General features: G+C 39.4%; 2 long non-coding RNA genes across 2 annotated transcripts; both read left to right on the top strand.

The window, feature by feature from the left end:
* Positions 1-36,462: 36,462 nt before the first annotated feature.
* On the top strand, positions 36,463-37,170 carry LOC122024936. Its single transcript, XR_006123541.1, has 3 exons — positions 36,463-36,743; positions 36,831-36,896; positions 37,120-37,170. It is a non-coding gene; the product is annotated as an uncharacterized LOC122024936 (long non-coding RNA).
* Positions 37,171-44,292: 7,122 nt separating this feature from the next.
* Positions 44,293-44,881, top strand: LOC122024937. The gene is made up of 3 exons (XR_006123542.1): positions 44,293-44,491; positions 44,579-44,644; positions 44,868-44,881. It is a non-coding gene; the product is annotated as an uncharacterized LOC122024937 (long non-coding RNA).
* The last annotated feature ends 27,208 nt before the right edge of the window (positions 44,882-72,089 follow it).

The raw sequence follows: 72,089 nt of genomic DNA, 5'->3' as shown, positions 1-72,089 counted from the left end.
AGAGAGACAATCCGGTCCTCTATTATACTACTTAGTGTAGGTTAAGGGGTTTGGTAGATTAGAAATGAATTAATTTGATCCTGTGCAAGTGACAGTTGCGCACATATCATTTCTATTTCTTTGGTGGTTGCAAAAATTTAAAAATATTATTAGGGCTTCATTATTCATTTCTTGTATGCACGTATGTTATCTTGTATATTTCTTGTGACTTTTGATTTTATTTGCATGAGTGTTTTAGGTTAGACCAGGAAATCTCTTTTGTGGTAGAAGTTTCAAAGTTTCAGTGTGTTCAGTTCAGGACCTCAGATTTGTCAAGCAACATGGAGAACAACACTGAAAAAACTCTCAAAGAGCTTTGGGCACCAGACTTGTCAGATGATTCCTTTTGCATCAGATATTCTGATTTGGAGGCCAACTTCGAGTTACGGAAAATTATTCATCTAATACTGAAGTTTCATGGATTTTCTGGTGAAGATCCCAACAGACATCTGCAAGAATTGGATATGGCGTGCTCTTCATGGAATCCACATGGCGTGTCAAATGAAGATGTTAGACTTAGAGCATTTGCATTCTCACTGGCGGATTCAGTAAAGGATTGGTTGTACTGTCTTCCACCTGATTCTATCACCAGCTGGTTTGAAATGAAAAGAATATTTTTGGCGAGGTTCTTTCTTGCTTCTAGGATTGTAGCTATTCGGGGAAGTATTTGTGGAATCCAACAATTCACAGGAGAACCGTTTCAAGATTATTGGGAGAGATTTAAAAGACTTGTTGCTAGTTGCCCTCAGCACCAGATAAGCAATCAACTTCTGATTATATACTTCTATGAGGGATTGTGTCCCATGGACAGGAGTATGGTTGATGTAGCTAGTGGAGGGGCTCTAGTTAACAAGATATCTGCTCAAGCTAAAGAACTTATCGAGATTATGGCTACAAATTATCAGTAATATGGGACTAGACCGACGATTACCGAGGATGTTCATTCCTTTGCCAATGTACTCCCTACCAGGATCCAGTATTTTTAGTCTGATCCTAAGTCTTATCAGATCCATCACATGACAGGTATAATTTTATTACAGGATTCGGGTATGGGAACACACAACAAGGGAATTCTGATTGGTCCCAACATTATCAGTCATATCTTCAACATCAGCCTGAGCAGCATTTTGGAAGCAGTCACAACAATTTTTGCAACAACAAGAAACACAGTTCCAGCCAAGAACACATTCATCGACACGGTTACAATTGCAATCAGATCAACCTACTGCATCAATTCTTGAGAAGATGGATTGTAGAGTTTGTGATATTCCTGACTTTTATTCTGCTTCTCTACATGACTCTTCTAGTTTTTTATATCGTGATATTGTAGTTAATTATGATAATGTTATTATTGATGATATTGTGGTTTCAGATATTCTTGATGTTGCAGGTATAGGAGATGATGATGGAAGTGTAGGGGAGACCCAAGAATCGCTTCCAATGACTAGTTTACTATTTGACCTAGTTGAGCCTGCTATTCTACTCAATAACGATGGAAGTGTAGGGGAGACTCAAGAATCGCTTCTGTTGATTGTACCTGATTCAGAGCCAGATCTTTACCTGACCAAGATGATGCCATGTTTACTGTTTTAGACCCTCTAGGTACCCATCAGGATGGTAAGGTCAATGTTTCTCTGAATATTTAGGAAATTCCATAGAGGTAATTCATTTTGATTGTATTGAATGTGACACATCTTTTGATTCATGCTCTATTGATTTTGTTATTATTTCTAGTCCATCTCACACAGTATGCATGCAGGAATTGCATCCTCTTTTTAATGCACAGGATTTCTTCAAATATTTCATTGGCAGTAGTCATTCACGCAAGGATGCATTCTATCACTTGAAGAAAATCCTAACATTTTATGCAATAATGAAGCTTCTGGAGTGGACACTCCAATTAAACCGTCTTCGGCCACCGGAGAAAACTTTTAAGGAGGCGAAGGTGGAGGGAGCATTCTTCTCTTCACCTACATTTATTCCACTTCCAGAATGGCTTCTGGAATTGAATCGGCTCCGACCACCAGAATTTCAGGGGAGTCTATTCCATCTCACTTTTACTTTTTCTTTCTGCTTGTATATATTTCTTTACTTTATTTACTTTGTTTGCTTGGTTTTCTTTTACTTGATAGCTCATATTTAGTTTGCTTTGTCGGTTTTCGTAATAAATTCCCTATGCATACTTTTTATCATCTTAGAAATTGTATTGTCGTATTTGATGATTTAGTGTCATGATTGGATTCTTGGATTGCATGAGATTACAACTAGATGATGAATTTCATGTTGGTAAATTGAAATGATAATTTTTGATATACCGAGTGAGGATATTTTTGAGCCTATTATTCCTATTGATGTGTGATGCACTTGTGGTTAATGCTACTCTAGAACTTGCTTAATTCTTTCGAGACCACATTATCATAGGTTTGCATGATTTTTATGAAGACTATCTCACTTCCTTTTATTCATTCCTTTTGTTATCACATGTTGTTTGAATAATTCCCTTATCTTTGGGTATTTCATTCTTTTCTCTCTTCCATTTATTTCCCTCTTTTGCTTTCTTCTCATGGATGTGGATATGTTGGATGTATATGATGAGTATTTTGCCTGAGACGGACAATAATTTAAGTGTGGGGGGAGAGAAATAGTTTAGTGGAATTTAGGGAAAGCATAAGTAAACCATGCTTGATCACCATAGGTAAACCATGCTTTGTATCTTTTTATTTGAGGTATTGATGATGTGATGCACAACATGTTGAAAAAAAAAGTGAAAAGAAAAATGAAATAAAAAAACAAATCAGCAAATGAAAAAAAATTTAAAAAAAAAAGCAAATGAAAAGAAAAAAAAGAGAACAACAACATAAAAAAAAAAGGAAAAAAATGTTTTTGACATGTTGTGTTATTTTTGTATTCATGTGTGATAGAATTTTTGGAAGAGACAATCTTTATTGTAGCAATATTTAGATTTTATTGTATATCATGAGTAGTATTATTATTGAAAAGCTATAGAAAAGATTGTCTACATGTTTATTGGATTGATGAACAACTTTGACATATGCTATTTTATATTTATTTGTGATAGAATTTTTTGTGAGTGACAATCTTTATTGTAGCAAAATTTAGACTTTATTGTAAATCATGAGTGGATGTTTATGGAAAAGCTAAAATAGAGATTGTCACATTTTTATTGAGTTTTTAAAGCTAGCTTGGAAGTTGGATGAGATACTTTTGGGGAAAAATTGTTTTCTTATACTCATGTATGTAACGTTCTATTATATCCATGTCTTCCACCTTTATCTTGCTCAATTTTCCTCATTTCCTCTCTTATACTATCATTTGCTTGATTCATGTTTCCCTTACATTTCAAATAATGCCTTCATTATTTTATTGTGCACTCTTGTGTACATGAATTCATGAGTAGCTTGAGTGAGCTCCACTATTGTATGTATTTGAGAGAAGAGCCACCATCATTTACCTTGTGAGGTTTATTTTGTTATAATTCTCAATTTATTGATTATGGATTGAAGTTATCATGTTTTTTAATCGATGTATGAATTGAATTTATGATCGTTTGGGTCATTTGAATTGGACAATCCTAGGTAACTCTCTTTTCACTATTTTCTATATATGATTAAGAATTGCTAGGGGAATTCATCTTTAGTTATCTTTCTTGTTTGATTGATTTGCTCGAGATGAGCAAGAATAACTTGACCACAGGTAGCTCCTCAGGGACCAGGCGAAAACGTCCCTATTGTGAGTCAAGCATTGGACCAACTCCGTCTTGACCTCAATAGGTAAGTTTCTTGATATGTGAGTGAGGCTCTCCGGATGCTCGGGATATAATTGGACTTCCTCTCAAGGGATGGGTTCTTCTGCTAGAGGCAAAGGTTCTTCTTGGATAACATGAATATTGTCGCCCGAGGTTCTCTGAGCTTTGTGAGCCTCCACCTTCACCATGTCAATATAACACCCGCAAGAGACCAACTGCTCACCTTTCACTTCCCCGACCTGGTCTCCCGCGGGAAACTTAATCTTTTGGTGGAAAGTGGAGACTGCCGCCCGGAACTCATGCAGTGTCAGTCTTCCCAGGATGACGTTGTATGAAGAAGGAGAATCCACCACTATGAAGGTGCTCCTCCTTGTTCTCACCAAGGGCTCGATGACCAGAGATATGACCAGCTTGATCTACCCCATGGGTCTTACTTCATTGTCGGTAAAACCATATAATGAAGTAACCACGGTCTAGAGTTTACTGGCTTCGATTTGCATGCTCTCAAAGGAGCTCTTGAACAGCACGTTGACAGAGCTGTCAGTGTCAACGAAAACTCTGGCCACGCGGTTGTTAGCGATGACGACCTTAATGATGAGAGCGTCATCATGAGGAAGCTTCAGCCCTTCTAGATCTTTGGCCCAAAACTGATTATGGGCCCGACAGTTTGCTCTCGGCTGCATCCTACGGTGTGTATTTCCAGGCGTCGCTCATGATATTTCCTCTCCCTAGCGGAATCTCCATCGGTGGGCCCCCTAGAGATCATGCCAATCTCTCGGATGACCGCATTGCCTCAGTTTTCTTCCTCCCTGGGCTCTCCTGGCTCCTGACTATGACTGGGCTATTGACTTCTCAGCCTAGCATTGCCAGGCCAAGGTTTATCCGGCTGTCCCGTGTAACACCCACGAAATAATAAGCTATACCTATGGGTATTTTTATTTTAGAATAAAAGGGAAATGGAAATAGAACCAAAAAAAGAAATAAAAAGAAAGAGAGGTTAAGGTTTGAACCTTGAACCTCCCACAAATGATAAAGTTAAATTAGTGTATAATAACCACTAGAATCATGAATGACACATGAATAGCAAAGAATAGAAATTATAGATAAAGATAAAGAGTATGATTAAATAAGGGAACAAGAGAAAGACAAGTGGTTTTCCTCCTCTTTCTCTTGGTTAAGACAAGAAGCAAGCAAAAGATAAGTTGCCTTTCTTCCTTCTTTTTCTCTATTTTCATGGGAATTAAGAGGTTGAGAGAGTAGAGGAGTGAAGGGATGAATTGGGACATGTTTATTCCTCATTGAGAATAAATAAGAATGAGAAGAGAAAGGAGAGAAAGTTTGGCTACTTCTTCCTCCTTCTTCTTCCTCCTCCTTCTTTCTCCTTCTTCCTCCTCCAGCGAGACCTAAACCTCTCCCTCTCTCATTTTTGAAAATCCAAGCTAAGGTTTTCTTTCTAAGAAAACTAATTCACAAGAAGAAGTCCTCAAGATCTACTCCTTACAAGCAAGAGAAGAAAAGAGAGAACTAGGAGAAGATGCTTTCTTCTTCCTCTTCACAAGGGTACCATCTTCCTTAGGAAAAACAAGCAAGAGGAAGTAAGTATCCCCTCACCTGTGGTACAAGTTGTTTATGTGTTTTCCATGAGGTTAGAATGCTTAAAAACTTAAGGTCACTTCTTGAAACTTTCGGCCAAGACTTGAATAAAAGATTTAGAGAAGTTTAAGACCTAACTAAGCATGCTCACCATGTTCTTATGATATGTACCCTAGTATAGAAGTTAGTTAATGTTTCTTATGCTTGTATGCTTACCTAAAACTTAGATCCATGCTCTTGAACTTTCAGCCAAAGTGTGAATAAAAGATTAGGAAGGCTTAAGACCTAAACTCAACATGTTTACTAAGTCCTTATGATATGTACCCTATGATAAGAGATTTGTTTGGTGTTCTTATGCTTGTATGTAGTTTAAAACCTAAATTCATGCTCATGAAGTGTTTGGCCATGATAGAAGTAATTGACTAGGAGAGGTTAAAAATTTAGTCTACCATGATCATGACTTGCTTATTAATATGTTATGAAGAGTACTTAGTGTTTTCACACTTGTATGTTGATTGGAACCTAAATGCATGCCACCTTACAGAATTAGGGTTTCGGCCATGATAGAAATGAATGTTGGGTTTTTCGGGCCGCGAAAACCGTATTTTCGCGTCGCGGAAACCCCGAAAGCCCCAGCCACCGGATCCATGCAAAGAAAAATAAAATAAAATACGAGTACGAGTTTCTAAACCTTGATCTACAGTAGATCTATAAAGGAAACAAAGAATATACCCTTGATACGCGCCCTACGCAAATCCCGCTCGTCCAATGGTGCCGGATCTCAAGGTTGTCAAAGTAGACAACCCTCTAGAAGTATCCACACGAACACAAGAAGGAGATCACCAAACTAAAGTATGCTAGCACCTTAGTTAGGTTGGGCAAGATGAGGAGAGGGAGAGAAAAAAAATGGAGCAAGGAAGAAGATGATGGAATAAATGAGAATAATTCACAAAATGAAACTTATTCATCCCATTCATGTGGCCGGCCACATTAAGAGCATGTGTAACTCCCAAGGAATGCCAAGAGTCACAACTCTTGGTAACTCCCATGAGTTGGCATCTCACTTAAGCAACCATGATGATGTGGAGCATCATCATTGGCCCACTCAATGCCAACTCACCAATGAGGTGGCATAAAGTCAAGTCAAACTTGACTTAATCTCTCTCATGCTTGATCTAATCCAACCATTTAATTCAAGCCAATTTAATATAATGAATCTAATTCATTTAATTAAATTGATTCAATGAGTCATAATCTAAATTAGACTCATTGAACACATGAATCAACTTGAGTCCAACTCAATTAGCCCAATTAGGATTACTCTTAATCAAATTTGATTCATCAAATGAATCTAATCCTCTTAGTTCATCATATGAACATAATCTCCATCTGATTGTCCTTAGTGTGTGACCCTATAGGTTCTTGTAATGTTGGCAATACCCCTAAACCCATTTAGGAGCATAAGTAATGAGCGGTATCTAGCAACACATCATTACTACCCAATGTTAGAAGAATGTTGAGATCCAACATCACCTTGTGACTACTAATTGTGACTCCTGACAATATATGACAAGTGTCCTTCTATCCTAGACATCTAGATTGATCAATGTGATGCATAGACCATGTCATCCTCTGATCAATCTAAATCTTGAACTCCAAGTAGACTCACTAAATCAAATGAGCTCAATATCTCATATTGACTCATTTGGGCATGGCCATGCACTTCGTGGTCTCACTCTATCAAGAATATCGATGTCTCTCCCGTCATATAGGAGGGATAGATCCCATCTACATCACTCACATCCCTCTGCATAATTCGTTACATACCCAGTAATCGCCTTTATAGTCCACCTAGTCACGGGCGACGTTTGACGAAACCAAAGTACATAACTCCTTATGTAGGGAACCATGGTGACTTCAAGTCTAAGGACTAGTAGTCATATTAATAGCCACATGAGAAAGTATATGACACTCATATAACGATCCATGATACTTTCTCATGGCGGGTCATTCAGTATACATTCTCCAATGCATACCCATGTGTCAACTTGATATCTCTATATCCATGACTTGTGAGATCAAGTCATCGAGTTGACCTACATGGTAGTCTTATTGCATTAACATTGTCCCTGAATGTTAATACTCGACTAGGAATGATTAAGAGTAGTGTTCCCTATATCATCTCACTATCGGTTCAACTAACCGATTGATATAGGTGAGAACCTTCTACTCAAGGACGCTATTATACTTAGTTTATTTGGCACCAATACAAGTAAGTATAATAACCAAAACAATAAATGCCTTTATTTATATATAAGAATATGATACAACAAGTCCATAATACAATCATCAAATGATTGGCTCTAGGGCTCTAACTAACAATCTCCCACTAGCACTAGTGCCAATCAGTGTAGGCTCTAAGCCCCAATGACCTAGTGTGACCATCATGCTTCCTCTGTGCCAAAGCCTTGGTCAAGGGATCTGCGATGTTAGCCTCTGTAGGTACACTGCATATCTTCACATCTCCTCTCTCGATAATCTCTCGAATGAGATGGAAGCGCCGTAGTATGTGTTTGGTCCGCTGGTGTGAGCGAGGTTCCTTCGCCTGTGCTATAGCTCCATTGTTGTTACAATAGAGCTCAATAGGGTCAGCGATACTGGGAACCACCCCAAGTTTAGTGATGAACTTGCGGATCCAAACTACCTCCTTTGTTGCCTCTGGTACAACAATGTACTCGGCCTCTGTCGTAGAATCAGCTACTGTGTCCTGCTTCAAACTCTTCCAGCTCACTGCACCACCATTAATGCAAAATACGAACCCTGACTGCGATTGGTAATCATCCTGATCGGTCTGGAAGCTGGCATCACTGTAACCCTTTACAGCTAGATCATCATTGCCTCCATATATCAAGAAATATTCTTTAGTCCTTCTTAAGTACTTAAGAATATTCTTGACCGCTATCCAGTGACTTTCACCTGGATCTGACTGGTATCTGCTCGTCATGCTCAAAGCATACGAGACATCAGGTCAAGTACATAGCATGGCGTACATGATAGATCCTATGGCTAAGGCATAAGGGATCTGATCCATGCGGTCTCTCTCCTCTCTAGAAGAGGGACCTTGAGTCTTCGAAAGACTCACGTTATGTGACATCGGCAGAAATCCCTTCTTGGAGTTCTGCATGGCAAACCGAAGGAGTACCTTGTCAATATATGTACTCTGACTTAGGCCAAACTGTAACACCCCTAGAAAGCCTAGATAAGAAAGTAAGGATAATGAGAGTACGAATGAAAAGAAGGTGTAAATAGTCTAAGTTAAATATTAAGATGGATTTAGATGATTAAAACTTTGTGAAAGAAAAATAAAGTTGAGAATATAAATCATCTATGCATGATTTAAAATGTATGGAATTATTATGGACAAAAGGAAGAAATATGAGATAATATATATATGTATGAAATATTTATGCATAATGCATAATATAGTAATATACGAATTATTATGTACAAAAGAAAATAAAATGTTAGAAGAGAGATTGAACCTTGGATCTCTTGTAAGGAACATGTATAGGATACCAAAGGGGATAGGAGAATTATTGATAAGGAGAGAAAGGATTAAGTAGTTAAGAATAAGAAAGGATTCTTTCTACTTAAAAGGAAAAGGAAGTAAAAAGAAATAAAAATATACATAAACAAGTTTTGATCCTTGGTTCTCTTGTGGATGCATGCATGTGTTAACCAAGTGGGATAGGAGAGGATATTGTAAGAGGAGAGATAGGAATTTTAATTAAAGGAGAGAAAAGAGAGAAATTAAGGGAAAGAAAAGAGAGAACTCAAAAGGCATTTCTCTAGAATATTCTTGTCATTTAAGGGGAGAAATGAATAGGGAGGATGGATCAAGTCAAGTTTCCTCCCCTCATTTTAGTATAAATAGGCATGGAGGGGTGACTTCAACTTCATCCCCCACTCATTCTCCTCCTCTCCTCCCTTTTGTGCCGAGACTCACCTCTCCCTCTCTTCTTCTTCTTGTTGCCGAGCAACACAAGAGGAAGAACCTCTTCTTCCTCTTCACTCTCTACCTCTTTCTCTCTTGTTGTTGCCGAGCAACACAAGAGGAAAGAGAAGCCTCTTCTTCCTCCTCCTCTCCACCAAAAGACCTAGCCACTCCTCTCCTCCATTGGTGCCGAGCAAAGCAAGCAAGGAAGAAAGGTCCAAGCAAGTTCTCAACTCTAGGAAACTTAAGCGAAGAAAGTAAGCTTCCCCTCACCTGTGGTACAAGGCTTTTTATATATTTTTCGGATTTTATGAGGATCTTAAAACCTAGAAACAAGTTTGAGAAAATTCGGTTAAGAAGAGCTTTCGAAATCAAGTGAGGTGTAACTAAGTCTACACTACATGATAGATTTTCTATGCCATGGAAAAGGGATCTTCTTCATGTTTTTACACCTATATGATGCTTGATCAAAGGAGTACTTAACCCTAGAATTTAGGCCAAAAATAGTTTTAAGAGGCTAGGGAAATTATTGTTTTACCCAACTAGTACGAGGTTCTCCCTATGAAATGTTAAGGATCATGTATTTGTTTTCTTGTTAAGGATCATGTATTTGTTTTATATGCCATGATATGTGATAGCATAGAAAATGCTATACATAATGAGAAAAGAATGAAATTTATGTTATGTATATGTCATGATATGTGATAGCATAGGAAATGCTATACATAATGAGAAAAGAATGAAATTTATGTTATGTATATGCCATGATATGTGTTAGCATAGGAAATGCTATACATAATGAGAAAAGAATGAAATTTATGTTATGTAAATGCCATGATATGTGATAGCATAGGAAATGCTATACATAATGAAAAGAAATGAAAAAAATGAAATGCATGAAAGATTTGTTAGGGATATGATATGATAGTTATGCATGATAAATTATTTTTGTATGGTTTGTACCAAGGGTGGGCTCCGTAAACGCCCCGGGGTCGATGGAATAAGACTCGGGCCTCGTCAGAAATGGGCTTCTGAATGCCCTAGGTCGATGGAGTAAGACTCGAACCTAGTATGTATGTATGGTAGGGTTCAAGACTTGCTACCTTGGACCTACTTAAGAAGCGCGCGCATTATGTATGTGGTACAAACCGGGATCCCCTCTAATGATGATATGAATTTCAAGTACTTATAAGTATAAGCTTTCAAATTCATGATGCATTGCCTACATATGTTCTTGAATTATCTGATGATATAATGTCATGATATGAATATGATACCCTTGTATGTCGTATGCTTATGATACTACGCATGATATTAATATACGATGATTTTCGGTTTTAGTGAGTAGGAAAGGAACTTACTGAGCCATGAGTGCTCACAGCTTACTTTCCTTGTACCGCAGATAAAGAAGCTGGATGAGCTAGAGGAGCAACAGGAGGAGCAGATAGTGATGTGTGTGGTGGTGGCTCGGCAAAGAACGATCCGGACAAATTAATATGATTAGTTATAGAATCAACATATGCACATTTAATCTGTGATATCATGTTATAAAATGAATGTTTAAAAAGAAAAAAAAAAATTTTGTTCTTCCGCTGCCATAGTATAACTGAAGCATGTACGAACGTAGCGCCGCCCTAGGGTAACAAGGGTGGGCGTTACACAAACAATCTCTTAGATCTATCTCTATAAATCTGTATCCTTAGAATGCGGGATGCCTCACCTAAGTCCTTCATTGAGAAGCAACTCCCTAGCCAGGTCTTGACAGACTGAAGCATAGGGATGTCCTTCCCAATGAGTAGTATGTCATCCACATACAATATGAGGAAGACAACTATGTCCCCTACAACCTTCTTGTAGACACAAGGCTCATCTTCGTTCTTGATGAAACCAAACTGTTTGATTGCATCATCGAATCGAAGATTCCATCTCCGAGAAGCTTGCTTTAGTCCATAAATGGACCTATGCAGCTTGCATACTCTACTAGTATGTTGTGGATCTACAAAACCCTCAGGTTGTGTCATGTACACATCCTCGAGTAGGTTTCCATTCAGAAATGCGGTTTTGACATCCATCTGCCATATCTCATAGTCATGGTAAGCTGCAATAGCAAGCATGATCCGAATGGACTTAAACATCGCTACTGGAGAAAAGGTTTCATCATAGTCAATACCATGAATCTGCTTGAAACCTTTAGCTACCAAGCAACCCTTATAGATAAGTCCATCCATGTCAGTCTTTCTCTTAAAAACCCACTTACACCCAATGAGTTTTACCCCTTTAGGTGGATCAACCAAAGTCCATACTTGGTTGGTGTACATGGATTCCATTTTGGATCTCATGGCCTCTAACCATTTCTCAGAATCTGGTCTCATCACAACTTCCTGATAGGTGGTAGGCTCATCCTCTATGAGTACTAGATCATCATTGTCAGACAAGAGAAATGAGTATCTCTCAGGCTGACGACGTACCCTATCAGACCTGCGAAGAGGTATGTCTACTTGAACTGGTTGTTGTTCCTCAACTCTTTGTGGAACAACATCATCCACAACACTTTGTGGTTCTAGTTCAACTTCCATCGAGGCTTCAGTGCTATTGTTCACATCTTGAACTTCTTCAAGATCGAACGTGCTCCCACTAGTCTTTCTAGAAACAAAGTCCCTTTCTAGAAAGACCCCAGTCTTTGCCACAACTACCTTGTGCTGACTGGGAATATCCCTTAGTTTCCTTGGGATATCCAATGAAATAGCACTTGTCGGATTTGGGTCCTAACTTGTCTGAGACTTGACATCGAACGAAAGCCTCACAACCCAAAATCCTCATGAAAGACACCTGGGCATCTCTCCCAGTCCATATCCTATATGGTGTCTTTATCACGGCCTTGGATGGAACTCAGTTGAGTATAAAAGCTGCCGTGTCTAGAGCATAGCCCCAAAGGTATGTCGGAAGCTCTGTGTGACTCATCATAGATCGTACCATATCTAATAGGGTACGGTTCCTCCTTTCGGATACACCATTCCATTGTGGTGTTCCAGGAGGAGTGAGTTGGGATAGAATCTCACACTCAGCTAGGTAGTCACGAAACTCATGGCTAAGGTTTTGTACTTCATTCTTGAATTCTTTGAACTTTTCAAAGGATTCTGACTTATGTGTCATCAAGTACACATAACCATATCTACTAAAGTCATCAGTAAATGTGATGAAGTACCTATAACTGCCTCTAGCAGCGACATTGAAAGGACCACATACATCACTATGTACGAGTCATAACAAATCAGTCGCTCTTTCGTTGTGCTCACTAAAGGGAGTCTTGGTCATCTTGCCTAGTAGGCATGACTCGCATATCTCATAAGATTCAAAATCAAATGAGTCCAGCAAACCATCCTTATGGAGCTGGGATAAGCGCTTGTCATTTATATGACCTAAGCGATAGTGCCGGAGATAGGTTTGGTTCAGGTCATTTGACTTGAACCTCTTGGTATTTATGTTATAGATAGGGATTTCAAGATCTAGAATGTAGAGTCCGTTCATCAGAGGTGCACTACAATAGAACATATCTTTTAAATAAACAGAACAACATTTGTCCTTTATAATAAAAGAGAAACCTTTCTTGTCCAAACAAGAAACTGAAATTTTGTTCTTAGTTAATGAAGGCACATAACAACATTCATCTAATTCTAATACAAGCCCATAGGGCAGAGATAGATGATAAGTCCCTACAGCAACCCGTGCTCCATTGCCTATGCGTAGGTCCACCTCGCCCTTCGCCAATGCCCTGCTATTTCTCAGTGCCTGCACATTAGTACAAATGTGAGATGCACATCCGATATCTAATACCCATGATGAAGAAATAGATAGATTGACTTCTATAACATATATACCTGAAGTGGAAGTCTCACTTCACTTCTTCTTAAGATCTTCCAGGTACACCTTGCAGTTCCTCTTCCAGTGCCCGGTCTGACCGTAGTGGAAGCAGGTAGCATCCTTGGCGACTCCTCCTTTAGGCTTCAGTGCCTTGCCTTTGCCCTTGGCTTGGGACTTTCCCTTGCCTTTGGGCTTGCCCTTGCCCTTGTGTTTCTGAACCATCAGAACAGAGTGGGGCTTTACCTTATTAAGGTTTAGCTCAGCAGTTCTTAACATGCTAAGCAGCTCGAGCAGTGGCGTGTCAATTTCGTTTATATTGTAGTTTAGAATGAACTGACTATAGCTATTCGGCAAGGATTGCAAGATCAGATCAGTGGCCAGCTCTTGGCCAAGAGGGAATCCCAACCTCTGTAGGTTTTCTATGTACCCAATCATTTTGAGTACATATGGGCCTACGGGAGCCCCATCTGACATCTTGCACTGAAATAGTGCCCTTGAGATCTCAAATCTCTCATGCCTCGCTTGTCCTTGATACAGTTGACGAAGATGTTTAACCATATCGTAAGCGCCCATCAACTCGTGTTGCATCTGAAGCTCAGAGTTCATGGTCGCGAGCATTAGACAGGACACATCTAATGCGTCATCTTGATGCTTCTTGTAAGCATCTTTGTCAGCTCGCGGGGCATTGGCAGGAGGAGCCTCCGGAATGGGCTGCTCCAGAACGTACAGTTTACATTCCTGTGTGAGAACTATTCTCAAGTTCCTGTACCAGTCCAGGAAATTTGCTCCGTTGAGCTTGTCCTTCTCAAGGACAGAACGCAGAGAGAAGGTGTTCGTATTCGACGTCATGGTTTATCTATAACAGAAAAATGTAGAAAATAAATATCATATTCTTTAAATCATTTAATTAGGCCTTTAACTAAATGATGTTCCCACTGAATTCTATAATTCATGTGGGACAAGATCCACATCATACTAACCCTTGAGTTAGCTTTGGCTAATATGCCCAAGACTAAGTATGATCGGTAGATAACGATTTACCAATTACATCTCTATGCAACTCTTGTTTATAGGATCATTATCCGCAGTTATATTAAAACTTGAGTTAGCTTTGGCTAATACGCCCAAGAATTAATATAAATGTGATTTATGTCCTATCTTTCCAACCATTGGAAGAATGCCTATAGTTGTACTCGATCCAACCGAGTTAACTAGGAATACTCAATCTAATTGAGTTTGTATTCGCCCATGCATTGATAAGCTGGACCAAGATTGTCCCTCCGTACCCTACCAAGATAATATGTGTTGCTCTGCTTTTGCAGATTCAACAACACATGTGATCGAGGTAGTGATAGGTATCATGGCACGGTAGGCATTCGAGTTGACATGATTTAGATCTAATTTAAACGATGATACGTATCATATACTCGATATAGATCTAATCTAATCGTGGGGTGCATCATGTGCACGACTTAGATCTAATCTAATCGTTAGGCATTAATTAATTACTTAATCATGCATCACATATACACAAGCAATTAATTAAATTAATTTGTGATTTAGTCATGGCCCTACTACGATCTTCTCAAGCCAATGAGAAGATCGGATGGTCATCCTAAGGTCAACAGTTTTTCAAGCTTCTCCCTTTGACCACCTAGTGTTGCTCGCGCCCTCCTCGTAACTCCGTCTCGTGTGGACCTTCCACAGCTCCAATTTTGTACATTACAATTTTGAAACTCGAGTTACATTCGAGTCTAAACTAATTTACAACAAGAATAAAAGAGAAAGGCAAGACGCGCAGGTCGCGAAAAAAATAAAAATACAACATGCACATCACATCACGGCACGCAGGTCGTATTATGAATTACAACACATTTATTCCAATCCAATTGGGTCTTTTGGGCCATGACTATCACAAATTATACATAATTCTAAATTATGTATTTCCTATAATTTTCTATAATTTTAAAACCAATTTTTTTACAATTTTTACGAGTAAAAATTCCTGGCGGTCCCGTTTAGTGGTTTTCGGGCGCAATCGCGGAACGAATCCCCTTGCGGGGCCAAGGGCAGCGCCCCTACCCGCAATCTAACCATCACGAGGGTTCCTTAGCGATCTTACAGCGCCTTAGCCCGCTGTCCCAAAAGGATTTGGGACGAAACCAAGCCGTTTTGGAAAAATCTTCCCGGTAGCGGAAGCCTACAAGTGCCGAAACACTTGTGCTTCGCTTCTACGAGAAAATTATGCATAAAAATTATAAAAAAAAATAAATTTACAGAAAATCACAGAAGCTATATTTTTCATAAAAATCAAAAATAAACTCGTACAAGTCTTTGCACGTGGCTCTGATACCACAGTTGGGTTTTTCGGGCCGCGAAAATCGCGTTTTCGCATCGCAGAAACCCCGAAAGCCCCAGCCACCGGATCCGTGCAAAGAAAAATAAAATAAAATACTAGTACGAGTTTCTAAACCTTGATCTACAGTAGATCTACAAAGGAAACAAAGAATATACCCTTGATGCGCGCCCTACGCGAATCCCGCTCGTTCAATGGTGCCGGATCTCAAGGTTGTCAAAGTAGACAACCCTCTAGAAGTATCCACACGAACACAAGAAGGAGATCACCAAACTAAAGTGTGTTAGCACCTTAGTTAGGTTCGGCAAGATGAGGAGAGGGAGAGAAAAAAAATGGAGCAAGGAAGAAGATGATGGAATAAATGAGAATAATTCACAAAATGAAACTTATTCATCCCATTCATGTGGCCGGCCACATTAAGAGCATGTGTAACTCCCATGGAATGCCAAGAGTCACAACTCTTGGTAACTCCCATGAGTTGGCATCTCACTTACGCAACCATGATGATGTGGAGCATCATCATTGACCCACTCAATGCCAACTCACCAATGAGGTGGCATAAAGTCAAGTCAAACTTGACTCTTCATCTTCCTCCCAAGTCAAGTCAAACTTGACTTAATCTCTCTCATGGTTAATCTAATCCAACCATTTAATTCAAGTCAATTTAATATAATGAATCTAATTCATTTAATTAAATTGATTCAATGAGTCATAATCTAAATTAGACTCATTGAACACATGAATCAACTTGAGTCCAACTCAATTAGCCCAATTAGGATTACTCTTAATCCAATTTGATTCATCAAATGAATCTAATCCTCTTGGTTCATCATATGAATCTAATCTCCATCTAATTGTCCTTAGTGTGTGACTCTATAGGTTCTTGTAACATTGGCAATGCCCCTAAACCCATTTAGGAGCATAAGTAATGAGCGGTATCTAGCAACACATCATTACTACCCAATGTTACAAGAATGTTGAGATCCAACATCACCTTGTGACTACTAATTGTGACTCCTCACAATATATGATAAGTGTCCTTCTATCCTAGACATCTAGATTGATCAATGTGAGGCATAGACCGTGTCATCCTCTGATCAATCTAAATCTTGAACTCCAAGTAGACTCACTAAATCAAATGATCTCAATATCTCATATTGACTCATTTGGGCATAGCCATGCACTTCGTGGTCTCACTCTATCAAGAATATCGATGTCTCTCCCGTCATATAGGAGGGATAGATCTCATCTACATCACTCACATCCCTCTGCATAATTCGTTACATACCCAGTAATCGCCTTTATAGTCCACCCAGTTACGGGTGACGTTTGACGAAACCAAAGTACATAACTCCTTATGTAAGGAACCATGGTGACTTCAAGTCTAAGGGCTAGTAGTCATACTAATAGCCACATGAGAAAGTATATGACACTCATATAACGATCCATGATACTTTCTCATGGCGGGTCATTCAGTATACATTCTCTAATGCATACCCATCTGTCAACTTGATATCTCTATATCCATGACTTGTGAGATCAAGTCATCGAGTTGACCTACATGGTAGTCTTATTGCATTAACATTGTCCCTGAATGTTAATACTCGACTAGGAATGATTAAGAGTAGTGTTCCCTATATCATCTCACTATCAGTTCAACTAACCGATTGATATAGGTGAGAACCTTCTACTCAAGGACGCTATTATACTTAGTTTATTTGGCACCAATACAAGTAAGTATAATAACCAAAACAATAAATGCCTTTATTTATATATAAGAATATGATACAATAAGTCCATAATACAATCATCAAATGATTAGCTCTAGGGCTCTAACTAACAATGAAGACCTAGGAGTGTTTAAAAATTTAAGCTATCATGCTCATGACTTTCCTTATGAAAAGGTAGGAAGATTTCTTAGGGTTTCATGTTTGTATGTTGTTTGGAACCTTGATGTATTACACCTTAGGGCTTCGGCCATGATGAGAATTAAGACCTAGGAGAGCTTAAACTTTACTCTAACATGCTCATGACTCTTCTTATGATATGATATAATGCTAACCTAGGGTTATCATGTTTGAATGTTGCTTGAAATCTAGATACATGTCTCCTTATGTTTCGGCCATGATGAATTTTAGGGTCCAAAGAAGCTCAAAATTAAATCTAGCGTGCTCATGAATTCCCTTATGATATGATATGAAGTTAGCTTGATATTCTTATGCTTGTATGTTGTTTAGAACTTAGTTTTCATGCCCCTAAGTTTCGGCCATAACCAAGTTAAAAGACCTAGGGAGCTTAGAACCTAAACCAAATATGCTTATTATGTTCTTAATGATTTATGATGTGAAATTGGTTTAGGGTTCACATGCTTTTAGGTTGTTTATAACCTAGAACTAGGCATGGTAACTTTTGGCCATAACAAGACCAAGAACCTAGGGAGCTTAGAACCTAAACCAAATATGCTCATTATGTTCTTAATGATTTATGATATGAAATTGGCTTAGGGTTCACATGATTTTATGTTGTTTAAAACCTAGGGCTAGGCTTGGAACTTTCGGCCACTACATGGAATTAGGGTTAGAGACCTAATTATGATTTTACTATGTTTTCACATGCTACGATATGAATGAAGAGATGCTAGTTAAGGTTTTCCATGCATGAATATGTTTCCTATGATGCACTATATGCTCATTTATGTATGCTTATGAACCATGCATGATAATGACTTTTATGATGTGATTTATGCTCAAGTATGCATGCTTTATGATATGACAAGTAATATGCTCATTTATGTATATTTATGAATCATGCATTATGATGAATTTTATGATGTGATTTATGCTCAAGTATGTATGCTTTATGTTATAACACAAGTAATATGCTCATTTATGTATGTTTATGAATCATGCATTATGATGAATCTTATGATGTGATTTATGCTCAAGTATGCATGCTTTATGAAATGACAAGTAATATGCTCATTTATGTATGTTTATGAATCATGAATTATGATGAATCTTATGATGTGATTTATGCTCAAGTATGCATGCTTTATGACATGATAAGTAAAGGCCTAAGAGTTGTTTCCTTATCAAGTGGGACTAAGAGCACTCTTTACGATATGATACGTAAAGGCCTAAGAGTTGCTTCCCTATTAAGCGGGACTAAGAGCACTCTTTATGACATGACAAGTAAAGACCTAAGAGTTGCTTCCCTATTAGTTGGGACTAAGAGCACTCTTCATGATATGATAAGTAACTATGACATGTTATTTTACTTTGTATGGCTTGTACCAAGGGTGGGCTCCATAAGCGCCCCTAGGCCGACGGACTATGAACGGGTCTAGTCAAAAGGGATAGGCTCCTTAGTACGCCCCTAGGTCGACGGTCGTAGTACGAACCTAGTTCCCTAGTAGGTTCGGGGCTAGCTACCCTGTCCTAGGGATTCCGCGCATTTATATATGCATGTGGTACAAGTCGGGCCCTCATGATGATATTATGTTCAAGTATTATATGATATGTTTTAAGACATCTTGCACATGACATGATACATGTTTTAAAAGACATCTTGCATGATATAATAAGTTATGATATGATATGCCCTTATGATTTGTATGACATGATACTCTTTTATTTATGATATGATATATCCTGATATTTCTTTATGATATGATATGCTCTTATGATTTATATGACATGATGCTCTTTTATTTATGATATGATATATCATGATATTTCTTTATGATGTGATATGCTCTTATGATTTATATGACATGATGCTCTTTTATTTATGATATGATATATCATGATATTTCTTTATGATGTGATATGCTCTTATGATTTATATGACATGATGCTCTTTTATTTATGATATAATATAGCATGATGTTACTTAATGATATGATATGTGATAATGCTCTGTTTACATGATACGATGTTTAAATGATTATGTCTTCATTGTTATATGCTTATGTGATTATGATATGAAATATGTTTTTGTGAGTAGGAAAAGATCATACTAAGCCTGTGTGCTTATAGCTTACTTTCCTTGTACTGCAGATAAAGGCAAAGAATGGATAAACTAGGGGAGCCGCAGGAGAGGTAAGAGATGTGTGTGGTGGTGGCTCGGCTAAGAAAAAAAAAAAAAGACCTGCTTATGTTATTTTATGTTATGTTGACATGAACTAAGTTTATTTATGTTGATGTTCCGCATGACTTCATGATACTTCCGCTATTTTACTTTAGAAAGAAATTTTAATATGCATGTATGTTCCCCTCGTAAGTAAGTAACCCCCCCCCCCCCCCCATTAGCAGGAGGGGCGGGGCGTTACATCCCGCTACAACCTGCTGGCTCTCCACTAACCTTTGAAGTTGAGGTGCAAGCTCAGGTGGAGGTAGGCCAAGCTCAGCTGCCTGCCGGGAGTCACGAGCAAATTGATGGCAGTCACTAGTGGCGTGGGTGTGGGACCTATGATAGGTGCAGTAGCGCGATCCCCACTAACCAAGTCTTGAAACCTGGATAGCTGCCACACGTTGAGCTAGCCTGGGATCCTGACCGGAAGGGAAAGGTGGTCAGGAATCCCAGGCACGTGGAAGAGACTGAGCGGGTGGTTGGGGTGGCCTTCTCTCCGGTTTGTTAGCGGGGGTAGGCATCTTGTCAGCTTTTCGTCGGGTCGCTTGAGCTTCCTCCACGTTAATGTAATTGGCGGCCTTCCCCATAATTTCATCGAAGTTCTTTACAGGATCTTAAATGAGGTCTCGAAAGAACTCCCCCTCTACCAGTCCATGGGAGTAGGCACTCATCAATATCTCGGAGGTAGCGGATGGAACATCCTGAACTATCTGATTGAAGCGCTTGATATAGCTCCTCAAGGGTTCAGTTGGCTCTTGTTCGAGGGCGAAGAGACAATGATCCATCTTTGGTACTTCCTGCTACTAGTGAAGTGGCGCAGGAAGACAGTCTTGAAATCATGGAAACAGGTGATGCACCCATTCGGCAATCCATCAAACAATTTCTATACCGAGCCAGGTAGAGTGTTGATGAACACTCAGCACTTGATAGCGTCACTGTACTAGTGCAACAGAGCAGCATTCCTAAACTTATGGAGATGATCCTCCGGGTCCTTGCTACCATCATATTCTCCGATAGTAGGAGGCTTGTACCCCTTGGATAGCTTTTCCTTGAGTACCCTTGCAGAGAAGGACACTTACTCCTCAGGCTCCACTCGGGGCTCCTCCCTGAGGACTATAGCTTTACCCTTCTTCGAATCCTTGTGTGGGGGAGCTTTCCACCATAGAAGCCTGCGGCTGCTCTCTCTTGTTATAACCGTCCGAGCCCTTGTGATAATAATCTAGGCCTGACTCCCTATAGAAAGCCAGAGGAAACTCCTCGGGTTGCTTTCTTTTGGACCCTCTGTCGGAAATGTGAGTCAAATCTTTTGAAACTACCAGCATCTAGTACGGTCGAGAAGCGGCGGTCTATTTCTCGGAGGGTGCCCACCTCTTAGCTTCCTTGAACATTCGTACTCTCCTGCCATCATGGTTACATTGATTTTTCTTGTGTCCTCCATCTTTACGCTCCAAAATAGGTGAAGAAAGTTCCCACAGATGACGCCAAATTGTTATTCGAAATTTGAGTCAGACGAAGGTCGGGTGAGACGTCGCTGGCGCTAACAAGGAGACGATTAGGACACTGCACTTATGTGAGCTTCAGGGAGAGGACCTCCACGTGGCGTTGACGGGTGCCGGTGTCGGAGACGACGGGACTAGAGCTCTGCACATTCTTAGACAAGAACACGAAACGTTAGAGGCCAAAAACCAGGGAAAAGCCCCCGACGCAGGCCCTCTGACGCTCAAATCAGGTACTTTTTCCTCAGATGAACAGTGTACGAAGAAGACAAGTAGAAGACAAGTATGAATGTGTGAGTGAGTGTACCTGCGTAAGAGAGAGGACTTCCCTTTTAATATGACAGTGTGTACCTTCTGGAGACTAACGTATGTCAGAGAATGTTGGATGTCAAGACTTGTCAGGTGACAGGGGACACGTGGCCTCCTCCTATATGCTAGAGGAAGGCTCCCTTTGTAGGTGCTTACGGACCATAGGAATATTCCTTGATAGACAGCAGCTATTCCCTGACAGGTAGTTGCGATTTCCTGAATTGGTTGTCCCGTAGCATCTTCTATTCGGACCGGGTATGAGTAGAGCAGCTCAAGATGATCAGTCGGGTGTGACACCTGGCCTAAGTCCTAAGGAGCCAAGAGCAATGGAGAGCTGGTGCTCAAGCCGACTAGGAGTTAGCTGACCGAGATTTGTCTTACCAAGAGAACCAGGCCTGGAGATAATCGAGTTAAGGAAACGCAACTAGTAAGAACAGGTCAAGCTTCCCCCTGATTGTGCCCCATGCTACATATCTAAATTCCTTATTTGTGAATCCCGACCTGGCATTATACGACTAATAGCATCCAAGGGTCCCACCCTGCTTTTCCTCATCTTTTGACTGTCACGCCCCCTTGACTTCTGACTGTCATGTCCCTTTGACTTCTAATGACCAGGCCTTACCATTATGCACTATATCACCATGTAAGAAGAAGAATAGGGAGAGAGTAAAAAATAATATGAGATCAATAAAATCTATTGTTCATTGATTTTTGTCTTAAAGATAATACAATATATAATGTTCAAAAAGTACTTGGTCAATTGATCAATTAATAAATAATAGAATTATTCTAAGAATAATTCTGAGAATAATTCTAATAATTATAATAAAATTATTAGTTATAATTATTAGAATAATCTAAATACTAATTTAATTTAATATAATTTAATTTAATGATTTGCTGATTTCTTAAATCAAATTCATATGAATATCTCTTTACTGAGTGTGCGCTGGAGGTTAGAAGAGCAGCTCTTAGATAGGTAGATGTCACACTGTAAAGCTTGAGGCTAGGACAGGTTCTAACTTCTGAGCAGGAGAAGCTCGATGAAGATTATCACCACAAACATCTACTCCAAGAGCTCAAAGTCAAATCTTGCAGTTAGAATAACTCATACCGATAATGGTTGCTTTCCTCCTATGTGTCAGTCCCAAACTATAATGGATGCAATTAAATCCCTTATAATATAATTTAAAATCCCGAATCCTATACTAACATGCGTAGATTTTTTTGTATAGATCAGGCAGATTGCAAATAGTCAAACGTGACTGATTGTATTTGCACCAAGACAGTTGATTATGCTTTAGTTGTCTCAATTTGCATATTTTACCAAGATAGTCAAATCGTGTATTTTGCAGTCTATTCTTTGTTTGCTTAATTAAATGGCTTATGAATTATATATGATCATGATTTCAATTTGGCTTTCCGCACGGTACTAGCGGTCTAAAGGAGAAGATATATATCGTCTGAAATAGATGATTAAATGAGTAAATACTCCATTTCTTATTGATCCTGTTTGAAATCGATGGAGATGGAGTGTTAGATATGTGACTCTGATATTAACTATGTGAAGACTCTAATTCAGTAAAAAATGACTCCGAGCGATCTTGCATGTCAAAAAGAATGTTAGTGAAAGAGCCAGGAAAGGGATCCCGGTACAGACACTCTGATGCTCAAGTCAGTGATCGAGTCGAGTAGAATGAACAATAGAATGAACAGTGGTTATCAGTATAACAATTATGTAGCATCGCATATCTACGCCTATCGATGGAGATCCCTTTTTATAGTGTTACTGTTTGTTTGTTTATGCGTGAATCTCAAAATACTTCCAAAAAAGGATAGACCATAAAGATTCTCTTATACTTTTCTAAAAAATGGATACACAATCCCCATGTTTGGTAAGTTGGAAGCTTCTAGTGGACAGTTTGCATATAGAATATTCTCTATCTTCCGTGACATAAAATACCAAAAGGGAATATGGTGTGGTTGGATTGAGGGGTCACAATATGCTCACCTGGTAAGCCGACCGAGTCCTTCATAAAGCCCAATCGGCTATTGCTTGCAAGAGCCATGGGGTCGGCTTTGGGGGATGTTGTCAAGGATTCCTCCTTCGCTCGACCTTTCAATTTGGCCACTAAATTTGATCAGACCAAGTGTTCAGTTTGTTCGATCAGATCATAGATTCGTTCAACTAGATGACTCGGCTCAGATAGTTAATCATGGTAACCCGAGTGATGAAGAGGATTTTACTCTAGAGGGTACTGACTCAGCTTAGAACTTCAACCATAATAAGGAGCCCAGGGTTCGAACAACTAGCCAAAGGGTCCAACCGGCCAAAGGGTCCGGTCGGATGAACGGTTGAATGCCCACTTGGTTAAAACAATTGTATGCACTAGCCCGGAATGCTAACATTCCCTGACTTTGACTACCATGCCAATTGGCCTCCTTGACTTTGACACAACTTAGAGGATCTACCTTATTCACCACATCATAAGTCTCCCCCTTCAAGTCTAGTCGAATGAGATTGCCAGTCCGACTAACTATACACTTATGTTGTTGGTGTCCCCCTATCTTCTGATCGAACATTTGCGCTCTTTGTTTTGACACCTGGTTCAAGCCGATGCTACACTTGTTGATGATTCTAGTGTCTTTCACCTCCCGACCAAACACTCCTTCTTCGTATCATTACTCTACTCAAGCTGGCATAATCTTGTCACCTAGGAAACAAGGAATGTCATTGACTAATTAATGCCCTCTATGATGAGCGCACTTTTTTATCATTAGCTTGTTTATTGTCTTCCATCCCTCATAAATACAGTATGTGTCATGTTGACACATGTCGCATGCCTGCGCTAAGGAATATCCGATGTGACAGGTGACTGTTGAGATTCGATGTAAAAGCTAGTAATTTAAATTCAATGATCTAGATTAAACCTCTCTCCTTCCTCCCCTTGATCGAAAGGTTGAGAGCGACCGTCACTAGGATTTTTAAGTTTCACCTTCCGTTGCAACTTTATTGTTTTATCAATCATCTTCACCTTCTCCTCTTCGCTGTCACTGGCGATTCTCCCACTTTTTGCTTTTATCATAAGTTCATTTTCTTCCATCCTCCGTTCATCATTTTTTCCTCTTTCATGGCTTCCACTCCACCCATTGCTATCTATGAGCTCTAGTATACCTCCACCACCTCTGACTTCAATGGCGAGGATGTGGAGCATATGCGTCTTTCCTATCACATTCCTCCTGATCATCGTATCTTCATCCCCTCTAGTTACAACCACTCCCATCTTCCTCCGCCCAACTTTCTTGCTTTTTTCAAGGACCAGTTCATGGTCGATAATCATTTTCCTCTGCACTCTTTTTTCTCTGAAACTTGCTCTTATTTTCATATCCCTTTGCAACAATTAGCACCTAATTCTATTAGGTTACTACGTGGGGTCATCATATTGTTCCATCTATACTGAGTCCCCTTGCACTCCGAGTCTTCCACTACTTCTATTATCCAAAGAAATCTGAGCCAGACGTTTTTATCTTCCAAGCCCGAGTGGGTGCGGTATTTTTCAATAAAATGGCCTCATCTAATAAAGGATGAAAGCCTCACTACTTCTATCTCCGACCTGCCCATCTAGTGACCTTCCCGATCAGTGGCAAATGGAATTGCCCAACTCTCTCAAGCTAAGCAAGTATCGATGAGAGGCGGTCTACCTAGCGATCTCCTCTCAGCTATCTGGTTTGAAGTATCATATTCATAAGCTGCTCATTGAGGGAGTGTTGTACATGTTTTGTAAGATTCCACTAGCATCAAATGTTTAAAAATGAGGAATTTGAATATTCTTTCTAAGCTAGTTTGATGTTTACTGGGACGAGGGTAATTTGGTAATAAATAATAATAATAATAATAATAATAATAATAATAATAATAATAAAATACAAAATAATGACCATTCATTTAGAAATTTTTCTATTGAATAATTAGAAGTCTAGAAATTTTTAAAAAATTAAACGGAGTTCATATGACATATTGATGGGGAGAAACCTATAAGGCTTTGAGGGAGTCTATTTAGATCATCAATTGAGTAGGGGTTAATAGATTCTATTAACCTAAAGTTGGAATTTAATTATCCAAGGAATATAAGCCTAAAATCTAATCCCTATTCATTTCCCTCATCCTCTATCACCGATTCTTTTTCTCCCTCATCCCAAAGCCCATCATTATTCCCTAAGCCCAGTCGGTCAGCGCCACCACACCAGAGATTTCCTCGGTGAACATCGTCGATCTTCCGCGACTACCCTTCACTGCTAACGCATCATCCCGTGGGTTCAAGCTCTGATCGGCGACACTAAAGGCGAAAGGCAAGTGTAATATCTTCTATAGGTATGTGTTCATGAATATATGGGAATGGGAGTAGGCGTGTGAAGAGATTTCGATGATGACCATGGACTAGTTTTGCGTCGATTTCTAATTTTGGATTTGGGAAGTTGTGATTTGTTCTATTTCCTATGTTCTTTTGTCCTTTTCGAAGTGGATGGATCTTCTAGAATAGATTTGATAGCATGAAATCCATTTTTGGGTTAATGTACTATTTTTTGTGATGTTTATTTAACTGCCGGAATGAACTGGAAAGTGAAATCTATATTTTCATTGTGTTTTTCTTCTGGTGTTAGCTGTAGTAATTTCAGTTCAGATTTGAAAATGAAATCCGTTTTCCATTGTTCTTTTGCTTCTTGTGTTGGTTGTGGACTTGTTGGACAGTTTTGTAGGTTGAGAGTCACGTTCAGTTGTGGTCTCGCTTCTTCAAATTAGCCTAGGATTTGGAGCAGATTTTTAAGACTTTAAATCATCCTTTAAATTATTTACGATTTGGTATGATAGCTATGGAATCTGAACAGATTTGAGAAGGCGGCGAATTGTTTTTTTTTGTTCTGTTCTAGTTAGTGGTGACTCACTCATTGATGTGCGTAGATTATATACACATTTATGTATATTTGGACACACATCTACTTGTATTTCATTAGTATAATGTATGTTTATTGCACCCTAGTTCTTTATAATGTCATACTTCCATTATATTTTGTTAGTGTTAGCTAGAGCCCTAGAGCCAATCATTTGATGATTGTATTATGGACTTATTGTATCATATTCTATATAAATAAAGGCATTTGGTTTTTGTTTATTATACTTACTTGTATTGGTGCCAAATAAACTAAGTATAATAACATCCAAGAGTAGAAGATTCTTACCTATATCAATCGGTTAGCTGAACCGATAGTGAGATGATATAGGGAACACTACTCTTAATCATTCCTAGTCGAGTATTAACATTCAGGGACAATGTTAATGCAATAAGACTAGCATGTAGGTCAACTCGATGACTTGATCTCACAAGTCATGGATATAGAGATATCAAGTTGACACATGGGTATGCATTAGAGAATGTATACTGAATGACCCGCCATGAGAAAGTATCATGGATCGTTATATGAGTGTTATATACTTTTTCATGTGGCTATGAGTATGACTACTAGTCCTTAGACCTGAAGTCACCATGGTTCCCTACATAAGGAGTAATGTACTTTGGTTTCGTCAAACGTCACCCGTAACTGGGTGGACTATAAAGGCGATTACTGGGTATGTAACAAATTATGGGGAGGGATGTGAGTGATGTAGATGGGATCTATCCCTCCTATATGACGGGAGAGACATTGGTATTCTTGATAGAGTAAGACCACGAAGTGCATGGCCATGCCCAAATGAGTCAATATGAGATATTGAGCTCATTTGATTTAGTGAGTCTACTTGGAGTTCAGGATTTAGATTGATCTGAGGATAACACGGTCTATGTCTCACATTGATCAATCTAGATGTCTAGGATAGAAGGACACTTGTCATATTTTGTGAGGAGTCACAATTAGTAGTCACAAGGTGATGTTGGATCTCAACATTCTTGTAACATTGGGTAGTAATGATGTATTGCTAGATACCGCTCATTACTTATGGTCCTAAATGGGTTTAGGGGCATTGCCAACATTACAAGAACCTATTGGGTCACACACAAAGAATAAGTGGATGGAGATTAGGTTCATATGATGAACCAAGAGGATTAGATTCATGTGATGAATCAAATTGGATTAAGAGTAATCCTAATTGGGCTAATTGGGTTGGACTCAAGTTGATTTATGTGTTCAATGAGTCTAATTTAGATTATGACTCATTGAATCAATTTAATTAAATGAATTAGATTCATTATATTAAATTGGCTTGAATTAAATGGTTGGATTAGATGAACCATGAGAGAGATTAAGTCAAGTTTGACTTGACTTGAGAGGAAGAGGAAGAGTCAAGTTTGACTTGACTATTTGTCACATCATTAGTGATTTGGCATTAGGAGGACTAATGATGATGTGCCACATCATCAAAGTGTGCCACCTCATGGGGGTTACAAATCTATTCTCTTTAATGGCCATATTTAATGAGAATGGGGGTTACCTTTTTGGTTTTGAATGAGAATGAATTTTTCATTCACTCACATTCACATCATCTTCTTCCTCAAGCTCTCTTTTTGCTTCTTCTCTTCTCTTGGTCGTGGGTATCAAGCAAGGGAGAAGAAAGGAGAGTGAATCTAATCCAAGAAGGAAGGTTAGTGAAAGTCACATAGAGATTTTAGAGGAGTGTGTTTTCTTCTTTTCCTTTCTTCTTCTTCCAATCCCATCCGAGAGCATCAAGAAGTGCTAGCACACTTGTGGTGTTCTCTTCTCCATCCTTTTGTGTTAGAGAACACATCTTGTTCGTGTGGATACTTCTAGAGAGTTGTCTACTTTGACAACTAGAGATCTGGCACCTCCTTGGACAAGCGGGACTTGCGAAGGGCACGCATCGAAGGTATAAGATTTTCTCCATGTAGATCTAAGTGTAGATCTAGGTAAACTCGTACTCGTAGTTTTTCAAAAAAAATTCTTTGCAAGGATCCGTTGGCTAGGGAGTTTCAGGGTTTCTGCGACGTGAAAAAGCGGTTTTCGCAGCCCGAAAAACCCAACAGTTAGGAGATATGCTCTTTTCTTATTTTTATTGACAGGATGCTATTTGGAGCGAAAATGGAATGAAAACGCACATGAGAACAACTTTGGAAAAAATCAAGCTAAGGCTGTGTGACCCACACGACTATGCTCCCCCATCAGAGGTAATCAAGCCACGGTCGTGTGAGCCACACGGCCATTTCAGCTTCCTCATGGTCAGGCAGCACACGGCCGTGCCAATGTTCCAGAGATAAAGAAGACCACGACCGTGTGGCCCACACGACCGTGTCAACTTACCAAAGGCGAGGAAGGCCACAGCCATGTGAATCCACATGGCCGTGTGACTTTGGAAGAGAGGAAGAAGGCCATGACCGTGTGAGCCACATAGCCATGTGACTCAAAGTTGGGTGAGGCCGTGTGGATTCCACACGGCCGTGTGACGAAGAACATGGGGCCATGCCACGCTAAAACAGAGTTGTGCTGAATTCTGAGTAGATTACAGATTGATCGTAAAATGGCCATAACTTTGTGTTCCGTTGGATTTTCGGGCTGTTCTTTATACTGAAACGTAGCTAACTTCAAGATCTACAACTTTTCTTTAGATCCAACAGAGAGATAACATTGTTTTCCCATACTAAATGGCACGACCATGCTTCCTAACCGCGGGTTCAACTGGACCTCCGCCTAGACTGCAGACTAAATTTAAATCGTCATAACTTTCGACTCGATTGGATCCAGGGCTCGATCCAAGTATCAGATTGAAGATAATTTCAAGAGATTAGTTCAGGGTAAATCATGAGAAAACCTGGTTTAATGGGTGAAAATTTTGATTTACCAGACCTCTGTAATCCTAGTTTTCCTAGGCATCTTGGAGGAGGTATAAAAGGGTCAAGATCCCCATTCTTTGACTCATCTTGGGTTTGGGATTTCATCCGTCTTCTTGGGGAAGGATTCTCCCCTTAGGGGGAAACACTAGAGCTTCATTCTCCTCCATTCCTTCACGATCTGTCCATCTCCGGAGTAAGGAGGCATCCCCAAGACATCAGAATCATCGATAAGCATCTCTTCTTCCCCTTCTTATCACACCTAGGGTTGTAAGTATGATTTACTTTATGTTTTGGGGTTGTTCTTCCTTTGCAATGGAGTAGATCTCCAGATCTAGGATGTAGGAAGTATTTGTGATGTGATGGATATGTAAAACTATATAGATTTGCCATGTTTCTATTCAATGACTTATTAATGCCTTGTTCATGTTTGATGATGTGTGTGTGTGAATGCTTATATATATCTTTAGCATGTTTTATCAAATAGTTGTGTAGAATTGTTAATCACGTAGGGGGTGTAACGCCCGCCCTTCCTGCTACTCAAAGGGACGGGGCTACTTACTTACTTAACTATTCCAGGATACATGCATATTTAAAATTTTCTTTCTTATAACATAAGGCAGCGGAAATATCATAAAGTTATACTGGAATGTAATACAAATACAAATGGTTCATCTCAAACATAACAAAATATTATAGCAGGTCTTATTTGTCTCAGCCGAGCCACTGCCACACACACCTCCTTGCCTCTCCTGCAGCTCCCTTAGGTCATCCATCCCTTGCCTTTATCTGTGGTACAACGAAGTAAGCTATGAGCACACGAGCTCAGTAAGATTCTTTCCTACTCACAAAAACCGTATCTCAAGCATAATCATATAAGCATATCATTATTGAAAACATAATCATCTATCAATATGAAATGTGAGCATAATTTCTGATCATAACATATCCTTATGAACCATGTTTCTAACATATCATAAATCAAGGAAACATATAAGAAGAGTCATGAGAAACATAACATATCATCAGATTACATGAAACATAAGGAAACATATCATATATTCATGGGTGCATTATGCAAAATGTCCTTTTAAAACATATGCCATGTCGGGAGCAAGATGTCTTTAAACATATCTTTTTAATACTTGAACATAGTATCATCATCATAAGGGCCCGGCTTGTACCATATACATACATAAATGCGCGCAATCCCTAGGACAGGGTAGCTAGCCCCGAACCTACTAGGGATCTAGACCCCGTTCATAGTACATCGGCCTAGGGGTGTACTAAGGAGCCCATCCCTTTTTACTAGACCCGTTCATAGTCCGTCGGTCTAGGGGCGCTTATGGAGCCCACCCTTGGTACAAGTCATACAAAGTAAAGTACATGTCATGCATATCATTGTTGGAGTGTATACTGAAAGCCTAAGTTTTTGTAAACATTTGTTTTGAATAAAGAATCACATTTGGTCAAATTATCTACATTTGTTTGTAGTTGTTCAATTAATTTATATTGTAGATAACATAGCATGTGATGTCACATGCAGAAGATAATGTTATCAGTACCTTATAAATTATAAACAGTAGCTCACGACCAAAATGGAAAGGAACAAATCATTAGAAGGTCGTAGTGTAATTAGGTATCAGTTTATCTTGACTGTATAATTACACTAGTACACTTAGAGTGTATTGAGTAGGACCATTTGAGGTCGTTTCTTTTATACTGACTTTATAAAGGAACAAAGACCTCAGTTATTATGAAAGTGTGTGCTCTTAATCCTAATATAATAATAAGCACATATATTTGATATTTATTTCTTTAATTTATCAATGGGTGAGATTTAGTTCGATGAATCAATAAGCCCGATAAATTGGGAAATGGTATCACTTATAGTGTGTGTTGTTGATTATAGAAGGAAACTGTGTCCTAGAGATACTAGGTTGATAATGTCCTCAAGAGGAGCTCATAAGAATTGTCATGTTAAACCCTGCAGGTGGACTTAGTCCGACATGATGATAAGGTTGAGTGGTACTACTCTTGTACTAAGATATTAATTAAATGAGATGTCAGTAACTCACTTAATTAGTGGACATTCGATATCTTAAACACAGAGAGACTAACACACTCATAATAAGAAGGAGCCCAAAAATGTAATTTGGGATTGGTGCGGTAATTCAATAATAGTTCTCTAGTGGAATGAATTATTATTGATAAAATTAAGTTGTGTGTTCGGGGCGAACACGGGATGCTTAATTTTATCGGGAGACCAAAACCAATTCCTCCTCTCGGTCCCTATCGTAGCCTCTTATTTATAGAGTATTATACCCACCTTCTATACCCACCTAAAGGGGGCCGGCCAAGCTAGCTTGGGAACCTAGGGCAGGCCTAAGCATGAATTGGGGTGGCCGGCCCTAGCTTGAACCCAAGCTAGAGGGGCCGGCCATATTAAATTAAAAAGAATTTTAATTTTAATTTTTATTATGTGGAAGATATAATTTATTAAAGAGAATTAAAATTAAAATATCTCTCTTGTAAAAGATCTACAAAAGATTAAAGAAAGAGATTAGATCTCTTTCCTTATTTGTAGATTGGTGAGATATTTTATTTTCTCTTTAAAAAAAATTATTCACATGTTGTAAAATTAAAATTATGGAAATTTCTTTTTATCAACCATGAAGAGATTTTTGAAGAGAAATTTTAATTTTTAAATTTCCGGAAACAAATTAGGAAGTTTTAATTTGTTGATTAAAACTTGTTTAATTTATTTCTCCATGTGGTGGCCGGCCAATATAGTTTAATTTGGGAAATTTTATTTTATTTTTATCAATTAAATCATGTCAAGGAAATTAAGGAAATTTTATTGTAATTAAATTTCCTAATTTGCCTAGGCCAAGGAATATAAAAGAAGGGGTGGGGGTGCCTTCATAAGGTGAACCTTAATTATTTCTCTCCCTCTTTTGTTCCTTGGTGTGGCCGGCCATCATCATCCTCTCCCTCTCTTCCTCTTGTGGTGGCCGAACCTCTCTCTCCCCTTGGAGCTCTCGTGGTGGCCGGATACTACTTGGAGAAGAAGAAGAAGAAGGAGAGAAAGCTAGCATCTCTTAGAGCTTGGTTGGTGTTTTGATTTTCTTCCTTGGTGAAGCTTCCTTATTGTTGGCCGAACCTAGCTAGGAGGAGAAGAAGGTGGTTGGTGGTTTCTCATCTCGAAAGATCGTTGCCCACACAACGTCCGAGGTTAGAAGAGGAATACGGTAGAAGATCAAGAGGTCTTTCTAGAAGGTATAACTAGTAATTTTTCCTTTCCGCATCATACTAGTTATTTATGGAAATAATACCAAATACAAGAGGCTTACGTTCTAGTATTTCGAATATGTTTTTCGAAGTTGTGTTTTTTTTTCCTTGTGATTTGATTGTTCTTTTCGGTTAACCTAAAGTTATTTTAGGAAATTAAATATTAGATTTCTATAAAAGGTTTTGTCTAGTCGGTGGTGGTTGCTCCCATATCCAAGAAGGTCATGTGCCTCGCCACGTCAGTACTTGGAACCGATTATGGAAATTAATATTTAATGGAATTAATAACTTAAGGTGATTTGGGTCGAACGTGTTAAGTTCCGCAGGAGATCCAAGTCAAAACCTAAAAGAACAAATAGATTAAGTTTTGGATCAAACGTGTTAAGTTTCGCAGGCGATCCAAAATTTAATTTAAAAGAACACATGGTAGCTAGGAAAAGGTTCAGACCTTTGTACAAAATTTTTGTACAGTGGAACCTCTAGGCTTTCCGAGTAGCAACCAACAATCATATCATCATAACTATCATATCATATCATCATAGATGTCATGCTCTTGTCTTAACATGAAGAGTGCTCTTAATCCCAACTTAAGGGAAGCAACTCTTTGTCATTTTCTTATCATATCATAAGGCATACATTCTTGGCACATAGACATCATATAAAACCATTATCATGCTTGGTTCATAATCTTACATAAATGAGCATACAACATCTTTGAAATCATACATGCTTGAGTACATATTCATCATAAGAATCATATCATGCATAATTCATAACATACATAATCAACATGTTACTGATCTTATCATAAAACATGCATACTTAAACATCATAAGGGTCATCATCATGCATAATCCATGAGTATCCTTAATTAAGTACATGAATTATCGTAGGCAACCATAATCATACATGGAAAAAAACATATACTAGCATCTCTTAGTCCATATTCTAGTATGTGAGACACCTAGTAAGGTCATGATTGGGTCTCTAACCCTAGCTATATATGGTGGCCGAGAGTCACCTTGCTAAGTTTTAGGTTACAACAACATATAAGCATGTGAACCTTAAATTAATTTCATATCATAAACTATAAAGAATATCATGAGCATAGGTAATAAGTTCTAAGCTTCCTGGGCCTTTTAACTTGGTTGTGGCCGAACCTTTAAGAGAATGAACTAAGTTCTTTATAAGCATAAAACAGCAACTACTTTCATGTCATATCATAAGGAAAATTCATGGCTTGCTAAGTTTAAGTTTAAACTTCCTTGAGTCCTAGATTATAGAGTTCATAACAAAAGATAACTTCTAAGCAACATACACATGAATACTTAGCAAAATTTCATAACATATCATAAGAAGTTTATGAACATACTTAATTAGGTTTTGAGTTCCATGAACCCTAAAACCTCCTCATAGCCGAAACATCATACAACAAGAAGTGAACTTCTAAGCAACATATGAACATAAATACCTAGCCAATTTGATAACATATCATAAAGAAATCTATGAGCATGCTAGATTAGGTTTGGAGCTAGATGAAACCCTAAAAATTCATCATGGCCAAAACCTCATCAAGTAGGAAATGGACTTCTAAGCAACATATAAGCATGAATTTCTAGCACATTGTATAGCATATCATAAGAAAGTCTATGAGCATACTAACTTAGGTTTTGAGCTTCATGAACCCTAAAAAGTTATCATGGCCGAAACATCATACAATAAGAAGTAGACTTATAAGTAACCTTTGAACATAAGTACTTAGCCAATTTGATAACATATCATGAGGAAGCCTATGAACATGCTAAATTAGGTTTAGAGCTTGATGAAACCCTAAAACTCTATCATGGCCGAAACTTCTTAAGCTTACAAGTAAACATATAAGCAACATGTAAACATAAATCTCTAGCTAATTTCATAACATATCATATAGAGGTCTATGAGCATACTAATTTAGGTTTTGAGTTTCATGAACCCTAATATTTCCATCATGGCCGAAACTTTCTCAAGCAATAACATAACTTCTAAACAACATATGAACATGAATCTCTAACCAATTTCATAACACATCATAAATAAATCCATGAGCATGTTAGATTAAGTTTTAAGCCTCATGAACTCTAAATCTTCATCATAGCCAAAACTTTCTCAAGGCAAGAACATAAATTCTAAACAACATATGAACATGAATCTCTAGTAAATTTCATAACACATCATAAATAAATCCATGAGCATGTTAGATTAAGTTTTAAGCCTCATGAACTCTAAATCCTCATCATGGCCGAAACTTATAAAAGGAAAAGAAGGTCAATAAACATCTTAATAAGAAGATCAAGCTTAACATCACACACATAATTTCTTTCCTAACTAAATTCCTACTAAGACTCATGAGCATGGTTTCTTCTCTTCTTTTTATTTTTATTTCCAAGAGTTCTAATCTTTCGAAAACACCGTAAGCAACTTGTACCACAGGTGAGGGAATACTTACATCCTTATTCGCTTAAGGAAAAGGGATCCTGCTTGTGGAGCCTTCCTAGAGAGGGGTCCTCCTTTGCTTTGGATTTCGGCAAGGAGAGGTGGGGAAAGTCTTGGTCACGGTGAAGAGGAGGAGGGAGAAGGAAGAGGAGAAAATGAGTTTTCATCCTTAATTTCCTTTTTATTCCTCATGAGAGAAGGAAGGGAAAATGTATTTTTCCTTCTCCTTTCTTTTATTTCTCCTTAATGAAAAGAGGAAGCAAGAATCCTCTTTTCTTTTGAGAGGGAGAAGGCAACTCTAACTTCTTCTTCTCAATGAAAAAACACAACTCTTCTCTTACTCTTAACTATATTGTTACTTCTCTCTTTAATAATAACTTCTCTTGGTCTATTGGTTTACATCTACATATATCTAATAAGAGATCCAAGGTTCAAGCCTTGGTCATCTCTTTTTGGTTCTATTTTGTTTTATTATTTTTTTTTTTGCAAATTTACACATAAGGCCTATTTATTTTTATTAAGATAAAAATATATCTAAAATCTTGCTAAGTATTCCATGGGTGTTACAGGGGGAATACCCTAGATTATATGACCGAGGGATGTTGTGACAGGACTACCCCGCTAACGGATGTTTAGGGTATCACCTTGAAAGGAGAAGCAAATCTCAATAAGGAAGTAAGGGATCAGGCATAATCACTATTTTTATTTCTATGTTATTGTGTGTTAGTGTATTTCTATGTTGTATGACCGAGGGCATCGTGATAGGGCTGCCCCTGTAAAATACCGGAAATAGGCGAATATTAATAAGGGAATTTTCCGAAATTTTTGGAAATTTTTCGGGAATTTTTCGGAGCTCGTATGGACGTGTTAACGGGGACAAGAACGGGGTCCGGAAAAGCCTATTTAGGCTACCCGATTTAAGCGAGGAAAAGATTATATTTATATATCCTTTTCCTTCTTATTTCTTTATTTCTTTTCCCTTGCTTTTGTCGCCGAACCCGAGCCGTCCCCGCACCCCTTCCTTCTTCTCCCCGACGCCGCCGCGCGGCTTCTCCTTCGGAGCCCTAACCGCCGAGCCGTTTTCCTTCTCCCTCCCTCGCGTATAAGCCTCGGCCATTACCTCTTCTTCCTTCCCGAGCGCGCACAACCTCTTCTTCTTCTTCTCCTCTGCCGACGCCGACTCTCTTCTATTGTGCCCTAACGAGCCGCGAGCCCTACTGCTGCTCCTCCTCGCCGCCCCCCGGGACCCCCGTCCCCCTCCCTGTCCAAGCGCCGGCCACCGAGCAGACACCTCCCTTCTGGCCGACATCACCAGCGTCGGCCGCCGTCGCCGTGCCCTAGCACCGCCGCCGACACATCCCCTCACCTCTTGCCGCCGGCCACAGACCGAGCAGTGCCGACCATCACTGGAGACTGCTTGTTTCCGTGCCCTAACACTGCCTTGCTGCCCTCTTTTGTGCTCTGGATCAGCAATCGGCCACTGCAGCCTCCCTTGTGCGCTGTTTGGTTGATCGCAGCCTAGCTCTTTGCCCTAAATCTGCCGAGCCCTAATTTGTTCTTCACTGCCGTGCCCTAGGTTTTCCCCTTTCTGGTGAGTGAGGTAAGCAGCTTACCTTTGTTGTTTCTTTGTATTTGATCACTGGTTGGATGCAGAAATAACTCACAGATGTGGTTGATTGATATCTAGGTTTGGTGTCAACGGGATTAAGCTGTTGTTGGAGCTGAGGAATCTGATCATTATTCGTACACTTAGGTGAGCATGTTTAGTGAATTTGGTTGGGTTCCTATGGAGGATGTTCCATGCTGTATAATTTTGTATAGGGTATTAGGTTATATCTGGGTTAGATTTAATTTTGGGGTAGGCAATTGGTTATGTTAATTAGGGTTTTCCCTAATTTAGTCTCGTGGATTTTATTTAGCTATTTAAATTCTTATGAATTTTAGCTAAATAAAAATATATATATTGATTGGTACAGGACATTGATTCGAGACGGTGTCTCGACGAGGGATCAATTTCGGATTGGACCTTTTCTATTGGAGGCGGGTACTTTTGACTTTTGTTGTCTTTGATATGCTTAGTAATGAAATTAACATGTTTCATTAATTATGTTTCTTATCTATTCCGGTTAATCACTACCCAAATCTTGGTACATGTTTGATTGATTGATTTGTTTTACATCCCATGTATACTTTACCTGTCTATACATGCTTATAGGGGGTAGTGATATGCCATGCTTGACCATGTTCAGGACCTAGGTTTTATACCTTCTGTATACCTTTGGATTTTTTTGGATTCGTTGACCTATGATGCACTTTTTCTATATATATGGATTAGGTCAGGATGTTTATATGGTTATTGCCATGCATCATTTGCATGATTGCATGCTGTGCGATAGTCCGCTCCATTATTGCTGAGCACATCGCTAGTTACATGGATCTGCACACACCACCACTCATGGGTTAGTGGTCGATTCAGGCAGAGTGTGTTGCAGCAGGGACTCTGTTAGGCACCGTTGGTCCGCTCATGGGTAGTGTGACACAACGTGTTATCCGGCAGGGATTCCTCCCCGTCATCGTGTACCGGGAGTTGAGAGCATTGTGCTCCCCCATCTATGATTTGGGGTAGGAGGATAGGTGTACTCCGACAGCATCCCGTCCACTCGGTCACACATCAGGAGTAGTGACGACAGAGTGCATGGTTGTCACAGCCCTACCCACTCGGCCTCATTTTTGTATGAGATGATCGACTGGCGTCAGGGGTGACCAGGATGCATCATTGGCATCATATGCATGATGCATTTATTGTTTGTGTTTGTGGTTGTTGCATTTATATGCTGCATATTGTTTGGATACCTATGTTTGACATGCATACAGGATTCCTATACCACTCGGACTGTTTGTCCTTATACTCAGGTCCTGGTTAGTACAGTTTCTCTCCTGTTTATTTCAGATGCATATTTATATCTTTCTTATATCAGGAGACTGTACGCATGATTAGTGTTAGGTGTTATTTCTTTACTTTGCATATCAATTGTACCTGCTGAGTGTTGGACTCACCCCGCGTCCATTGTTGTTATTTTCAGGTTGATGCTGTCAGGAGGAAGTTCTAGTCGCTAGTCCCCACTGCACGTAGTGCTACTCCTCTGCTGGTTTTTGAGTTGTTGTTTCATTCTAGCTTTTCACTATCAGACTTTGTTTTAGTTTTGTTTTGGACTTACATATGGATATTGTATGGAATCTTTCCGTTGGATGGACTTTTAGTATGATTTGGATTTACTCTACTACATGCCTGCCTGTACGGCAGAAGAGGTAAGAAAAATCGGATTTGGGCTTTACGAGTGTAGTTGAGTAGGGTTGTTTTCGAGTCAGAGTATTACTATGTTGTTTATTTTCATTAACTGCGTGGTTGTGACAACCAGAGGCTGAATACATATATAAACTGCGTGGTGATGTTTTATTTACTGTTGTTATTCCAGCCGCCTGTGGCTGAGGTATTTGTGAGATGTAGAAAAGTTTCAGATTGTCCACCGTACAGGGGAGATGCTGTCGAAATTTTCTCGGACAGGGACTCCTCTGGGGCGTGACAATTTAGTGGTATCAGAGCCAAGTTTTACGATCTTTTGTTTCGTATTTTGGATTTTCGGAATTTATCTGATACCAATTTATTTGGTATCAGAGCGGGTTATGATACCTACTTTTGGTGTTCTGGAGATTTATCGGATACCGGTTGTTGGTATTCAGGATATTTGGATTAGCCAGGTTTGCGAATCAAACTGGGCATTTTCGGATTTCGATATGGTTATGTTTCGGATTTTCATTTCGGATTTATTGGATTTCCGGCGATATTCTCGTTCGGAATTTTGAGGTCAAATTGGGGACTGGACAGCGACGGAACATCTCCAGACAGCAAATAGGTATGTTGTTATTTTATGATTTTTATACTTGTAGTAATATCTGTAATTTAATTTAACAGATATGAGACGATCCACACGTATTGCTGCGAGACGTGGTGCTGGACGACCACGTGGGAGGACCACGGGATCTCTGGATATGCCAGAGATGCCCACTGTTGATGAGCCTGTCAGTCAGGCACAGACTCAGGATGCGGCGGGAGCATCGGGCTCTCAAATCCCGATAACTCCTGTGGAGATACCTACTTTGGCCACACCGACGGTATCCACGCCTATCCTGTTTACCGTACCATCAGGGGTACCATTGGTGTACCCGACATCTGCTCCAGCGCAGCCTACGACGTATTCAGTGCCACCACCACTTGGATCTACAGTGTATCCTATACCAGTGGCACCTGTACCCCCAGTGCCTACAGTACCATTTCCTACCGTACCTCCAGTTGCCACCACTTTTGTTCCCCAGGCGGTACCACCGGCGGCTTATGCTCCGGTATATACAGCAGCACCGGAGTTCCTCCTCCGGTTTATTCCGCGGTACCACCTGTAGTATCGGCTCCAGTGTTTCGCTTGATTCTGCGGCCGTCCCGACCACTCAGCGATATTGTCATTTGCCGAGCTAGGATTCCGGCCGGCGGTCGATGAAGACTCGTTTCACTCTTTTCGCGGAGATCTCGATCCGAGTATGGCTCTGTCATTGATAGAGACTATGGGCGAACTTTCTTCTATATGGCTTGCTCGAGTGGGAGAAAGCGGTGGCGCCTATCATTTATGGGATAGCGCAATGCACGGTGGATTACTCGTTCTATTATTGGTGAGCATAGCGTCACATGGACCAGTTCGAGAGGCTTTTGAGCCGTTTCTTTCCTTGTCCTATCGGATGGCTCGCCAGTTTTATGAGTTTGAGGCGAATAATCGCTCGGTGACCAGTATATCTGAATTCCTTGTTGTACAGTTTTGTCGAGTTAGTTGCGGAGGACGAACTCGCATGATCGGTTTATACTGAGTTGGGAGTTATCTGCATGTACAGCTTGCCGGATTAGGGATTACATCTTACTCTGATGCATTGAATCGAGCTTTGATGATAGAGTTAGCTCGGCAGACAGCATATCCGGACAGGAAAAGAAAGCATACGGGTCAGACATCAGGGAAGGTCCAGCAGACTCAGGCGACAGGACAGCCTCAGAGTAGTCGCAGACAGTCAGGTCAGGGTACTTCTGGGGTGTCTCGTAGGCCTCAGAAATCAGGGCGGTCTTCTTCAGGACATTCCCGGTTTTCTCAGCAGAACCGGCAACCACCTTCCGGTGATACTTTAGACGTCACCCAGGAGATCAGAGGTTGTCCGTTAGACTTTGGCAACATGATACTTACGGTAGATCTTCTAGTATTGGAGATGGTCGAGTTTGATGTCATACTTGGCATGGATTGGCTGTCAATATATCATGCTACCGTTGATTGCCAGACGAGGGTGGTCACCTTCCGGCCTCCGAACCAACCCTCGTGGAGTTTCACTGGCATCAGAGACGACGGCATCTCGATTATTTCGGCGATTCAGGCGCAGAAGCTGCTGTCTCACGGTTGTCATGGTTTTCTGTTATCGTTGATCAGTACTGAGGACAGTAGTAGTTCGCAGCTCTCCGATGTTCCTGTAGTCCGGGAGTACCCAGATGTATTTCCAGAGGAGCTGCCAGGTTTGCCTCCCAGAAGGCCAGTGGAGTTCGCTATTGAGCTGATTCCGGGAACCGCGCCGACATCGAAAGCTCCGTATCGTATGGCACCAAAAGAGTTGAACGAGCTGAAGGTTCAACTCCAGGAGCTTTTAGACAGGGGATTCATTCGCCCTAGTGTTTCACCATGGGGTTCTCCAGTTCTATTTGTCAAGAAGAAAGACGGCACCATGAGGTTATGTATTGACTACAGGCAGCTGAATGCAGTGACCGTCAGAAATAAATATCCATTACCACGGATTGAGGATTTGTTTGATCAGCTCAGAGGTACATCAGTGTATTCTAAGATTGATCTGCGATCCGGATATCATCAGCTGAGGGTCAGAGACTCAGATATTCAGAAGACAACTTTCCGTACCAGATACGGTCATTATGAGTTTTTGGTAATGCCATTTGGGCTTACCAATGCTCCAGCGGTGTTTATGGACTTGATGAACCGCATATTTCTGGAGTATCTGGATCAGTTTGTTATCGTTTTCATTGATGACATATTGGTCTACTCTCGTTCCGAGGAGGAGCATGCACAGCATCTTCGCACAGTCTTGGAGATTCTTCGACGACATCAGCTGTACGCGAAGTTCAGCAAGTGTGCATTCTGGCTATCCTCAGTCGGTTTTCTGGGACACGTGGTTTCTAGCAGAGGTATTTCAGTTGATCCTCAGAAGATCGAGGCTGTCACCGGTTGGGAGCAGCCGAAGTCAGTTCAGAAGATTCGCAGTTTTCTAGGATTGGCCGGATATTACCGACATTTTGTCGAGGGCTTCTCGCGTATTGCTATGCCACTGACACGTCTTACCCGGAAAGGCGTGAAGTTCGTATGGTCCGAGGATTGCGAGACCAGCTTCCAGGAGCTGAAGCAGAGATTAGTGTCGGCTCCAGTTTTGGTTTTACCTTCTGGAGAGGATGGATTTGTACTTTACAAGGTTTGGGCGCTGTTCTGATGCAGCACGGCAGAGTAGTCTCTTATGCTTCTCGTCAGTTGAAGGAGCATGAGAAGAACTACCCAGTTCATGACTTGGAGTTAGCTGCCATCATCTTTGCTCTGAAGCTATGGCGACATCATTTATACGGTATCACATTTGAGATTCTCACTGATCATAAAAGTCTCAAATACATTTTTACTCAGAAGGAGCTTAATCTCCGATAGAGGAGATGGATGGAGTTCCTGAAGGACTACGATTGTACCATTAGCTACCACCCTGGGAAATCTAATGTGGTTGCAGATGCACTCAGCAGGAAGTCCAGAGGGACTTTGGCTTGCCACCGGATTTCAGTCACGGACTTGATTCAGAGTTTCTCGGAGTTAGATCTTGAGGAGCAGGGACCGAGGGTATTCTTGTTACCATGGTTGCTCAGTCGTCGATCAGGACGAGGATCCGAGAGGCACAGGCCAGTGATCAGCATTTGCAGTTTATTAGCAGTCAGATAGCTTCCGGGCAGCAGACCGAGTTTACACGAGACGAGGAGGGTATTATATTCTTCCGAGGCAGATTATGCGTACCTCAGTCTCATCCGGTCTTACAGGAGCTATTACAGGAGGCACACCGTTCTCGATTTGCGATCCATCCAGGCGGAACCCGTATGTATCGAGACTTGAGGCGTTCCTATTGGTGGAACGGCATGAAGAAAGACATCGCGGATTTCGTAGCTAGGTGTCTTGTTTGTCAGCAGGTGAAGGCTGAGCACCAGAGACCTGCAGGGTTACTTCAGCGGATTCCTATTCCTGAGTGGAAGTGGGATCACATTACCATGGACTTTGTGGTAGGGTTGCCGAGGACACGACGAGGCCATGACGCGATTTGGGTAATCGTTGATCGATTAACCAAATCCGCGCACTTTTTAGCGATTCGGAGGACTGATCCCCTGGATCGATTAGCAGATTTGTATTGCCGAGAGATTATCAGACTACATGGTGTTCCATTGAGTATCATTTCGGATAGAGATCCACGGTTCACGTCTTGTTTCTGGCAGAGTCTGCAGCAGGCCTTGGGCACACAGCTCCGTTTCAGTACAGCCTTCCATCCACAGACAGATGGACAGTCAGAGCGGACCATTCAGACGTTAGAGGACCTACTGAGGTCATGTGTTATGGATTTTGGAGGCAGTTGGGAGGACCATCTGTCGTTGGTAGAGTTTGCCTACAACAACAGCTTCCATTCGGCTATCCAGATGGCACCGTTTGAGGCGTTGTATGGTAGACCTTATCGGACACCCGTCCTTTGGGATGAGGTTGGAGAGGCCCAGTTGTTGGGACCTCATAGAGTTCAGCAGGATGTAGAGTTGGTCCGTACTATCAGACGGAGGATGTCAGAGGCACAGGACCGCCAGAAGAGTTATGCTGATCGGAGACGCAGACCACTAGAGTTCTCTGTGGGCGACCATGTATTTCTGCGAGTTTCACCCACGAAAGGGGTGAAGAAATTTGGCCTCAGAGGTAAGCTAGCTCCGCGGTATATTGGTCCTTTCGAGATCTTGGAGAGGATCGGAGCAGTAGCTTACCGATTGGCACTACCACCGTCCCTGTCAGGCGTCCATGATGTATTTCACGTATCTATGCTGAGGAGATACGTACCTGACCCGACACATGTGCTGGCAGATATTCCAGTTCCAGTTCAGCCTGACATTACGTATGAGGAGGTTCCGGTACGGATTCTCGACCGGAAATAGCGTCAGTTGCGGAACAAGACTATCCGGCTGGTTAAAGTCGGATGGCAGCATCATTCGGACGAGGAGGCTACTTGGGAGCTCGAGGATACGATCCGAGCTCGATATCCCCATCTTTTCACTTGAGGTATGTGATTTAATTACCGTTCAGCATTTATACTCTATTATCTGTTACTAGTACTTGCTGATGGTAGATACTGAAATTTGGGGACCAAATTTTTATTAGTGGGGGAGAATGTAAAATACCGGAAATAGGCAAATATTAATAAGGGAATTTTCCGGAATTTTTGGAAATTTTTCGGGAATTTTTTGGAGCTCGTATGGACGTGTTAACGGGGACAAGAACGGGGTCCGGAAAAGCCTATTTAGGCTACCCGATTTAAGCGAGGAAAAGATTATATTTATATATCCTTTTCCTTCTTATTTCTTTATTTCTTTTCCCTTGCTTTTGTCGCCGAACCCGAGCCGTCCCCGCACCCCTTCCTTCTTCTCCCCGACGCCGCCGCGCGGCATCTCCTTCGGAGCCCTAACCACCGAGCCGTTTTCCTTCTCCCTCCCTCGCGTATAAGCCTCGGCCATTACCTCTTCTTCCTTCCCGAGCGCGCACAACCTCTTCTTCTTCTTCTCCTCTGCCGACGCCGACTCTCTTCTGTTGTGCCCTAACGAGCCGCGAGCCATACTGCCGCTCTTACTCGCCGCACACCGGGACCTCCTTCCTCCTCCCTGTCCAAGCGCCGGCGACACCGGCAGAGACCTCCCTTCTGGCCGACATCACCGCCCCTCCACAGCCCTAGCGCCGGCCACCGCTTGCTTCCCTGACCTCTTCACCTCTTCATCGCACGGTGCCGACCATCACTGGAGACTGCTTGTTTCCGTGCCCTAACACTGCCTTGCTGCCCTCTTTTGTGCTCTGGATCAGCAATCGGCCACTGCAGCCTCCCTTGTGCGCTGTTTGGTTGATCGCAGCCTAGCTCCTTGCCCTAAATCTGCCGAGCCCTAATTTGTTCTTCACTGCCGTGCCCTAGGTTTTCCCCTTGCTGGTGAGTGAGGTAAGCAGCTTACCTTTGTTGTTTCTTTGTATTTGATCATTGATTGGATGCAGAAATAACTCACAGATGTGGTTGATTGATATCTAGGTTTGGTGTCAACGGGATTAAGCTGTTGTTGGAGCTGAGGAATCTGATCATTATTCGTACACTTAGGTGAGCATGTTTAGTGAATTTGGTTGGGTTCCTATGGAGGATGTTCCATGCTGTATAATTTTGTATAGGGTATTAGGTTATATCTGGGTTAGATTTAATTTTGGGGTAGGCAATTGGTTATGTTAATTAGGGTTTTCCCTAATTTAGTCTCGTGGATTTTATTTAGCTATTTAAATTCTTATGAATTTTAACTAAATAAAAATATATATATTGATTGGCACAGGACATTGATTCGAGATGGTGTCTCGACGAGGGATCAATTTCGGATTGGACCTTTTCTATTGGAGGCGGGTACTTTTGACTTTGTTGTCTTTGATATGCTTAGTAATGAAATTAACATGTTTCATTAATTATGTTTCTTATCTATTCCGGTTAATCACTACCCAAATCTTGGTACATGTTTGATTGATTGATTTGTTTTACATCCCATGTATACTTTACCTGTCTATACATGCTTATAGGGGGTAGTGATATGCCATGCTTGACCATGTTCAGGACCTAGGTTTTATACTTTCTGTATACCTTTGGATTGTTTTGGATTCGTTGACCTATGATGCACTTTTCTATATATATGGATTAGGTCAGGATGTTTATATGGTTATTGCCATGCATCATTTGCATGATTGCATGCTGTGCGATAGTCCGCTCCATTATTGCTGAGCACATCGCCAGTTACATGGATCTGCACACACCACCACTCATGGGTTAGTGGTCGATTCAGGCAGAGTGTGTTGCAGCAGGGACTCTGTTAGGCACCGTTGGTCCGCTCATGGGTAGTGTGACACAACGTGTTATCCGGTAGGGATTCCTCCCCGTCATCGTGTACCGGGAGTTGAGAGCATTGTGCTCCCCCATCTATGATTTGGGGTAGGAGGATAGGTGTACTCCGACAGCATCCCGTCCACTCGGTCACACATCAGGAGTAGTGACGACAGAGTGCACGGTTGTCACAGCCCTACCCACTCGGCCTCATTTTTGTATGAGATAATCGACTGGCGTCAGGGGTGACCAAGACGCATCATTGGCATCATATGCATGATGCATTTATTGTTTGTGTTTGTGGTTGCTGCATTTATATGCTGCACATTATTTGGATACCTATGTTTGACATGCATACAGGATTCCTATACCACTCGGACTGTTTGTCCTTATACTCAGGTCCTGGTTAGTACAGTTTCTCTCCTGTTTATTTCAGATGCATATTTATATCTTTCTTATATCAGGAGACTGTACGCATGATTAGTGTTAGGTGTTATTTCTTTACTTTGCATATCAATTGTACCTGCTGAGTGTTGGACTCACCCCGCCTCCATTGTTGTTATTTTCAGGTTGATGCTGTCAGGAGGAAGTTCCAGTCGCTAGTCCCCACTGCACGTAGTGCTACTCCTCTGCTGGTTTTTGAGTTGTTGTTTCATTCTAGCTTTTCGCTATCAGACTTTGTTTTAGTTTTGTTTTGGACTTACATATGGATATTGTATGGAATCTTTCCGTTGGATGGACTTTTAGTATGATTTGGATTTACTCTACTACATGCCTGCCTGTACGGCAGAAGAGGTAAGAAAAATCGGATTTGGGCTTTACGAGTGTAGTTGAGTAGGGTTGATTTCGAGTCAGAGTATTACTATGTTGTTTATTTTCATTAACTGCGTGGTTGTGACAGCCAGAGGCTGAATACATATATAAACTGCGTGGTGATGTTTTATTTACTGTTGTTATTCCAGCTGCCTGTGGCTGAGGTATTTGTGAGATGTAGAAAAGTTTTAGATTGTCCACCGTACAGGGGAGATGCTGCCGAAATTTTCTCGGACAGGGAATCCTCTGGGGCGTGACAGCCCCGCTAATTGAGTTCATAGGAATCACTTCCATTTAGTAGCATAGTACATAGAGTAAGAGATCATGCTGGCTTATCCACTACAGGGGAGAGTCGGTAATGCATCTAACTTCCTACAAGAGCATGAGCATAGGGGATAGAAACTAAGCAATCTATGTAACATCACCTAGCATTACAAGGAAACCAAAATCCTAGAATCTATCATCTCTCACATCCTCTTTGCTCAACCCCTCTCAAGATCCATTCCCTTTCTTTCATCTTTTCTTTCTCTTGTTTTCTTTCCCAACCAATTTTACGTTTGTCTAGATAATTCACCGTGTGAAGTTAACTAATGCTTAATCAACAATCCCTGTGGATATGATATCTTTTTATATTACTAACAATGTAACTGTACACTTATGGTTCGTAACAGGTTTTTGACGTCGTTGCCGGGGACTATTTTTGATTAACATTAGTTGATTAGCATATGAGTTACTCTAGACATTTTTCTTTTTCTTTTTACATTTCTTTCTAGTTTTTATTATGCATTTTATTTCTTGTCTTTAATTCTACATTTTTTGGTTTTTCTTATAATTTTTTTTAGATATCTTGAGCACTAACATGTCAAGCAGGCCTTTAAAGAATTTTTCACATCCATGAATGCAAGAGCAAGATCTCCCATCTATAAAAATCATGACTCAGAAGATGATGAATTTGAGTTCCTTTGTGGAGTGTGTGGTAGTACATCTCATCTAGCTGCTATTTTTCACTTCTTTCAAAAAGCTGCTAATACTCCGGAATTTCAGTATTTGGTTCAACCTCAACATCAAGATACATATGAGCAAGTTTCTAATACTTATGGTTATGACTGGGGAGATCATCAAATTTAGAACCTTCAATCCTGGCTAATTCCAGAGCAAAGTGAGCAGTCATTATTCCAGCAGCAGATCTCTGACCCACCTCAACATTACAATTAATTTAGGATGAACCATCAAAATTTGGACTACAATTGCATGCAAATGTTGAGCATATTTCTCAAGTAAATTAGAGTCAGTCAGATTGTCAGGATGACTCATCATTAGATGGATCACATCATTCACTACTAGATGAGCCGACTGACTAGGAGGACTCCCAAGACCCAAATACTCTTGCTCCCAATCAGATGAAGACCACAACACAAGATTCTGAAGAGCTAATGGTACAACGGGGGATTCTATCTTTGCGACTATTACTACAAATTTCTAATAAAGTTGTTGATCCTTCTATTGATGATATTGTTGTTAGTAGACTCTTTACTACTTATGTTGATGATGTGGATAAAAGTGTAGGTACAATTACTATGGAGGAAATGTCCCAAGGATCACCTCCTTTGATCGCACAACCAATTGATACTATGGAATTTGTAAGAATGGAAATGGTTGAGGATAATTGTGTAGGGACTTGTGCAATGGAAGCAAAGCCCCAAGAATCACCATTTTCAAAAGTACCACCACTTGAGTCAGAGCTAGAGCCACTACATAATTCTGAAGGGGTCACGTCCACTTGTTTAGAACTTTCAGGTATCTCTCAGCAAAGCATGGTTAGTATTTCTTGTGATCTTTTAGAAAACTTTATAGAGGTACCTATAATTGACTTTGTTGGATGTGATTCAGTTTTTATTACTTATTCATCTTATCTTCATATGGTTCTAGTTCTATACTATATAACATGCTTGTAGGAGATTTGTTTTTCTTTTGGGTGTGCAGATTTCACTTGAGCTAAAAATTGGAACCTCAATCTGAACCGTCTTCGACCACCTAAAAAAAATTCCAAGAAGACGAAGATGGAGAGAGTTATACTTTACTCTGCAGCTCCTTTGATGAAAGCTCTCTCCATAATAAGAGCCCCTAGTAGGAGGGCTCTAAAATATCTTACCCCTCCAAGAGCGAGATTTAGATGAATCTAATGAGGTGGTCGAGCTAATGACCTTAAACAAGTGCTTCTTAGGAGACAACCCAAGTTCATTTTCCTTGTTTTATTTTATGTCTTTAGTTCTATCTAGTTTCATTTCTTTCTTTATAATAAACATGTATCTTTTACTTAATTTTTGTTGTCTACCTTCTTTTATAGGACTTAAAGATTAGGAGGAGTGCAACTACATGGTGGAGAAGTTAATGACATGGGCATTTGGCACGCATCATTTGGTAACTTCTCTTACTTTAAATCTCCTCCACATTGTTTTTAGTTTTCATTGGAATAATGAAAAGTCTAAGTCTAGGGGGATGCATTTGGTTTAGTTTAGTTTTTGCTTATTTCTTTTGCATAATAAATTTTTCCTAGTTGCATCATTCATCATATCATGATTGTTTGTTCCTTAATGTAAAATACTAGCATGTTTATTCTAGATTTTATGTGGTTTATGTGTTACTTATGGTGCTAGTATGTTTAGTGATTTATCTTTTTCTATCTATGATAGCATGGAGTGAGCAATATTTTTACTATAAGAGTTTAAGTATTGACCTTGTTTTAGGACCTCTATACACTTTGCCTAGTTTTGATGATAGAAAACTCTAAAAATAGTCATGATTCATAAAACTTGATTAGTACTAATATTTTCATGGTGATTTCTCAAACTATATTTCGGTTACTGGATGATACTCGAATCATGTAAGCTCATTTGGAAAAATCAAGTATCCCAACATTTGCATTTATGTGCATTTGTGTTCAAGTGTTGCATCTTGCAATCACTTAGAAAAAAAATAAGACTGGAAAAAATGAATAAGGGATATAAAAAATAGTTGTCGTAATTTGAAACTAGCAAGTTACCCCTTTGAGACCGAGTTAGGTTACTGGGGAAATAACTGCTATGCTTCTCTTGATATCGAGCACGCCTTTGAGACCTTGGGTAGATTGAGAAGGATGAACCAAGCGTGTGGCAGGTAAGTTCCTATCACCAGGAGCATAAGGAATATGGTTCTATGACGATTTGACTAGACTTAGGGATTGCAACTTGATAAATTTAGGCTACTTTTGCACTAAGCACAGAGGACTACTACTTAGGTCATACTCAAACTACTTTTGTATCTTCCTCACCAATGAAATCATTTGATAGGATTAGATTGACTTTGCTAGAAATTATAATGCACTATTTAACGACATGAGTTTAAATGCAGTTTTTGCTTCAGGACAAGCAAAGTTTTAAGTCTGGGGGTGTGATGTGCGTAGATTATATACACATTTATGCATGTTTGGATGCACATCTACTTGTATTTCATTAGTATAATCTATGTTTATTGCACCCTATTTCTTTATAATATCATACTTCCATTATATTTTGTTCGGAGATCTCCTCTTTGCTTGTTTTTATTGATAGGATGCTATTTGGAGCGAAAATGGAGCGAAAACGCACATGAGAACAACTTTAGAAAAAATCAAGCTAAGGTCGTGTGACCCACACGATCGTGCTCCCCCATCAGAGGCAAATCAAACCACGGCCGTGTGAGCCACACGGCCGCGTCAACTTCCCCGTCGCTAGGCAGCACACGGCCGTGCCAAATGGCACGGTCGTGCCAATGTTCCAGAGATAAAGAAGACCATGACCGTGTGACCCACATGGTCGTGTCAACTTACCAGAGGCGAGGAAGTCCATGGTCGTGTGAATCCACACGTCCGTGTGACTTTGGAAGAAAGGAAGAAGGCCACGGTCGTGTGAGCCACACGACCGTGTGACTCAAATTTGGGTGAGGCCTTGTGGATTCCATACGACGAAGAACATGGGGTCGTGCCACGCCAAAATAGAGCTGTGCTGAATTCTGGGCAGATTGCAGATCTATCGTAAAATGGCCATAACTTTGTGCTCCATTAGAGTTTCGGATTATTCTTTATACCAAAACATAGCTAACTTCAAGATCAAAACTTTGTTTCAGATCCAACAGAGAGCATTGTTTGCCCATGATAAATGGCACGGTCGTGCTTCCCAACCGCGGGTTCAACTAGACCTCCGCCCAGACTACAGACCAAACTTTGAACCACCATAACTTTCGGCTCAGTTGGATCGAGGGCTCGATCCAAGCATCATATTGAAGATAATTTTAAGAGCTACAACTTTGATTCAGGATGAATCACAAGAAAACCTGGTTTAATGGGTGAAAAGCCTAGTTTACCAGACCCTTATAATCCTGGTTTTCCTGGGCAGCTTGGAGGAGGTATAAAAGGGTCAAGATCCCCATTCTTTGACTCATCCTGGGTTTGGGACTTCGTTCCTCTCCTTGGGGAAGGGTTCTCCCCTTAGGGGAGAACCCTAGAGATTCATTCTCCTCCATTCCTTCATGATTCTTCCATCTCCAGAACAAGGAGGCATCCCCAAGACATCGGAATCATCGGCAAGCATCTCTTCCTCCCCTTCTTCTCACATCTAGGGTTGTAAGTATGCTTTACGTTATATTTTGGGGTTGTTCTTCCTTTGTAATGGAGTAGATCTCCAGATTTAGGATGTAGGAAGTATTTATGATGTGATGGAGATGTAAAACTATATAGATTTGCCATGTTTATATTCAATGACTTGCTAATACCTTGTTCATGTTTGATGATGTGTGTGTGTGAATGCTTATATATATCTTTAGCATGTTTTATCAAATAGTTGTGTAGAATTTTTAATCTCGTAGGGGGGATACCCTAGATCTTATAATCGAGAGGCATCGTGACAGGGCTGCTCCGCTAACGGACATCTAGGGTATCCCCTTGAAAGGAGAAGCAAATCTCAACAAGGAAGTAGGGGATCAGGCATAATCACTATTTTTATTTCTATCTTATTATGTGTTAGTGTGTTTCTATGTTATATGACCGAGGGTCATCGTGACAAGACTGCCCCCGCTAACGGACTTCATAGGAATCACTTCCATTTAGTAGCATAGCACATGGAGTAGGAGATCATGCTAGCTTATCCACTACAGGGGAGAGTCGGTAATGCATCTAACTTCCTACAAGAGCATGAACATAGAGGATAGAAACTAAGCAATCTATGTAATATCACCTAGCATTACAAGGAAAGTGAAATCCTAGAATCTATCATCTCTCACATCCTCTTTGCTCAACCCCTCTCAAGATCTATTCTCTCTCTTTCCTCTTTTCTTTCTCTTGTTTTCTTTCCCAACCAATTTTACATTTGTCTAGATAATTCACAGTGCGAAGTTAACTAGTGCTTAATCAACAATCCTTGTGGATACGATATCTTTTTATATTACTGACGACGTAACCGTACACTTGTGGTTTGTAACACTCATTTCTATTGTGGTTCTCATTTCTACATGATAGATGTGAGTTGGATGGATTTGGAGGTGATGAACTGATTTTGATGTGGTCCTTGATTCTTTGTGATCACTTTGGATTTTTGGGATAGATTTGGTGGATTTTGATTCAGTTCCGAGGTGGTCTTTACTTTTGCATTTTAGTTAAATTTCCTAGAAAAATTTGAAGTGGTTAAAATGGATTTTTATGGTGCTTCTATTTCTTGTGTTGGTAGTGAAATTTCCGAATAGATTCGAAATGTTTAAAGGTGGTTTTTCATTGTGCCTTTACCTCTTGTGTTGACTGAAAAATGCTAACCATATCTGAAGGAATGGGAATGGGTGTGGTTAGGTGGTTAGGTAGATGATTTCATTGTTCCATTATGATGCTTAGAGGTTTTCATTATTCCCTTATGATACTTGGATGTTTTTATTGATTGCTTATGATATCTTGATAGTAAATGCAGTGTTTAAAGTTTTGAGTTGGGATCTTTATGAAAGACAATATAAGACTATTCATGGTTACTAGTAATCTATGATATGCATTGGGGCATGTTTTTTTATTTATTTATGATAATTGGATGCTTAGGGGTATGTGTGGTAACAATACGGGATAGGTGCCCCAGGATGAGCTCTGGGAAGGGCTCCTCCATATAGAAATGATAATACAAAATATGCTAGCTTAGACCATATGAATACAAGTCTCCTAAGAGGTCCCTCTAGAGTTTGATCATGGACTGAATAAATAGGCTCGAATGATGGTTACCACTAATTTCCCTTAAGTACATGTTTATTAGGTCATATCTGTGATTTTTTATTTTTCATGTCATTATGATCATGTCTCATGTTCGCTAACTTTTCTTCTCTTCAGCTAACCTTATGTTTTCATTTATGTATAGTAAATTTCTATTCTATGCTTTATACTTTTTACACCAATTCGTTATATATGTCATATACCTACTAGTGGATTATGCTTGCTGGGTCTGTGAAGTCACCCTATCATGATTGTAGGCAAGGAAGATGCCATGCTGAATGCGATAGGGGACACGGAAGCGTAATAGCTAAGGAGATGAGGTTAAATGCATCACACACTATCTAAGGACCCTTAGTGCTAGTTATTAGCCATTTTTCTTTTGATTTGTTATGTTAGTATGAGATGGTGGCTACTTGTTAATACATTGGTAGGAGATCACAAATGTTTCTTGGAAGATATGTTTTTCTTGTTTTTAAAACTTTAGATAAATATATAATGCAAAGTCGTTTCCTTTCAGTGTGGAGTTTATGGTTTAGTTTCTAGTACAACACCTGCCAATGTATTGTAGATATTGTATGGTTCAGTCATGGGTAAGTATTTAGGGTCATTTTATGTTTGGATTGAGTCTCATTCGAACCCGACTACCCCACAATTTTGGTGAGAAATTCATCTTCCTATTGTTGTTGGATCTAACTGATTTATTTTTCTATTTTGCAGCTAAAACCATGTGGAAGGCTTTACTGGGTGATTCCACTAAGTTAGCATATGAAGAAATGGAAGCTCATGGAGAAGACAAGCTAGAGAGTCATGGACTGTTGCAGATTGACCCATCCGAGGGTCCAACCAGCGAAGAGGGAACGAGCTGAGCTGCTAGGAGCAACGTAACTGCCAATACTGAGGAGTTGCTACCTCCACGGCCCTCCTTGCTGCCGGTAGTTGTACCTTCCGAGTCCACAACCTCCACCGAACCCCTGATCTACCATCAACACCACAAAAGATGTCAATAGGCCACACCAGTGCACTCAACCACTCCCCTTCAACAAATATCTGCTGAAGTATCGGTCGCTCGAGCCCCATCTAAAGGAGAGGAGAGCTCAACTTCCGTGGTTCCTGCAGTTTCATTCGGTCAGCATACCCCAGCTTTGTCTGATCAGATGTGTTCACTCTCAGAACTATGGATTGGAGATATCTTGACATAACATGTTTCCTTTTTGATGCCACCCTCGACTGAACCAATGTCACTCCATGCAATAATACATTCTACTATCCTTTCCATGTCTAAGACCAAATCTAAATCTAGCTCACTAGAAATAAGTGAATAGGGTAAACCTAAATGGGTCAGGGCTAGCCTCAGGCACCCACCCGACTAAATCACTTGTCCCATAGCATATGATAAAGATATAAGGCCCCTTGGCCTAAACTTATGTTTATCCCCAAGCCCAAGCGATGTCAAGTTCAACCGAGGAACTAGTCAATCGTTTTAGCCAAGACATCATAGAGGTAAACTTACTTTGCACTTTTATATTCATCTTTCTCGTATGCTTTGACTATTTTGGGTAGATGACTTAGCTCTATGCCAAAAATTGGCCAAGTTGAGTCATGAGCACAAAACTTTGCAGGGTTTGGCAAGGTGAGCGAGCACCTCCCAATGTTCAGTTGAGCAATTATCAATAGAAGTGGCCCAACTAAAGAAAGAGCTGGAGAGTCAATCAGAGCTACTATTGGGGGTTGAGCGGGCCCTCACTATAGAAAAAGATAAAAGTCATTACTAAGTTGTCCAACTTGAGAGGCTCGTAAAATAAATGCAAACTTTTGATTCACTCCTCCAGTTGGCCAACACTCAAAAACTCAGAGCCATAGATGACATGGACATCAAAAACAAGTGTTATCTGACGGCTAATATTTCTAAAAATTTTATCTGGCACCAAAAGATCATAGAGATTATTCCTGACGATGCTTTTCCAGACTTTGCATGATAGGTTTCTCGAGATTTTCTGTGGATACTGTAAAAACTTAACAACTTATGATGCTTGGTTATATATATTTCTCTTTGCTTTGAGGTCTTCAATGTTTTTATCCCTTAGTATTTTACCTGAACCTACATCTTCTTATTTTTCCAAGTTTATTTGAAAGATATTTAAGTGAACATCCACTCGGATAAATATCAATAGTTTGAAAATCTCTAACCAAATGTAACGACTCGGCCCTTTGACCTCTTGGGCGGCCCTTGTGGTGGCCCAACTGGCGGCCCTTATATCGTCGGCCCATTTGGCGACCTCTAATTTCGTCGACCGACGACTCTTTGGCCATGCCGTTACTCACTAGGACTTTCCACCCCTGGCAGTGGATTTTTGCCTCCCCTAAGATTTGAACTCTAAACCTCCAGACTTAAGTATTAGAGTTTATGAATCCTGGTAACCAAGTGAGATGATCACTTGGTTACCAGGATTCATAAACTCTAATACTTAAGCCTGGAGGTTTAGAGTTCGAATCCTGGGAGAGGCAAAAATCCACTGCCAAGGGTGGAAAGTCCTAGTGAGTAATGGCACGGCCAAAGAGTCGTCGGTCGATGACATGAGAGGTCGCCAAATGGGTCGACGACATAAGGGCCGCCACAAGAGCCGCCCAAGAGGCTAAAAAGGGTCGGGTCGTTACAATAAAAGGCGCCTTTTTATTGTAACGACCCGACCCTTTTGGCCTCTTAGGCGGCCCTTGTGACGACCCTTGGCCGTGTCGTTACTCACTAGGACTTTCCACCCCTGGCAGTGGATTTTTGCCTCCCCCAGGATTCGAGCTCTAAACCTCCAAGCTTAAGTATTAGAGTTTATGAATCATGGTAACCAAGTGAGATGATCTCACTTGGTTACCATGATTCATAAACTCTAATACTTAAGCTTGGAGGTTTAGAGTTCGAATCCTGGGGGAGGCAAAAATCCACTGCCAGGGGTGGAAAGTCCTAGTGAGTAACGACACGGCCAAAGGGTCGTCGGTCGACGACATGAGATGTTGTCAAATGGGCCGACGACATAAGGGCCGCCACAAGGGCCGCCCAAGAGGCCAAAAGGGTCGGGTCGTTACACCAAATGAATCCACATTTTTGAAGGCTAAAGGAGCCCCTAAATATCTACTGACCCTTCAAAGTTATAAGTGTATGACATTTAGGTATGTGAGCAGGTGTAAGATAGTTGAGTGCCAAGAGAATCTAAAACTTAGTCGTGAGAGCAAGCTCACTTATAACTTGGCTCTCGGTGTGAGAGTCTGGGACTTGGTGTTGGGATATGCCCGATATGGGTGCGTGCTAGAACACGTTTCGTAAACATGCGCAGAGGAAAAGAAAACAATAATAATTCCTAATTATTACATCACACACACCATATGCAGACAAGGATACAATATGCCAAACATGATCGCATAATTAAAATTTTACGGGAACTAAATTTATGCTGGGTATACCTTACGCATGACTTGTAACAAGAAGGGCATCAATCGTAGCGACGTTGTCGAACCTCGCCTCTATTCGTATCCATGTCAAGCTCCTCAAGACAACTTTGTGAGTACAAGCCTCTCCTTCAGAAGTTACTTGCCATGAGCGAAAAAGAGGGATCAAGAGGAAGAAGAAGGAAGCACACAAGGAAGATGTCTCTTCCTTGCTTGGTGGTCACGACAACAAGGCGAAGGATTTCTCCTTATGGGTGGCGGCAAAGAGAGGGGAGAGGAAAAGGAGGATTGAGTTTCTAAAAATCTAATCAACCAAATAATGAAACGTCTATCTAATTCTCTTTTAATTACATCTATATATAATCCTCTTTAATGAGTTAGAATAGAAAGCCCAAATCCAACCCATTATCCCTTAACAAAAAATTAACCTATTAACCCCTTGGTTTGGTTCATAACTAAACCAAGTTGGTTCATAACTAATTCATGATTAAATCAAATATAGTTCAACTCTACCATAAGAGATGTAGCTCAACCACATTTCTATTATGACAAATATTTTTATATTTGTCATATGTATGATCCAACCAAACATTTATCTCTTGATCTAAGAATCCTATTCTTTAACTTGTTTTATGTCTTTTAGAGACTCGTTAGTGTGTGTGACCCAATAGGTTCCTGATTTATCTTGGTCATCCATAATTAACTACTTAATTATAGAATGATTATGAGTGACACCTAGTAGTACATCATGATCCCCAATTAGCCAAAAAATCATAGTTGATCTTAAAACTAATTCTAAACCCTTCAACAGCTACAGTGAGTCGTGTCTTATTCATTTCACTCATCTTATACCCACTTGGTTCAAGACATGGTCTATGTGTCGGTCTCTACTAGACTGACTACGTCACATGTAGTTTAAGTAATACTTTCTCATTCTACAGATTCAAATTATTCGTACATGTGTCTAAGAGTCTTGCACTCTTAACATGTGATGTTTTGGCCAAAGACTTTTGAGTAATAATCCTAACGAGTGGTCATTGGGTATACATCTCCTCGCAAGGAGGGGTGAATTCTCTGTGGGCTATCCAAACATCTTTAGGGTTTTCGACTTATACCCAATCATTCCGGGTCCACACCTCAATGAGTTGCTTAATTGCTTAAGATGTCAAAGTATAAGTTTCTATCACCAAGATGACTTGTATACCTCAAGTCGAAGGAAACTTGTACTCAAGCTGCAATTAGAGCTTCACAACAGATATGGTTATATATATATATATAACCATATGAAGTCTTACAGCGAGTCACTCAAATGAACTAGTTATCATAACTAGCATCTACGTTTAACTGTTGATATACCAATGTCTCCAGCCAGTGAGAAAAAAATTGTTTGGCGAACCAAGGAGTATATCCTGTACTAGTGTTACATAATTGATGATATCTAAATACATCAATTCGATGACTAGGGAAATTCTAATACATTCATAATTAGACATATAGAGATAATCACTAGTTGTGATCCAATCACAATTTCTCTCATATTATGAATTATATTATGGACATTTAGTAAATGAGTTTAAGATGATCAAACATATAATATGCACTCAAATAGTAAATCTATATTTAGTAAAAATCATAAGGTGATTAGGACATTCCTCAAAATCTAACACTCTCACTTGGCCTAATGTCAATCGCCATAGTGTACTAAACCATAAGCATGGACATGACTCTCAAACTTACTTTGTGGTAGAGTCTTTGTCAAAGGATCCGCTAGATTTCTTTCAATGGAAATTTTCTCGAGCTATAATTTTTTTCCTACTAATAATTTCCCTGATCAGATGATAGCAGTGAAGCACATGTTTTGATCACTGATGAGACCTAGGCTTCTTTGCTTGTACAATGACTCCAGTGTTGTCACAGTAAACAAGTAATACTTCAACAATGGATGGAACCACTCCAAGTTCAGTAACGAACTTCTTGATCCAAATTGCTTCCTTTGCTGCTTCTGAAGTTGTAATGTATTCTGCCTCACAGGTAGAATCTATAACAGTGTCTTACTTGGAACTTTTCTAACTAACTGCTCCTCTATTAATATGAATATGAATCCAGACTAGGACTTGGAGTCATCCTTGTCCGTCTAGAAACTTGCATCTGTATATCCGCGTATAATATATCACTATCTCCATATACTAAGAGCATATCCTTAGTTCTTCTCAAGTACTTAAGGATTGTCTTGACAGTCATCCAGTGATGCATTCCTAGATCAGACTGGTATCTGCTCGTAACACTCAGAGCATACGATACATCAGGCCTTGTACATAACATAGCATACATAATAGATCCTATTGCGGACGCGTAAGGTATCTTATCCATGCAAATCCTCTCGTCTTCTGTGTGTGGCATATAGACTTCGAAAGGTAAATTCCATGCCTCATAAGTATGAAACCTTTCTTGAATTTAGACATACTAAACTATTTTAGTACTCTGTCTATATATGTTGATTGTGAAAGACTAAGCAACCTTTTCGATCTATCTATATAGATTTTAATCCAAAGCATGTAAGTTACTTCTCACATGTCTTTCATGGAGAATATTTTGGACAACCAAACTTAACTGACTGTAAAATTAGCACATCATTTTCTATGCATAATATGTCATCAACATATAATATTAGGAATACGATCATACTCCCACTAACCTTTTGATATACATAAGGTTCATCTGGATTTTCTGAGAAATCAAATTCTTTAATCGTCTCATCAAAATGGATATTCCAACTCCTGGATGATTGACTCAGTCCATAAATGGACCGTTGAAGCTTGCAAACTTTATTCTTGTTAACAGATGTGAAACAATCGGGTTGTATCATATTCACATCCTCGAGCAGATTTTCGTTAAGGAAAGTTATTTTTACATCCATTTTCCATATCTCATAATCATGATAAGTTGATATAGCCTGGAGTATCTGAATGGATTTAAGCATAGCTACAGGTGAGAAAGTAGGGTAAGGCTGTGTACAATGGATCCTTCCCCGGAACCCCGCATGGCGGGAGCTTCGTGCATCGGGTTGCCCCCTTTACAGGTGAGAAAGTTTCATCATAGTCAATGTCTTGCCTTTGATGAAAGTCTTTTGCTTCCAACCTTGCCTTATAGGTAATTATATTACCAGCCATGTCAGTTTCTTCTTGAAAATCCACTTGCACCTTATAGGCGTTATGCCTTCAAGTGGGTCCACGAAATTCCAAACTTGGTTTTCATACAAGGAATCTATTTCCGACTCATGGCTATAAGCCACTTGTCCTTTTATGAACTATTCAAAGCCTCTTCATAATCAGTAGGTTCTATTGGTGCAGCGGGGACGACAAAAGGGGGGTGAATTGCTTGCAAAATAAGATTATACCCTCCTCAAAGCTTTCAACTTAAAATAATAGCAACTATAAAAATAATGAAATAACAGAAAAGAAAGGGAGACCAGAAATTGACTTGGTTACAACCAAGATGCTTGTTAATCCAAGACGGTTGAACAGCTCCACTAGCAGAGTCTCCTTCATTGTAGGAGAAGAAGCCTTTTTAGACTTAGAACGCTCACTAGTTGCTAGGAATTGATTACAGAGTCGAATGCTTGAATGAATGAATATTTCCTAGCTCTAGGGGCCTTTAAATAGCTCCTGGAAATCCTATCTCGAAAGTCCAAGGCGCCTCCAACAAGGTCCAAGGCGCCTCTAACCAAGTCAATCGGATAAAACTTTATCCGATTACAAACGACAAGTTTTACTAGGTCTGAGGCGCCTCAAATGGCCTTGGAGGCTCCTCGGACTGGGTCGGAGGCGCCTCCAAGCTATCTGAGGTGCCTTCAGCATTGGTCTAAGGCACCTCTGGCTAGCTTCTTCAGCTCCTTTTGGCTTCCTTTCTCCTTCTGAAGCTCTGATTGATTGGGTGACTGTGGCCAACCGAAATAGGGCTCACCCGAACCCAATTTCCGGCCTTTTTTCTCGAGCAGTCTTCCATCCCGGCTTTACATCCCTCGAACGTCGCACACGTTCTTCTCGCCCACCGGTATACTCTTCCGTAGCTTTCTTATCCTTCGGACGCACCGAGCCCATCAGCTCCCTTCCCGTATCATCCTTCTCGCTAGCTGCGTCTTCCGCTCGACTTCCTGCGCTCCTAAGCTCCTGCACACTTAGACACAGGGATCAAAAACAAACAGGACCTAACTAATTTGGTTGATCACATCAAAACAACCACGGGGTCCAACAATCTCCCCCTTTTTGATGTGCATCAACCCAAGTTTAAGTTAGGGTAAAAATAGACTAGTAGTAATTTAAAGAAATTACAAAACTAATATTTAAAGTCTAAATTTGCAATTAAACTAAATTGCAACAAGCATCAAATTTAGTTCTAATACTAAATGTTTGAAAAGCATAGTAAAAAAATTTAACCAAAGTTAGTTTTAATTCCCCCTAAACTTAACTTGTACCTATTTCTCCCCTTTTGATCACAGCAAAAACGGGGTACCAAATATTTCAAAATAAATTCTAAGTTAATTAAGAAGAGATTTGAAAAAGATTTTTTAAAAAGTTCTAAGTCTGTTGAAAAAATTCTAAGTCTTTTGAAAAAAAATTCTAAGATTTTCCTTAAGTTTTTGCAAAAAAATTTTAAGTTAAACCAAAAAAAATTTAACTTTAGAAAACTTTTTAACTTTGGCAAAAATAGTTCTAAAGATTTTCCTTAAGTTTTTGCAAAAAAAAAAAATTAAGTTAAACCAAAAAAAATTTTAACTTTAGGAAACTTTTTAACTTAGGCAAAAATAGTTCTAAAGATTTTCCAAGTAAAAATTCTAAGTAGGAATATTTTCCTAAGTATGGGAAAAAAAATTTTAAAGCATTATTTAATTTTAATTTTAATGCTTTAATAAAAATTTAATTAAACATTTAATTTCAATATTTTGACTTCCAGATCGTGGTGAGGCACTAGACCTTCTTGGTTTTTGGAGAAACAATCACTTCCTTAGATAAAGCCTCAAAAGAAATTACCTGTTTAATTTTTCTTCTGAAAGCCTTAATTTAAAGAAAAAAAATTAGTCTAGAACGGATTTTGGAACTCAATAGAGGTTCCTTCCTATAGGGTTATTTAAAAACTTAGGGGGTATAGAGTTTCTAGGAATTTTTCTAAATTGTCCCTGATGTTTTCTAATGTACCAATTTAACTTTCCATAAATCCTTAGTTTCAATTTTGGAAATTTATTTAAGCATGCATTATTTTTCAATTTCTAAATTTCAATTTTTAATTTTTCATTTTCTAAATTTAAATTATCATACATTTCTAGTAGACATGCTTTTGCTAAGGTCAATTTTAATTCAGCATTTTCTTTTTTCTAATTTTGTTAGATCTTTCGTAAGCAATTTGATAAATTGAAAGGACTGAGTAGGAGTGAGATCACGTACCGTACTTACCTTAAGTGGTGATGCTCCCCCTTCGTCACAACTTTCTTCTTCTTCTGATGTTCCTCCCCCTTCATCTATGCTCATCTCTGAACTCGAGTCATCTTCGAAGAGATGGTTGGCCATTAGTGCTAATCTTGAGAAGGCTTCGACTTCAAATTCGGAGGACGATGAATCATCCCACGTGGCCTTCAGGATTTTGTGCTTGGAGGTGTTTAACTTGTGCTTTACCTTCTCCTTGTCATTTGTCTTTTCCTTTATTTTTGGGCAGTCATCCTTGATGTGCCCTTCTTCGTTGCAATTGTAGCACCGTACCGTCCTTCTGTTGCGCTGATACTTTCTCGACTGTGATCGAAATTTATTAGTTTTAAGAAATTTATTGAAACGTCTTACCAGTAGCGCTGCTTCGGTTTCGTCGATCGAAGCTTCGGAGTTGGGATCGTCTAACTTGGCTTGTAAGGCGATGTCGAGGTTTGACTTCACTATTTCTTTAGGCTCTGCAATTTGAGACTCGTGAAGTTCGAAGGTAGAGAATAAACTTTCTAAACTACTTACCTCAAAGTCCTTAGAGATGTAATATGCATCTACTAAGGACGCACATTTAGGAGTTCTGGGGAAGGCGTTGAGCGTGTATCAGAGGGAATCTCGATTCGTTACCGATTCGCCGATATTCGTCAGTTGCGTTATCAGCTCCTTGATTCTCGCTTGGAGTTGCGCTACCTTCTTGCCGTTGTTCATCCAGATGTTCGTTAACTGGGTGGTCCGGAGGATGTCGCACCTCACTAGCTTTGCTTCTGAGGTGCCTTCGTGGAACTCCAGGAATTTGTCCCAGAGGTCTTTGGCGGAGTCGTAGCTTCGGATCCGACTTACCCCCTGGGGCGGCAGCACGTTGAGTAGGTGAAATTCCGCCTTTTTGTTGGCCACGAAATCAACCTGCTCCTTCTTCGTCCAGTTGAATTCTTCTTTGTATTTTGGTGCTGCATATCCATATTTCATTATTTAAAGTATATCAAATTCAGGTTTAAAAAATACCTCCATTTTTCGCTTCCAATTAGCGAAGTCTCTGTCGAACTTCGGGGGGCGCATGTTCACATCGGCCATTATCTTGATCCTTGTGCGTCAGTTCGCGGTTAGTACTTCTGAGGCTGTCGGACTCTGATACCACTTGTTGGTGCAGCGGGATCGGTAAGAGGTGGGTGAATTGTTTGTAAAATAAGATTATACCCTCCTCAAAGCTTTCAACTTAAAATAATAGCAACTATAAAAATAATGAAATAACAGAAAAGAAAGGGAGACCAGAAATTGACTTGGTTACAACCAAGACGGTTGTTAATACAAGGTCGTTGAACAACTCCACTAGCAGAGTCTCCTTCACTGTAGGCGGAGAAGCCTTTTTACACTTAGAATGCTCACTAGTTGCTAGGAATTGATTACAGAGTCGAATGCTTGAATGAATGAATATTTCCTAGCTCTAAGGGCCTTTAAATAGCTTCTGGAAATCCTATCTCGAAGGTCCAAGGCGCCTCCAACAAGGTCCAAGGCACCTCTAACCAAGTTAATTGGATAAAACTTTATCTGATTGCAAACGACAAGTTTTACTGGGTCTGAGGCGCCTCAAATGGCCTTGGAGGCACCTCAGACTGGGTCTGAGGTGCCTCCAAGCTGTCTGAGGCGCCTCAGACAGTGGAGGCAGCTGAGGTGCCTTCAGCATTGGTCTGAGGCACCTCTGGCTAGCTTCTTCAGCTCCTTTTGGCTTCCTTTCTCCTTCCGAAGCTCCGATTGATTGGGTGATTGCGGCCAACCGAAAGAGGGATCACCCGAACCCAATTTCCGGCCTTTTTCCTCGAGCAGTCTTCCATCCCGGCTTTACGTCCCTCGAACGTCGCCCACCGGTGTACTCTTCCGTAGCTTTCTCGTCCTTCGGACGCACGAGCCCGTCGGCTCCCTTCCCGTGCCGTCTTTCTTGCTAGCTGCGTCTTCCGCTCGACTTTCTATTCTCCTAAGCTCCTGTACACTTAGACACATGGATCAAAAACAAACACGACCTAACTAACTTGGATGATCACATCAAAACAACCATGAGGTCCAACAGATTCCTCATCCTCAATGAGTAATACATCATTCTATTCTCTTACAAGAGGAATTAGGCATCTCATTAGTGTTTATTGGAGTCTCTTGAACTTCACAAGTTTAACCATACTCCCACTTTCTTCCTATAAGAGAAATTCTTTCTCTAGAAATGTAGCATGTCTTGAAACAAATATCTTTTGTTCCAAGGAGTGATAGAATTGATAATCCTTAATTTCCTTAGGATATCCAATAAATATACACTTATTAGACTTAGCATCCAACTTGTCTGATATAGTCCTCTTCACATAAGTAGGACATCTCCATATCTTCAAATAAGATATGAGGGTTTCTTACTAGTCCATACTTCATATGGAGTAGTTAAGATTGCCTTTGTCAGGACTCTTTTTAGCAAGTAGATAGCTGTCATGAGTGCATAATCCTAAAATATTTTAGAAAGATTTACACAATCCATCATTGATCTAACCATGTCCAACAAAGTTCGGTTACGCCTTTTCGATAAATCATTATGTTGTGGTGTATATGGCGGAGTCCATTGAGACAATATACTATTGTCCCTTATATAATCTTAAAACTATTGGCTTAAATACTCACCACATCGATCGGATCGATGTATCTTGATATTTTTATCAAGTTATTTCTCTACTTTATTTCTGAATTCTCTAAACTTTTTAAATGCTTCAGACTCGTGTTTCATTAGATATATATACCTATAATGAGAGTGATCATCAATGAAAGTAATGAAGTATCTATAACCTCCTAGTGCATGAGTTCACATTGGTCCACATACATTGGTATGTATGAGCCCAAAGAACTCATCAACTCATTTACCCTTTCCAAAAAGGTAACTTTGTCATCTTTCCTTTTAAACATGAATCGTATGTATCAAATGTATCTAATTCAAATGATTCGAGAACTACAATCTTTTGCAATTCATACACGCGTTTCTTGCTTATATGGCCAAGGCGACAATGCCACGAGTAAGAGGTTAATTGATTATCTAATCGAGGGTGTTTATTGGTCGTATCGATATTGAATGCGTCACTAGATGTATCTAATGTGTAGATGTCATTGCATAAAGTTTTAGTGCCATAAAGAACATCATTCAACGTTATATAACAACAATTGTTACTAAAAGTCAAATGAAAACTTTTTCTATTTAAGCAAGAAATGGAATAATGTTCTTTATTAATATGGGAACAAAATAACAATTATCTAGTTCTAAGACAAGTCCACTAGAAAGCGGTAACAAGTATGTTTCGATGGCGACTGCAGCAACCTTCTCTTCATTACCAACTCGCAGACTTGTTTCTCCCTTGACGAGTCTTCTACTATTCCTTAGCCCCTGTATATCATTACATATATGTAAGCCACACTCAGTATCTAATATCCAAGTGTCTGAGAAAATAGCTTAACAATCAATAACGAAAATACCTGAAGAGGATGGGGCATCTGATGTCTTATTCTTCTTCACGGATTCAAGATAGATCTTACAGTTTTTTGCCAATGTCCCATCTTGCCACAATGATGGCATGAGCCCTTTTGTACTGATTCTACTTTCTTGGCCTTTTTTCTCTTCCCCTTAGCCTGATGTTTTAGTTTTCTCTTAGAACCTTTTTTGGAGGAGTCTACTAACATCACAGTTTTCTATTCACCTTTAATAGAGGGCTCTATAGTCTTGAGTATATTAATCATCTCAGGAATGGTCGATTTCAAATTGTTCATCCGATAGTTCATCACAAATTGTGAATGACTTTTCGGTAAACTATGTAGAATTAAGTCAATACTTAACTCATATGATCCATTGTAAACCCGAGTGATGCTAAATGCTCTATGTAGTCATTCATCTTTAGTACATATTGTACTGCAAACGAACCCTCCTTCATCTTTGAGCAAAAGAGAAGCTTAAAGACCTCAAACCTTTTGGATCTAGCCTGCTCATCAAATATCTCACGAAGATGATAGACAATATCATAAGCATCCAAATGCTCATGTTATTTTTGTAGTTTAAGAATTATAGCAGCTAGCATGATATAACTTGTAAGCACATAATCATCCTTATGTTTCTAAAGGGCCAACAATTGGTTCGCAGTTGCATTGGCATCAAGACTTGTGAGAAGAGGTTGATCAAGGACATAAGCTAGTTTTTTAGCTTTGAGAATAATTCTTAAATTTTAAAACCAGTCCAAGAAGTTCGGCCCAGTCAGTTTATTCGAGTTTAAAATCGAATGTAGATTAACATAAGTCATAATTAAATGATTAACTTAGAAAATACAAAAATGAGAATGTATGAGAGACATGATATTATTTATGTAAATAATTTACATAAAAGTCGACTTATTTATCAAATTCAAATACCCTTATTTTTGAATTCGGGAGATGATAGATTTTCTCTAAGTGGGTTGATATCCACTACAGATAAGAATAACCTTGACTTTGGCCAACATGTCATTCTTAGCTATAATGGTAGGTAACAAGTCTACTGATTGCACATCACAAACTATCACATTATGCTAGTAACTGATTAATCTTCGTATAAATATTGGGTTGTTAACACATTAATAGGTATACATCAAATGCATATCACCCAACTTCACCTCTATCCACATTGATCATGGCTTTGGCACAACAAATCAATGCTTCAAGTTTAAAACTAACCTGTTAATCATGAGATTGTATCTCTATGGTTTAAACATATTTAATTTCAATTTTAAGCTTGATTTTAGCTAACAACTCAAATAAGAACTTAAACTCTAGTTCTTACCATATTAACGAAAGATGTAGATTTTAATATTGAATTATGGAGTTGGTCTCATCTATATCATGTAAATATTCTATCTATATAACATTACATAGATGACATAAATGGTGGCATGGCACGTCACATGCATGGCATAAATGATGACATGACACATCACAAACATGGCATAACATGACACATCACATATATAGTAAGATCTAATCACATCACACGCATGACAAAATCTAATCATGTCATAATTAATGTATCTATGTGGCATACAATATGGTATGAAAAAAAAGGCAGTCCAGTGCACGAAGCTCTCGTCATGCGGGGTCCCGGGGAAGAATCCATTGTACGTAGTCTTACCCTGCTTTTTGCAACAGGCTGTTTTCAGGATTTAAACCCATAATCTTTTGGTCACAAAGTAAACACTTTACCATTACGCCAAGGCTCCCCTTCACAATATGGTATGAACATGGCATAAATTTACATATGTTATAATTCTATTTTGAAAATAAAAATATGTTATAAATCTGATTTTAATAAATCAAGATTTATCTAATCAAATTAGAAAACCCATTTCCAAATTTAATTAATATATTTATTTAGAATCTTTCTATCAATCAAATAAATAACTAAATTAATTTCCTAACAATTTAGAAAGTAAATAATATTTAAAAATAAATAATTAATATTTCTTAATTTATTACAGAATAATTAAAATTTAGATTTTTTTTATGATTTATGAAATCTTTCTAAATTTGATATTTCTAACCATTTAAGAAACTTTTCAAAAATAGAATATTTTAATAAATCTAAAAATTTCATAAAAGATTAATTTTATAATGTAATTTAGAATATCTCAAATTTAAAGAAGAGTCTTGGTGCAATGGTAAAATTGTTGTCGTATGACTAAAAGGTCACGGGTTCGAATCCTGAAAATAGCCTTTTGTAAAAAGCAGGGTAAGGCTGCGTACAAAGGATCCTTTCTCGGGACCCTGCATAACGAGAGCTTTATGCACTAGGCTGCCCTTTATCTCAAATTTAAATTTCTAATGATTTTGATATCTATCCAAATTTGATATTTCTTAACAATTTAGGAAAATTTATAAAAATAGAATATTTTAATAAATCTAAAATTATTAGAAAATATTAATTCTATAATTTAATTTAAAATATCTCAAATCTAGATTTTTTTTATAATTCCAGAATATTTCCATATTTCATATTACCTAACAAATTAGGAAATTTTCTAAAAATAGAATATTTCTTAAAATTTCAGAAAATTCTAAAAATGATAATTTTTAAATTAACAGAATATTTTTAAATTTAAGTTTCTAAAATTATATCAAAAACTTTCCAAAAATGGAATTTCCTAACAATTTAGGAAACTTCCAAACTAGAAAAAGTCTTAATAATTCTAAAAAATTCTAAAATTAATTATAACATTAATTACGAACCATAAAATAATTTTACGATTATGTCAAAGTACGACCAGGCTCTGATACCACTGTCAGGATATGCCCGATACAAGTGCGTGTTAGAACATGTTTTGTAGATATGTGTAACGGAAAATAAAATAATAATAACTAACTATTACATCACACACTGTTAGCTAGAGCCCTAGAGTCAATCATTTGATGATTGTATTATGGACTTGTTGTATCATATTCTATATAAATAAAGGTATTTAGTTTTTGGTTATTATACTTACTTGTATTGGTGCCAAATAAACTAAGTATAATAACATCCTTGAGTAGAAGGTTCTTACCTATATCAATCGGTTAGCTGAACCGATAGTGAGATGATATAGGGAACACTACTCTTAATCATTCCTAGTCGAGTATTAACATTCAGGGGCAATGTTAATGCAATAAGACTAGCATGTAGGTCAACTCGATGACTTGATCTCACAAGTCATGGATATAGAGATATCAAGTTGACACATGGGTATGCATTAGATAATGTATACTGAATGACCCGCCATGAGAAAGTATCATGGATCGTTATATAAGTGTCATATACTTTTTCATGTGGCTATTAGTATGACTACTAGTCCTTAGACCTGAAGTCACCATGGTTCCCTACATAAGGAGTTATGTACTTTGGTTTTGTCAAACGTCACCCGTAACTGGGTGGACTATAAAGGTGATTACTGGGTATGTAACAAATTATGCGGAGGGATGTGAGTGATGTAGATGGGATCTATCCCTCCTATATGACGGGAGAGACATCGGTATTTTTGAGAGAGTGAGACCACGAAGTGCATGGCCATGCCCAAATGAGTCAATATGAGATATTGAGCTCATTTGATTTAGTGAGTCTACTTGGAGTTCAGGATTTAGATTGATCAGAGGATGACACGGTCTATGCCTCACATTGATCAATCTAGATGTCTAGGATAGAAGGACACTTGTCATATTTTGTGAGGAGTCACAATTAGTAGTCACAAGGTGATGTTGGATCTCAACATTCTTGTAACTTGGGTAGTAATGATGTGTTGCTAGATACCGCTCATTACTTATGCTCCTAAATGGGTTTAGGGCATTGCCAACGTTACAAGAACCTATAGGGTCACACACTAAGGATAATTAGATGGAGATTATGTTCATATGATGAACCAAGAGGATTAGATTCATTTGATGAATCAAATTGGATTAAGAGTAATCCTAATTGGGCTAATTGAGTTGGACTCAAGTTGATTCATGTGTTCAATGAGTCTAATTTAGATTATGACTCATTGAATCAATTTAATTAAATGAATTAGATTCATTATATTAAATTGGCTTGAATTAAATGGTTGGATTAGATCAACCATGAGAGAGATTAAGTCAAGTTTGACTTGACTTGAGAGGAAGAGGAAAAGTCAAGTTTGACTTGACTTTTTGCCACATCATTAGTGAGTTGGCAAGATGTGGACCAATGATAATGCTCCACATCATCATGGTTACTTAAGTGAGATGCCACCTCATGGAGGTTACAATTCTTCACTTTAATGGCTCCACATTAATTGCACTTAATGTGGAAATGGGGGTTACAACTTTTTGAAAGTGGTCGGCCACTATTGTGAGGGGATGGAATGAATTTTTCATTCAAGGCACATTAACTCCCATCTTCTTCCTCTCTAGCTTACTTCTTGCTCTCCCTCTCCTCCATTACTGATCTCTAAGGTTGCTAGCACATCCTTAGAGATTTTTCTCCATCTCTTGCTTGTGTGGATACACATAGAGAAGTGTCTACTTTGACACTTTCGAGATCTGGCGAACTGAGGACGAGCGGGATTGCGAAGGGCTTCGCATCAAGGATATAACCTTTCTTCTTTGTAGATCTACTGTAGATCGAGGTTTAGAAACTCGTACTCGTAAGTTTTTTCGAAAGTTTTATCTTCGCATGGATCCGGTGGCGGGGGTTTTGGGGTTTCCGCGACGCGAAAAAGTGGTTTCCGCGACCCGAAAAGTTGGTTTTCGCGGCCCAAAAATCCCAACACACACACCACATGCATACAAGGATACAACATGTCAAACATGATCGCATAATTAAAATTTTATGGGAAGTTAATTTATGCAAGGTATACCTTACGCAAGACCTGTAACAAGAAGGCATCAACCGTAGCAATGTTGTCCAACCTCGCCTCTATTTGTATTCACACCGAGCTCCTAAAGACAACTCCATGAGTACAAGTCTCTCCTTCGAAAGTTGCTATCCATGAGCGAAGAAGAGGGATCAAGAGAAAGAAGAAGGAAGCACACAAGGAAGATGTCTCTTCCTTGCTTGGTGGTCACGGCAACAAGGAGAAAGATTTCTCCTTGTTGTGGGTGGTGGCAAAGAGAGGGGAGGGGTATTAGAGTGTATACTAAAAGCCTAGCTTTTTGTAAACATTTATTTTGAAATAAAGAATCACATTGGTGAAATGTCTACATTTATATACTAAGTGTAGTTGTTCAATTAATTTATATTATAGATAACATGGTGTGTGGTACCACACATAGAAGATCATGTTATCAATTCCTTATAAATTATAAACAGTAGTTCATGACTAAGATGGAAAGGAACAAACCATTGGAATAGTCATACTGTAGTTTGATATTAGTTTATCTTGACTATAAAATTACACTAGTAAACTCAGAGTGTATTGTGCTGGACCATTTAAGATAAGTTCTTTTTATACCGACTGAATAAAAGAACAAGACTTTTGTTATTATGGAAGTGTGTACTCTTAATCCTGATATAATAATAAGCACATATATCTAGTATTTATTTCTTTGACTTATCAAAGGGTGCGATTTAGTTTGATAAATCAATAGGCCCGATAAGTTGGAAAATGATATTATTTATAGTGTGTTGTTGATTATAGAAGGAAACTGTATCCTAGTAATCTAGGTTGATGATGTCCCCAAGAGGAGCTCATAAGGATTGTCATGTAAACCCTGTAGGTGGACTTAGTCCGACATAACGATAAGATTGAGTGGTACTACTCTTGGAGCTAGATATTAATTAAGTGAGTTGTCAGTAACTCATTTAATTAGTGGGCATTCTATATCTTAAACACAGGGAGACTAACACACTCATGATAAGAAGGAGCTCAAAATGTAATTTGGGATTGGTGCGTTAGTTCAATAATAATTCTATAGTGGTATGAATTATTATTGATGAAATTAAGTTGGGTGTTCGAGGCGAACACGGGAAGCTTAATTTCATCGGGAGACCAAAACTAATTCCTCCTCTCGGTCCCTATCGTAGCCTCTTATAAAGTCTTATACCCACTCATACCCACCTTCTTACCCACCTTAAGGTGGTCGGCCAAGCCTAGCTTGGAGCCCAAGATTGGGTCGGCCAAACCAAGGTGAGATGGTGGCCAGCCCTAGCTTGAACCCAAGCTTAGTGTGGTCGGCCACATTAAATTAAAGAGGATTTTATTTTTTAAAATCTTTCTTATGTGGAAGTCATGGTTTTAAAACAGAGTTTAAATTTAAATCTTTCCATTTATAGCTTTCTACAAAAGATTAAGTGAAAGGTTTGATATCTTTCCTTATCTGTAGTTAAAAGGAAGATTTTAATTTTTGAGAAAACTTTCCTTTTTTGTAACCATCCTCATGATTTAAAAGAGAGTTTTAAAATTAAATATTTTCTTTTATAGTTTCTACAAAAGATTAAGAAAAGATTAGATATCATTCCTTATTTGTAGATTGAAAGGAAGATTTTAATTTTAGAGAAAACTTTTCTTTTTGTAAATCATCCACATGTTTTAATAGAGAAATTTTAATTTATAAAAGTTTCCTTTTATGACCAACCATGAAGGAAATTTTTAAAGGAAAATTTTATATAAAATTTCTGGAAACAAATTAGGAAGTTTTAATTTTGTGTTTAAAACTTTCCTTGTTTAGAGGGATTAAGGTGGCCGGACATATATAGTTTGAAAGGGAAATTTTATTAAACTTTCTTTTCATTGGCAAAGAGAATAAGGAAGTTTTAATAAAACTTTCCTTATTTTCCAAAACCAAGGAATATAAAAGAGAGGGTAGAGGTGCCTCACCTCATAACAATCTATCTTGTTTGGTTCCTCTCTTCCTTGGTTGGTGGCCGGCCCCTCTCTTCCACTCCATCTCCTATTCTTCTTCCTTGGTCGGCGGCATCTTCATCTCAAGGGCTTTGGTTGTTGGTTGGATTTTGTTAGAGGAAGAAGGAGAGATAGTAAGCTTTGTTTCTAGCATCCCTTGGAGCTTGGTGGTGGTGGTCGAACCTCATCTTCTCTTGGAGTTCTTGTGGTGGCCGAAACTTGCTTGGAGAAGAAGGAAGCTTAGGTGGTTCTCATCTCGGTAGATCGTTGCCCACACGATGTCTGAGATAAGATGTAAAATACCGAAAAAATGGTGAATAATGATAAGGGCATTTTTCGAAATTTTTAGAAAT

The sequence above is a fragment of the Zingiber officinale genome, chromosome 9B, assembly GCF_018446385.1.
Source record: "Zingiber officinale cultivar Zhangliang chromosome 9B, Zo_v1.1, whole genome shotgun sequence".
In the NCBI taxonomy this organism is placed as follows: Eukaryota; Viridiplantae; Streptophyta; class Magnoliopsida; order Zingiberales; family Zingiberaceae; genus Zingiber; species Zingiber officinale.
This window is presented reverse-complemented; position numbering and strand designations above follow the sequence as displayed.